The following is a 72,089-nucleotide window of genomic DNA, read 5'->3' on the forward strand; positions in this document are numbered from 1 at the left end:
TTCTCTTCGAATCGTCAGTAAGCAACAACGTAACAAAGTTGGCAACAATGTAACAAATCACGCAATTCTCTGCATATATGTAATTTATCTATTCGAGTATTCCATTAATACACTTGTTGTAACTATGTTAAAACCTGCATCTATCAAATTACTAATTTCAAACATAGGTGTGAAAAGTAATTAAGATAGCTGTTCGTATATATGGGTAGTGAAGATAAAATGGCAAGTCAACAAAAGCTCTCTAAATTGACTTACAATTGTACGGTCCATTCGGGAAGATTTTCAGGAATTCCACGCCTTTTCAACCGACTGCAGTCCAACAGGTCTCCAAAACATGTGCATGGAGACGGACACGTCCTTGTGTTTTCATCATATCCAAGTATAAGTTCTATTCGGGAAAACAGTAAGAAAACGACCGCATACATCGCAGCGTTGAGAGGCTGCATAGATGCGGACATTTTAGCCACACTGAAGTCCTCCCCAAGTTTTTGAGAAAAGCGCGAGAAAATCCAATATTGTAAAAGTTACAACCCAAGGACAATGTTGTACGGTTTAGTCAGAGGTTAGTCCTTAAATCCAATTCCTCGACCGTATTCCTTTGACACTATGAACATGTAAAATATTTTTACGGGACCTAAACTTCTCCATACCTCCGTAAAAGTTTTTGCCTGTACTAGCCTACTTTTTGCCTTGCCCTCGCAGCAGCCACTACTTCCAAGCCTCCCAACAGCCTGCCTCTCTATTGGTTGTTGGAGTGATGCGCACCGGGAGGGGAGTGTAGATAGTAGGCCTATCATTTTTTATTTAACTAGGCAAGTCAGTTAAGAACAAATTCTTATTTACAATGACGGCCTACCGGGGAACAGTGGGTTAACTGCCTTGTTCAGGGGCAGAACGACAGATATTTTTTACCTTGTCAGCCCGGGGATTCGATACAGCAACCATCTTACAACTGTTCCAGTTGAATTTTATTCAAATTTTACACAACTTTGTTTACATCATAATGTTGATGATACAAACAGACTGCTTATTGTTTAATGGAGACATTTCACAGAAATATTTGCTAATGTGTGTCAAAGACAGTCTTACCACATATAAAACTAAGGTTTTTGAGAATGCATGGCCAAAGGTCATTTGTTTTTATGACTTATTACTGGTTGTAAATTCACGAAAGCTTAACAATGTGTAATCTCTGATAAATGATTACATTAGCAAGAGGAAGGTTACTTTCCCCTCTGTTTGCTTATTACCATGTGAAATACAACAGGTGTAAAACATAACAGTGAAATTCTCGCCTTGAGAGCTCTTTCCAACAATGATAATAATATAGAAAATAGAACATAAAATAAAAGTTAGAATAAAAACCACCCAAGAACTACTATGACAATTTAAGAAACTCCTGTGTCATTATTTATTACCATGTGAAAGACACAACATGACACTTCATGGCCCATTTTAATGTATTGAGCCTTCCCGTAGGCATAGTGTGAAAGAGCAGTTTCCTGTAAATTCTCTTTTCTGTTGTTTCTCTTCAGTTTATCATTCAATCTCCCATGTTATTAGGTGTGACTGTGGACATACTGTAGGTGTACTTTGGCCAGGGTCTGATACCAGTTGGTTACATTTCCATGAATTGCAGTTCACTCCGTGAGATCCTTCAGGCAAAACAACCTGAATAATGCATGCTTCTAATAAGTCCTGATTGCTTGCAGCATAACTGACTCTATTTCCTCCCCCATTTTTGCCCAATTACAACAACAAAAAACTCACCCCAATTTCGTCCGAAAATTGCACATCCTCTGGCTATCCCAAACGGGCTCAATCTGTCCTTTTTCCCCAAAGTACCTCTTGTTTGGAAAAGACATTGTATTAGCTTTTCCCCTCCAACTCACAATGAAAGTCATTAAGTTGAGGCATGTGTATTGTTGTCTTTAAGCAGTCTCTTGACTGCTTTATTGCATCAATAATTGAAACGGCAAGGTGTGAGACTTGTCCTTCGGCCTAGTTGCCCCAATTAGCTTAGTCATTTGTATTCAAAATGGGTCACCTGGTCAATTGAAAATGAAATTGGCCTCTAGAATCAGAATACAAGCAAACTGCGGCACAGGATAATCAATTCTCATTGCCGCCAGTACAGCCAGAGAGCAACTTCATTATTTTATTCTGTGCTAAAACTTCAGCAACAAATTAGGAGCTATCTTCTTGGACTGTCCTGTTAATTATCTTTACAAGTATAGCTCTCTGCGCTCCAAATTCATAAATGTCTAAGGCACATTAGAGGTGTGGGTTGCCATTATGTAAGGTGCTTATATTCTGAATGGTTTGCAGTCAAATTGCACAAAATAAATGCTGCAATTTACGTGAGTATCTTTTTGTAAGGTATTAAGGTATGCACCTTAAATAAGGTAGGATATACATCTAAAACACCAACATGGTGTGTTGGCAATATAGAATGTGAGAAGCATAGATAAGACAGTATTGGTATGCCACATTCAATACCAATCATACCACTCAATCCAATGGATAGTCAAGTTTTCCATTAAAAACGATTGATCAACGATAATTATTGGATTGTACTAGAACTAGATATAATTATGGTCCCCTTTAACATATCATTAGAGACTCAACTCGGTTTCAATCATCTGTAAAAGTCTATTTGTGATCAGTATTGAACAAGTATGTAATAACCTGGGAAAAAAACGGTCCTTTATCTTTCGTAGCCTAGAACCAGTAGTTGTTTTTTCATCAATCTGTTATAGCCAATGCTCAAATAATGACAGCAAAAGTATTGTTGTTCTGTGTCTATGTATTATCTGTTATTTTACCAACAGCAAAAACAGTCTTCAACACTTCATTCCAATACATTGAATTGGACTAAATCCACAGACAACCGCACATTTTCTAGAACGTCTGACTTAGTAATAGCACTCTGGAACAATCACAGTGTGGGAGTTTGGGGGTGGAAAGGCATGCCTATCTGCATGACCGCCGTGATTTATTAGGTCCCTGGGGACCCCTTCTGGATTAGGGGAAAGAGGGGAGGGGGGGACGTGTAGGCCAGCCAGGCCTGGATGGTGGGTGAAATGCCCTAAGGGCCCTAGGAAGTCCAATCCCTGATCAGTTGATTGCTTCCTCATGCTTCACCACTCTGTAGTGGTCTCACTCTCAGACTGAGAGCAGGGAGACGAGAGCAACAACAGCAGTTGTTTAACCAACCAACCCACAGTCTTCAACATAAAAACCACTGGGTGAACACGAACCAATACATGTCTTTGCATGTCTCCACAAACCTTTATGAAAATCACCTGCCAGTGAGAGAGCGAAATAACATTACAAAGACAGAACTTTGCTTATAATCTGACTGTGTGTAATGCGAGTGACATTTATTGTGACACATTCCCAAACAAACATTCGAGACACATTCAACAAAGACGCACATTTTTCTGCTGTCTGGAGAAGCACTGAAGCAGACCCTCGTTCAGCTAAAACATATGCCAGCTAAAGCATTCCCTACTTGGTGAAATCATATTTTCTCTTCTTGGCTGCTGAGTTGTTTGGCGCCTAGATGATGGATGCTTCGCTAGCCACGGAACATCCACCGCACCCCACACAGAGGATAGCTTTGAGGTACTCTTCTCTTACATGAGAACTACAGGTCCATCAAGTGTGGTTTAATAAGACAAGTGTCTGGAATGTAAGAAAATAAAGGCGTTGAAGACCTGGAAGTCCTCGGAAGCACGTACTGAGGTTGGCAGTGGACTCTCCAAGTGGCTAGGTGCCAGTCATTATACTCAGAATAGTAACAGAATTAAAACATGTCTTCCCAGCATGCCTAGCTCCAGGTATCAACGTTGGCCAGTAAAAACATTGAGGAAGGTTGACGGGTGTGTGTGTTTGTGTGTGTGCATGGGAGGGAGGGGTCTCGCTACAAGCAACAGAAGGCAGACACTGTTAATACACGTTTCTTTACCCAGAGTCAGAATGAGGTACTGTGTCTGTATAAACCTGCAGTCTACTCCATCTAAAATGTCAGACACAGTTGCACTTGATAAAACTTTAATTTGGGTTGGGGGAGGACATGGAAAATAGTTGATAGACAGCATCCAATGGAAATATAATAAACAGCAGTTAAAAACAGTCATGGGAAAATAGAACATTTTAGTAACAGTTTCACCTCATAATGTGACTGAGTGACTAAAATGTGACTACGTATGTTTGTGTCACATTGAAAATGGATCTTTAGCAAATGAGATTCTAACTGAAAACTGATGCATCATGCTTCTGAGAGTGAAACCAGCCATTGGAATGTGGAGCATCTAGACACACATCTAGACACATACCAGGTTTATGAGACCTCGTCTCACCTCAAAAGTCTTGACTACCAAAATGCACAAACAACATCACTTTTCCCAGACTCCTCGGCTCATCGACCTGCTACCACAGGCAAGTGTCAGAACAGAGTGGCCGTTGTCAAGGTTACACACACAAGCCTCCTATCCCCATGACTGTGTGAGGTTTCTGTTGATGGGTGGCTGAGTGGGTGCAAAAGTGGTCTGTGTTCAGGTCTGAGTTGTGTGGCCTTTGCCAATTACAGGTCGGATACCCCTTAACAAAATAAACTTTGTGCTGACTGGGACGTGGCATAAAGAGGGCAGTGTGCAGATGCATATTTCATGGTCAGGGATACATGCCTCTTATAATTAATGAGATGACAGCCGTGGGCATTGAGTGTGGTCGCCAGTCGATCACCCAGCAATTTGTCAACAAGCCCTCACTCACCCTATAACCCATAAAGCCATAGTACCACTTTCTCTGCGTGCATAGAGGGGATCCGAGTTTGATCCCTGGTGAGGTGTTTTTAGTGGATAAAATTCCCACAACCTTCCCTGTCCAATTTGGGACTCTAAAAAGAAGTGTACTACTGTTAAATTGTGGGTCCTAGTAGCTAATGTCTGTACATTGAAAGAACGCTAGTGGAACATTGTATTAATGTTTTATGGTTCAATGCTAAAAGTCTACAGCCTCATGTCACTATTGATTATAGATATGTAATTATCTAGTTGTCCTCTAATTTCAGTAATTTATAACAACTAAAGTAGGTGGTATTACAGCAGTAAGTAAACACAAGTCATGAAGTTTGATATGGGGGACAGCTGTACTAAAAGTAGATATTGTCCAAATGTAGTCACTACTACACTGGGATTGCAGGATATAAGGCAATCACAGACACTGGGTGCGAGAACACATTATGACTACAGTATTGCTGGTGAAGGACTGCCCTAATTCCTGCCTCAATCAATACCTCACACTGTGGGAGACAAAATCTAATGACATTTCCACAGCTCACAATATGATGGTCACAAACTAACCCATTGTAATCACTCTTACTTGTATGTGTGTGTGTGTGTGTGTGTGTGTGTGTGTGTGTGTGTGTGTGTGTGTGTGTGTGTGTGTGTGTGTGTGTGTGTGTGTGTGTGTGTGTGTGTGTGTGTGTTGGTGTGTGCGTGCGTGCGTGCGTGCGTGCGTGCGTGCGTGCGTGCGTGCGTGTGTGCGTGTGTGCGTACGTGTCTGTGCGCGTGTGAGAGTTGACAGGGCCTGTGTTTCTTATTAACTGTTCAAAAAGGCAATGAGAAGAACAGTGGAGACATGAGTTCCCCAGATGCTGAGTTTTCCCTCTTGAAAAACTGCTGAGCTGAAAAAAGAGCTAAAGGACCCTGACTGAACCTCTGCCAACGATGTTAACACTGAACGTCTGAATGGAATCCAGCATTATTAAAAGATGACTCGCGACATCATCTGAAGGAAAACGATGACGCATCGCTGATGCCTGCTCAGATAGATGGGAAGAGCAGAGATAGTTTTACAGTGGAGCTCGGCATCTGCACCATTCATCACAAAACCATCTGTGTGAGAGTCCCTCACCATGACAGAAAGGGCTGTGTGACGGCTCTCAGGCAGGATGTGGCTGTATCTCATATCTCATTTAATTGTCCCCATAAGGCTTACTGTCCACACGAACAACAACTGTCCCCACAAGTCAGTGTGAAATGTTTACTGCCACATATGAGAGTACTGTTTTTTATAGTACCATGTAGACTAAGGTTGTAGACCTCTCCATGCTCTGGCAACCCTACCTCTTATAACCACTGAACCCAGTAATAGGGGTTGTCTCAAATGACCTATAATTACTCCAATAAAACATACCAAATGATATAACATTTTTGACGGTCACTTGTATTTCTTATAAATCCAGACCAGAGGCAGCAAACTTCCATGTTGACAACTCAAACAAGGACATTGATAGCCTAGATGGATGAAGACCCCCTGATTTTGTTTGCAGCTTATCTTAAATTACATTCCCTTGGTGTTGTTTATCTCCAAGTTAATAATTGTTTCACTCTCCCACTCACCAGTACAATGCAGTGGGTCATAGAATCACAATGTATTTGATACAGACTCAGGTACCTGACAGTTCATCCGTCTTATAATGATGGGTAATGCAATATTTTCAGTCCCAGGAAATGAGCCTCTTTTTCTGACAAATAGCTTCTGGGACAGTCAGTGGCTGGAGACTACACATTTCTCATGTTTCAGACTAATACTTTTAGTATGTAAACATGTATCCATCACCATGAGAACATAGTCTTCAGTGGTGGTGATCCATAAAAGCTGTCCTACTGTAGTTTGTTATGTCTCCTGACAGATATGAAGTGAAAAGGTCCAACCCTTTTTTGTTTGTTGGTCAAATAAAGATAGAACAACGGCTACAGCAATTGTGAGCATTTTACAATATATAGGGGATTATCCATAAACCAGAAAACGGTGGTGGTTTGTTTGTTTCTGGTGCACTTGGCCAAACAAGGAGGCGTCAGTCAAGTCAGACAAGATCTCTCTCCTGCTGGGCCCTTCGCACATGAGGAAACCTCCCCTACCAGGAGAAATCAGTAGTGGAGTCAAACTCAATGTTCCAACAGCACAGATTAACCCCCACTGGAGATCTGAGCCACACAGGGAAGAAAAAAGGGGGTTGATTTGAATTGTAAATAGACAGCTAGTTTTTTCGTGTTTACAAATAAATAAAAATGCAGCCTCAACAGCTCAGGACAGACTCAAGAAACGACACACCAGCACCCATTCATGTTACTTTTTTTGTTTAAGCAAAACACCTTTAATTATCCATTTTATTGTTCATTTATTTAAGTGAATACTTTTAACATTAACAGTATGACAAGAAAAAACGATCTACAATTAACCCCAAAATAAATATTTTGGTGAAGGGTAGTAAGATCCTGACATCCAAAACTAAAGGCAACTGGCTAAATGCAGCAGAGCAACAAACAAATACATTATGATAGTATGACTGTTTAATAGGTATTTGATTAAAACCTGCATTACCATTGTAGATTCCAGTATCATCGAAGACAACCCTGGTAGCCCATAGCTATATGTAAACACTGTCTCCCACCTCCAGCTTCACTACGGCTGTGTTATTGTCGTTGTCACAATCTTTGGTGCTTTACCAGGTAGACGCAGGTAGCCTTTCTTCATCATAGACATGACAGATGGTAAACTTCCTTGGTTGTACATGGTGTAACGCTGTGTTTCCCAAACTCATTCCTGGGGACACGAAGGGGTGCACATTTCGTTTTTTGCCCTAGTACTACACAGCTGATTCAAGTAATCAAAGCTTGATGATGAGTTCATTATTTAAATCAGCTGTGTAGTGCTATGGCAAAAAACTAAACGTACACCACTTGGGTTCTCCAGGACAGAGTTTGGGAAACGCTGGTGTAATGGAAGAAATATACCCCTTACAGCATGGCTGTGAAGACGTCTTTAGCAGAGTTGTAGCCACTGCCAATGTTGGAGAATACTCGCTTGTACTGTAAATGGATGTCGCTGGAGATCGGTCCAAAGGCCCAGAACCACACTTTAAACCCTCCTTCAAAGTTTTCAGTTCTTCCTCTTGAACTTTTTTCCTACTCCTCAGCTCCTCTACAGCTCCAAGTTTCTGGTCCATGGTTCCCAATTTCTCCTTCAGCACAGCCAGCTCTCTGATCAAAGAGCAGGGGTCAGGCTGGCAGACAGACAAACTGGTTCCAGGCCTCTGGTGAGGCAAAGAGAAAGTATTAGTAGGACTAACACTTCCTTCAATCTTATAGTGGGCGGCAGGTAGCCCAGCGGTTAGCGTGTGGGCCAGTGTCGATCTGCCCTTGAGCAAGGCACTTAATAACCCTTTGACGTCTTCAGGTACTCTGTGCAGTCCATTATGTTTTTCTCTCTCTTATATAGGGATGTGAAAGGAGGAAACTAAAATAAGAAAAAATTGGAATTGTTATTGATTGGAAAATAGGTCAGTCCTCACTTGGTTGTGGAAAATTTACCAAACTCCCCAGTCATCATCAGCAGTGATCAGCAGTGGGGTCGTTCCACCAAATTAGTACTTTTTGCATCCCTTTGATATGTTAAATTAATGTTCAAGCCTGTTATATTAAATAAAGTGCCCTTTAATATAGACCACATGGAAAATTCAACAAATATATATTTTTTATATGAATAAAGACTTGCTAAAGTGCCAAAATTCAGCATTTTGACATGTCCCTCTGTACACCCTCTGTGACTTCTAGGAAGATTTTAACCCACTTAAAACCAAAATGTTCTGCTGTCTCCTTATTTCTCCTTGTTAGCCTATTGTCTGCAAAGGTTGTTACATTGTAACCACATAGTAATAATAAAGGTTATACCCCATGGCTGTCACTTCACATGAAGTTACATGCTCCTGGGTAGGTACATGATAATTAAGCAAGAAGGCCCTCAGGGGTGTTGTATATGGCCAGTATACCATGGCTAAGTGCTGTTCTTACACACAACGCAACGCGGAGTGCTTGGATATAGGCTTTAGCCATGGTATATTGGCCATATAACACAAACCTCCGAGGTGCCTTATTGCTATTATAAACTGGTTACCAATGTAATTAGAGCAGTAAAAATAAATGTTTTGTCATACCCATGGTATACGGTCTGATATACCACGGCTGTCAGCCAAACAGCATTCAGGGCTCGAACCACCCAGTTTATAATTACAATTATATCCTACGTAACTACATTGTTCTTACTTTACTCTTGACTGGGTATAACCTTTGAGCCAGGTCATAACATAGAAATAAACTAATTGAAAATGACTGGAAGTTAATGACAAGGTGTACCTTGTTACAATTGTTGTTGCCAGGTAGTTGCGGTTTGTAGTTACATGTAACGAAGGTCAGATTTTGGCGTGAGTTATTAACATGATAATTTTACAATTGACTTTCAAACGTGTAATTAACTAATTACATAGTGGAACAACATTAATTACATAGTGGAACAAGAACATGTGTAATAACATCAGTAATTACACACGTGGAATAACCTTCACCAAGTGGATGTGTAATTACACAGTGCTTGTTCCAATTGTCTAATAACCCATAGGGCTACAATCTTATTACCATGTAATTACATAGTAACACCTATGTAATTACTACGTCATTATTACAGTAATTACTGTGTAGTTACATAGTAATAGGGCAAACTTAATGTAAAGTTTTTTGTTCTTTCTTACGAAGTTACACTACCCAAAGGATACTCATGTGGTGGAATGACCCAGTGATCACTGAATTATGAAAGTGTGCTGCATTATGGTTATAAAAGCCGCATGTCAACTGCATGAACTTTACCAGAACCGACGGAAGGTCACGCAGTTTTTGATAGTCACAGCAAGTCCCTGCAGCCATCACATGCATTGTGTTTGGCAGAGTTGTATCATTAGGGTGTTTTTCTTGACACACGTGAACGTGACCGAAACAGGAGCAGACTTTCTGCCACAATCTTCAAGGTATGGCGGATTCAAATAAACAGGATATTTGAGAAACCTTTCTAACCTAGTGATTTGCCATAACCCATCCATCCATGTCACTATTTCACCCATGCATGCCAGGATTCTGGAATATTGTTCCACAACCTAGTATAGAAAATAATGTAACTGCATCTATGTGAGTCAGGTTATATTAACATGACAACAGAGATTTACATGAAATCATCCCTTTAGTCCTCTAACCAAACTGTATAGTCATGCACTGTTCCATACCGTAGGTCTAGGAGGAATCATATCCCATTTTCCATTGTGAGCACATATGTCCAATGGCGCGAACATGTGGCAAACATGCCTATGGTCAAAACGGGATGTGTGCCTCGATAGAAAATGTGATTCTTCATGTGCTGCTATAGAGGGCCTCCGGTCTAGAAAGTCTTTAATGTGAAGTAAAGTACAGTACCGCAGGGAACCTGACAGCCATGATGGATCCACCAAATCTCCAGCTAGCTGTCACAGCTGAGAAGGCCAATATTAGTACCATGACAGAGGTTGATCCTGACATACTGTACCTCCCTGTCTCAGTCCAGACTGATTCCAGGTCTACCTATACGGTGGACCATTGGAGAACGTTCTTCAAAATCATTGGTCTCTAAGGTTTTTCCAAAAATATATCAGCCTGATAAATTTGATACTATCTCCAGGTTTGATATTTGCTGTTGAGTACAATTTGCATTTCAAAGACTTGAAGACAGGCATGCAACCCCCTAACACTCAGGTCAGCATTGTTAAGGGTGATCAGCAGTGTTAAGGGATGTCAAGGAAAACAATGTAGAGTTAATAATATGTAACTGATTTCTAATTTGCAAGAGGACCTACAATAGGCCTAGCTAATGCATTTCCTGTGAATGGCGACCACAAGGTGACACATAAGGACTGTGCTATCAATTACAATACATCATTAAATGGAAAGGGACAAAATAACCATGCAACTCGTTTCACAGCCCAGTTCCCTGTGTAGGTCAAATACAAAGAAGATGCAGGGAGCTTGGTGAATTGGGGGTAGGGAAAAAGACAAAAGGCCTTACCACCTCTGGAAAGCAAGGGGGAGGGGGGGTGAACTCCACAGCGACAACACCTATAGGGTTCCCTGTGGAGTGCTGATTATGCACCCTACCTCCCCCTCCTATCTTCCTACCTCCCCTATCCCTCCCTCCATCCTGAGCTTTTGTTTGTAGGTCGACCGTGCAAGGCTAGTGTTGTTTATTCAGGGCAGCATGGGAAACCTCAGTAGTAATCGCACTACTCTTTGTGTGAGGTACAAGGAACTTTAGCAAAGGGGAAATAGATTGAAGTTTGTCCGTAGAAGGACAGAAACTGTGTGTGTATGTGTGTGCACATGAGTGTGTACGTGTGCATGAATGTATGTGTGCCTGCCCGTTTCTGTGTGTGTTATGTGAAAGCATGGAAATGCCCTGGTCAGAGGGCTTGGTAAGAATACACCTGCTCAAGACAAAGGAGATGATTGTGGACTACAGGAAAAAGAGGGCCAAGCACGCCCCCATTAACATCGACGGGGCTGCAGTGGAGCAGGTTGAGAGCTTCAAGTTCCTTAGTGTCCACATCACCAACAAACTAACATGGTCCAAGCACACCAAGACAGCCGTGAAGAGGGCACGACAAAACCTATTCCCCCTCAGGAGACTGAAAAGATTTGTCATGGGTCCTCAGATCCTCAAAAGGTTCTACAGCTGCACCATCAAAAGCATCCTGACTGGTTGCATCACTGCCTGGTACGGCAACTGCTCGGCCTCCGACCGCAAGGCACTACAGAGGGTAGTGTGTACGGCCCAGTACATCACTGGGTCCAAGCATTCTGCCATCCAGGACCTCTATACCAGGCGATGTCAGAGGCCCTAAAAATTGTCAAAGACTCCAGCCACCCTAGTCATAGGTTGTTCTCTCTGCTACCGCACGGTAAGCGGTACCTGGAGCGCCAAGTCTAGGTCCAAAAGGATTCTAAACAGCTTCTACCCCAAAGCCATAAGACTCCTGAACATCTAATTAAATGGCCACCCAGACTATTTGTGTTGCCCCCCCCCCCCCTTTTACACTGCTGCTACTCTCTGTTGTTATCATCTATGCATAGTCACTTTAATAACTCTACCTACATGTACATATTACCTCAACTAACCGGTGCCTCCGCACACTGACTCTGTACCGGTACCCCCTTGTATATAGTCTTGCTGTTGTTATTTTACTGCTGCTCTTTAATTACTTGTTACTGTTATTTCTTATTCTTTTATGTATTTATTTTTTAGCTTCATTGTTGGTTAGGGGCTTGTAAGTAAGCATTTCACTGTAAGGTCTACACCTGTTGTATTCGGCGCACGTGACTAATACAATTTGATTTGATTTGGTTGTCTCCTCTCTTCCCCCACCATGTCACAGGGGGAGGCGGTGAGGTAAAAATGGGGGAAGGGGAAGCCCTCCATATCTCCATTCCACATATCAACACTATAATACCCCCAGCTGCAGCTTCTCAAAAGGGTCACCAAACCACCCAAGGTCTTTTACACAGGTACGCCTGCCTTTGTGGAAACAACGTGACAACAGAAGTAAACATTAAGGTGTTGAGAGAACCGCTTCCTACGGTGGTCTTATCAGTCACTGGATCAAATGGTGTCTAAATGAAGCTTGAATTAGAAGTACAGTGCACTTAAGCAGTACTCTAGCAGGCTTGCATATTTTGAGTTGATACAGTAGATGGTACAGGATGAGAACATTTGTCATGAGTAGCACAGTTGCTTTAATACTGTCTAAGTAAAGTTGTAAGCAACAATTGAACAGAAGAAGACGCCGATAGACATGGCAGCTCTGCTTCTAGCTCCCTAGGAACTTTGCAGTAATATCTTTTTTTTTTACAAGCATTTCGCTTCACCCGCAATAACATCTGCTAAATATGTGTATGCGACCAATGAAATTTGATTTGATTGGGATCTTGATTTTCTTCCTGGTTATTTGAAGCCCCCATGGGATGTTTCTAGTGACTAGTGACCTCTAGGGGCAGAAGGTAGAGATTAATTGCCTTGAAAGTCTTGGGACAGTAGTACACTACCATAAAATCAACCAAGAGCGATATCATCTAACATCTGAACTGATTAGTAGATCGAAAGATAGAATGGATTGGGCAAGTAAAAAGAGAAGTTATCTACAGTCAATATGAAGCACAGCCATTAATAATTTTCTTTAGGGGTATGTGCTTAGCACAGCAAGCACTGTGGTTCAGCAATCAATTTGCTAAAAAAGCAGCACAGACCAACTTGCAAAAACATCTTGGTTTGGAAACCTCAAGACAGAAAAACTACAAGAGGAGAGTATGAATATGGATATATAGTATGAATTCTACATGCCAAAACCAATATAAATACAACCACCGCAATAAAACTCGCATGTTGACATTCTCACAAATCCTTCTCCTTTAATAATAGGTCTTCTGTTAACACAGAACCCAAGTTGGTAACTTACTATAATTTACTCTTATACATTTGTTATTACATGGTTATTATTCCAGCATTTACTACACATCACTGGGCAACACACATATTCATTGACAATATTGCCACCTGGTGGTGATCAGTTGGCATCAGTCATACAAAGAACAGTGCCCATGGCAACATGGCCCATGGCAATACATACTATTACATAGATTAGCCAATATTGATTATTAAATAATTCATTTCAGTGTGCCTTTAGTCTATTTTCACACACTCTTTGATTATACACTGAACAAAATATATACTCAACATGTAAAAAGTGTTTCCATGTTTCTTGAGCTGAAATAAAAGATCCCAGAAATGTTCCATAAGCACAAAAACGTATTTCTCTCAAGTTTTGAGGAAGCGTGAAATTGGCATGCTGACGGTGGGGTTATGGTATGGGCAGGCATAAGCTACGTACAACAAACACAATTGCATTTTATCGATGGCAATTTGAATGCACAGAGATACCGTGATGAGCGCTTGAGGCCCATTGTTGTGCTATTCATCCGCCGCCATCACCTCATGTTTCAGCATGATAACGCAAGGCCCCATGTCGCAAGGATCTGTACACAATTCCTGGAAGCTGAAAATGTCAGCGTTCTCACCAGACATGTCACCAATTGAGCCTGTTTGGGATGCTCTGGATCGACGTGTACGACAGCGTGTTCCAGATCCAGACAATATACAGCAACTTCGCACAGCCATTGAAGAAGAGTGGGGCAACATTTCACAGGCCACAATCAACAACATCCTGATCATCTCTATGCAAATAAGATCGGTTGCGCTGCATGAGGCAAATGGTGGTCACACCAGATACTGACTGGTTTTCTGATCCACACCCCTACTTTTTTTAAAGGTGTTGTCACGGCCGTTAAAAGATGAGGACCAAGGTGCAGCGTGGTGAGCGTACATTTTCTTTATTGAATAAAAATGACGCCGAACAAAAACAACAAACACTACAAAAACAAACCGTGAAGCTACAGGCTATGTGCCCTAAACAAAAGTCAACTTCCCACAAACACAGGTGGAAAAAAGAGCTACCTAAGTATGGTTCCCAATCAGAGACAACGATAGACAGCTGTCCCTGATTGAGAACCATACCCGGCCAAAACATAGAAATAGAAAATCATAGAAACACAAAACATAGAATGCCCAACCCAACTCACGCCCTGACCAAACCAAAATAGAGACATAAAAAGGATCTCTAAGGTCAGGGTGTGACAGGTGTCTTTCACCAACAGATGCATATCTGTATTTCCAGTCATGTGAAATCCATAGATTAGGGCCTAAAGAATTTACTTAATTTTATTATATGAACCGTAACTCAGTAAAATATTTGAAATTGTTGCATGTTGCGTTTATGTTTGTTCTGTGAATTTCACTTTCTGTTTATTTTCTGATTACATGCACCATGGCGACTACTGTATATTATGATGGTGTTTTCCCATCAAAGAAGGTGCTTATCTTGAACGTTTTTATGGTATTTTTCTCTCTTGGTCCAGTTTAAAATACACACAGCCCTTTGTTGGAGCTATACTTACTACAGCAGTGAAAAGCTCATTTATTTTTCTTGGCCTTCACTTGAAACTTCTCCTATACTTCATAGAAAGCACATACTAGTTGGACGTTTTTGTTTGGCTTTTGCTACAGCATACAATGACATTCAAGACATTTCTGTGCTTCCAACTTTGTGGCAACAGTTTGGGGAAGGCCCTTTCCTGTTTCAGCTTGACAATGCCCCCGTGCACAAAGTGAAGTCTATACAGAAATGGTTTGTTGAGGTCGGTGTGGAAGAACTTGACTGGCCTGCACAGAGCCCTGACCTCAACCCCATCAAACACCTTTGGGATGAATTGGTACGGCGACTGCAAGCCAGGCCTAATCGCCCAACATCAGTGCCCGACCTCACAAATGCTCTTGTGGCTGAATGGAAGCAATTTTCCAACATTTAGTGGAATGCCTTCCCAGAAGAGTGGAGGCTTTAATAGCAGCAAAAGGGGGACCAACTCCATATTAATGCCCATGATTTTTTAATTAGATGTTCGACGAGCAGGTGTCCACATACTATTGGTCATGTAGTGTATAACATCTTCAATAATAGGGCAACTCCAAAAATTATGTTTGATGGGCTGTCGCGAAAGACAATGTGGATGACTGAAAATAATAATTATGTAACAATATTAATTATAGAAACATTGGGTCTAATACAAGACAAGGTGGGCAAATCTTTGTTTTCTGATACGTTGAAACATTTAAACTGCTGTGAAGAAACAATGTTTTGTGGTATTTACCATCTATCATGAAATTGGGAACCAAACTAATAATTGCTGACTGGCTTATGGCACTCGAGAGACTGGTTTCAGTTCAAGATACAGAAAAAGAAAATATATCTGTGACAAATGTAATTTCCTGAAGAACGATATCACATAGATTTGTATCACTGACTGCAATGTTTCCTGCCTGTTCATACTCCTTGCAATGTTACCACTGTCTATGTAGCCTAACGTATAGCTCCAGTGATGATGGAAGCAATGCACTCAATGAATTTAATCTATCCTGCCATGACACTGGTGCTACTGTAACCGATGCGAAATGGCTAGCTAGTTAGCGGTGGTGCACGCTAATAGCGTTTCAATCGGTGACATCACTTGCTCTGAGACATTGAAGTAGTGGTTCCCCTTGCTCTGCAAGGGCCGCGGCTTTTGTGGAGCGATGGGTAACGATGCTTCGTGGGTGACTGTTGTCGATGTGTGCAGAGGGTCCCTGGTTTGCGCCCGGGTCTGGGCGAGGGGAAGGACTAAAGTTAAACTGTTACATTGGTGCCGTGACCCGGATCACTGGTTGCTGCGGAAAAGGAGGAGATCAAAAGGGGGGTGAGTGTAACCGATGCGAAATGGTTAGCGGTGGTGCGCGCTAATAGCGTTTCAATCGGTGACGTCACTTGCTCTGAGACCTTGAAGTAGTGGTTCCCCTTGCTCTGCAAGGGCCGCGGCTTTTGTGGAGCGATGGGTAACGATGCTTCGTGGGTGACTGTTGTTGATGTGTGCAGAGGGTCCCTGGTTCGCGCCGGGGTCAGGGCGAGGGGACGGACTAAAGTACTAACTATTACACTACAGAGAGCAAACATCAATCACCATAAGATGCTTGGCTATTTATATCACCCACCACCACCAACTGTAACTCTCTCTCTCCCCACACGCAGTGACACCTGGGCCTGTGCAGGAAGCATCTCTGTGTCACTGACATGTCATGCACCAGTAGCTCTCTATTCCAGTGAATACATTACTCAGTTTGTGTGATACTTCTGTAAAAAAACAGCCTGGTTATTACTACAAGAAACTAGAGTTCATTGCCTTCAGAAATGTATCCTGCTCAGTGAGGATTCACTCATGCATAAGCCTACAGGCTAAGCATAGTGCGTGGATTGTTCCTATGTCTAATATAATAGTGGGAACAATGACAATAGATTTTGATTGGGTGGACATTTGAGAGTGATTATGAGGCCTAAGGGGGTTCCCCAAGTCAGAGACAGAAAGATAGATCATTGATAGATTCTGGATAAGCCCAAAGGGTCTATCAGAGTACCAGTACCAAGTCCACAACAATGCCCAAACTACACAATTTTTTAGGGCTGAGAAAAATCTATAAAAATATGTTTTGGGATTGTGTAGTTGCTCGTTAATTCAGTTGTGTAGATGTTTGGCTAGTGGTGTTTCTGTAATGTAGTCCTACAGTGCACATGTGATGGCAGAGTTTGCAAAGCAAATGCCCTCACGATTGATACAAATAATCATGATATCATTCTACCAGGTAGACTTTGTAGTCAACATTTAATTGGGAAGGTTTTTTGGAACAACCTTCAAAAGTGCATGATGACTGAATTGCGCATGGCAAAGATCAACCAAGACTTGGCAAATTTGATGCGTTGTATTGTCTCCTGACTGTTATTTTTTTTTGAAAAGGCAGTAGGCAGTTCCTGGGATCTAACATGCCTATTAGCTAGCTAACTGTGTGCAAATTGTTTTGACCCTCTGCAATTATTTGATAACGGAAATGGCAGCCCATGAGAAGATTAGCATGGCTACTACTTTGACTTCCACAGCCAAGCTAGCTCACCATCGCCCCGCCCGGCCCCACCTCGTCACCGTGAGCACGTCATCACGAGTCCATGACATGCGAGTGTTCCTCACTACAGTGATCGATGGAAAGTGTGGTGTTTCTCATGGAAGTGGTATGGACAGCTTTATTTGCAGTTCGAAAAGGGACGCTGTTTTCTGTAACATGTGTAGACATTTCCCTGAGGCCACTATGGTAGGCTAATTTGTTAGAGACAGATATAATGATTGTAAGTACCTTCGCGAGGCATACGTCAACCACCAGGCTAGCCAACCCCACTCTTTTGCACTGGATCAGTTTGAAGGCTACAGTGCAAATCATCGCAATCAAACCAGGAGTAAATCAACTTTTAAATCAATTTAACCGGGAGGTCATGGACTATTCATTTGTAGAAAGGAATCGTGATCATGCCAAAGCAAACAGGACATAACACTATGTGGACATAAGGAGAGTGAAGAAGCCCTTAATTAATAAGGGCAGCAACTTTTGGAATTATTTTAAATATCTAAATATGATTTTAAAAATTATAAATCATCTAACTGAGCTGCAGACCCGGTTCCAGGATGATAAATATGGAACAATGAGAGCAGCAACTGCCTGTCTGCCAAGGTCTAGGACTTTTGCACTGAAATAATCACTGTTGGCTCCATGTAATCACTATCATATCTCTGTTGAGAATGCTGAATTAACCATGTTTATTCAGCAACTGCGTCAGAATCTAGAGGGAGGTCAGGAATTCCCAACCGAAATTATGGACAGCTGCAGCCCTGACATTTTCCCTAACATCAATAGACTACTATAGTATTATATACAGTATATACTGTATACAGTGCCATCAGAAATTCTTCATACCCCTTGACTTATTCCGCACGTAGAGTTACAGGAATTTGTTTTCACCCATCTACACACAATCCTCCGGAATGACAATTTGAAAACATGTTTTTACAAATGTTTGTAAGTTTATTGAAAATGAAATACAGAAATATCTCATTTACATAAGTATTCACACTCCTGAGTCAACATTTTGTAGAAGCACCATTGGCAGTGGTTACAGCTGTGAGTCTAAGAGCTTTCCACACCTGGATTGTGCAACATTTGCCCATTTTATTATTTAAAAAATTCTTTAAGCTCTGTCAAATTGGTTGTTGATCATTGCTAGACAACCATATTCAGGTCTTGTCATAGATTTTCAAGTAGATTTAATTCAAAACTAACTTGGCCACTCAGCAACATTCACTGTCTTCTTGGTAATCAACTCCAGTGTAGATTTGGCCTTGTGTTTTAGGTTATTATCCTGCTCAAAGGTGAATTCATCTCCCAGACACACTGAACTCTGTCTGTGAAGTAGTTGGTGAACCAGGCGAGGCAGTCATTTGAGAAACCAAGGCTGTTGAGTCTGCCGATAAGAATGTGGTGATTGACAGAGTCGAAAGCCTTGGCCAGGTCGATGAATACAGCTGCACAGTATTGTCTCTTATCGATGGCGGTTATGATATCGTTTAGGACCTTGAGCATGGCTGAGGTGCACCCAAGACCAGCTCGGAAACCAGATTGCATAGCGGAGAAGGTACGGTGGGATTCGAAATGGTCTGTGATCTGTTTGTTAACTTGGCTTTCGAAGACCTTAGAAAGGCAGGGTAGGATAGATATAGGTCTGTAGCAGTTTGGGTCTAGAGTGTCTCCCCCTTGAGGAGGGGATGACTGCGGCAGCTTTTAAATCTTTATAGAACTCAGACAATATGAAAGAGAGGTTGAACAGTCTAGAAATGGGGGTTGCAACAATTTCGGCGGATAATTTTAGAAAGAGAGGGTCCAGATTGTCTAGCCCGGCTGATTTGTAGGGGTCCAGATTTTGCGGCTCTTTCAGAACATCAGCTATCTGGATTTGGGTGAAGGAGAAATGGGGGAGGCTTGGGCAAGGTGCTGTGGGGGGTGCAGGGCTGTTGCCCGGGGTAGGGGTAGCCAGGTGGAAAGCATGGCCAGCCATAGAAAAATGCTTATTGAAATTCTCAATTATCGTGGATTTATTGGTGGTGACAGTGTTTCCTAGCCTCAGTGCAGTGGGTAGCTGGGAGGAGGTGCTCTTATTCTCCATGGATTTTACAGTGTCCCAGAACTTTTTGGAGTTTGTGCTACAGGAGGCAAATTTCTGTTTGAAAAAGCTAGCCTTTGCTTTCCTAATTGCATGTGTATATTGGTTCCTAACTTCCCTGAAAAGTTGCATATCGCGCGGGCTATCGATGCTAATGCAGTACGCCACAGGATGTTTTTGTGCTGGTCAAGGGCAGTCAGGTCTGGAGTGAACCAAGGGCTATATCTGTTCCTGTTTCTACATTTTTTTGAATGGGGCATGCTTATTTAAGATGGGGAGGAAAGCACTATTAAAGAATAACCAGGCATCCTCTACTGACGGAATGAGGTCAATATCCTTCCAGGATACCTAGGCCAGGTCGATTAGAAAGGCCTGCTCACTGAAGTGTTTTAGGGAGCGTTTGACAGTGATGAGGGGTGGTCGTTTGACCGCAGACCCATTACGGACGCAGGCAATGAAGCAGTGATAACTGAGATCCTGGTTGAAGACAGCAGAGGTGTATTTGGAAGGCAGGTTGGTTAGGATGATATAAATGAGGGTGCCCGTGTTTACGGATTTGGGGTTGTACCTGGTAGGTTCATTGATAATTTGTGTGAGATTGAGGGCATCAAGCTTAGATTGTAGGATGGCTGGGGTGTTAAGCATGTCCCAGTTTAGGTCACCTAACAACACGAGCTCTGAAGATAGATGGGGGGCAATCAATTCACATATGGTGTCCAGGGCACACCTGTTCACACACCTGTATGCCATTATCCCACACTATCTAGTTCAGTTCTTTGCACTCCATCACTGTGAGGTATTGTTTGTTTTGTGACACATGTCTTTCAGAGCTCTGGTTTTCCCGTGATTTACTCCTCCCGTGTATGATAGTTTTTTTGCCTGCCTCAGTAAAGATGCTTTTTGCCTATTCCCTGCCTGTACTTTAGCCTATCGGATTTCCTGTTATCTACCCATTGCCTGATCTCCCGGACGACGTTACTAGCCTTTTCCCTGCCTGTACTGTTGCCCTTTTGGGCCCCCTGTGTATGCTCTTCTGCCTACCCCTGGACCCAGCTACCTGCCTCCTCCTGTGGTCCTTTGCAATAAACACCTGCTGTGCCCTGCGCTTGAAAGCAGCTCTCTGTCTCCCCTCGTGTTCATTACACCCAAAAAAGCCCAAATAATTGTGCCATTATCCAATACATTTTCTGTATAATATAGGCTACTGCACATTATTATTATAATAAATAAATAAATGTAACCTTTATTTAACTAGGTAAGTCAGTTGAGAACAAATTCTTATTTACAATGACAGCCTACCCCGGCCGACGCTGGGCCAATAATGCGCCGCCCTATGCACAATAGAAAAACATAAAAGCTAATTTATGTAGATAGCTATATTCTCTCTTGGGTAAATAAATGAAGTTAGCTAATACTTTTGAGTGTGAACTGCATTACTATACTGTCTTGTATTATATGGATTGGAAATACGCACATCGTTCAAAAAATGATAAAGCAGGGAGAGAACATGCGATTCTGGTGCAGCACATGCGGCCTATAGGCTAGCGAAAGTAATTTGAAATATAATAAGGTCTAATTGTATAATTAGTAGGCTGATGCATATATACAGTTGAAGTCGGAAGTTTACATACACCTTAGCCAAATACATTTAAACTCAGTTTTTCACAATTACTGACATTTAATCCTAGTAAAAATTCCCTGTTTTAGGTCAGTTAGGATCACCACTTTATTTTAAGAATGTGAAATGTCAGAATAATAGTAGAGAGAGTGATTTATTTCAGCTTTTATTTCTTTCATCACATTCCCAGTGGGTCAGAAGTTTACATACATTCAATTAGTATTTGGTAGCATTGCCTTTAAATTGTTAACTTTTGTTTAACGTTTCAGGTAGCCTTCCACAAGCTTCCCACAATAAATTGGGTGAATTTTGGCCCATTCCTCCTGACAGAGCTGGTGTAACTGAGTCAGGTTTGTTGGCCTCCTTGCTCGCACACGCTTTTTCAGTTCTGCCCAAAATTTTCGAAAGGATTGAGGTCAGGGCTTTGTGATGGCCACTCCAATACCTTGACTTTGTTGTCCTTAAGCCATTTTGCCACAACTTTGGAAGTATGCTTGGGGTCATTGTTCATTTGGAAGACCCATTTGCAACCAAGCTTTAACTTCCTGACTGATGTCTTGAGATGTTGCTTCAATATATCCACATAATTTTCCTCCCTCATGACGCCATCTATTTTGTGAAGAGCACCAGTCCCTCCTGCAGCAAGGCACCCCCACAACATGATGCTGCCACCCCCGTGCTTCTCGTTTCGGATGGTGTTCTTCGGCTTGCAAGCTTCCCCCTTTATCCTCCAAACATAACGATGGTCATTATGGCCAAACAGTTCTATTTTTGTTTCATCAGACCAGAGGACATTTCTCCAAAAAGTATGATCTTTGTCCCCATGTACAGTTGCAAACCGTAGTCTGGCTTTTTTATGGTGGTTTTGGAGCAGTGGCTTCTTCCTTGCTGATGTCGATATAGGACTAATTTTACTGTGGATATAGATACTTTGTACCTGTTTCCTCCAGCATCTTCACAAGGTCCTTTGCTGTTGTTCTGGGATTGATTTGCACTTTTCGCCCTAAAGTACGTTCATCTCTAGGAGACAGAACGCGTCTCCTTCCTGAGCGGTATGACGGCTGCGTGGTCCCATGGTGTTTATACTTGTGTACTATTGTTTGTACAGATGAACGTGGTACCTTCAGGCGTTTGGAAATTGCTCCCATGGATGAACCAGACTTGTGGTCTACAATGTTTTTTCTGAGGCCTTGGCTGGTATCTTTTGATTTTCCCATGATGTCAAGCAAAGAGGCACTGAGCTTGAAGGTAGGCCTTGAAATACATCCACAGGTACACCTTCAATTGAATCAAATGATGTCAATTAGCCTATCAGAAGCTTCTAAAGCCATGACATAATTTTCTGGAATTTTCCAAGCTGTTTAAAGGCACAGTCAACTTAGTGTATGTAAACTTCTAACCCACTGGAATTGTGATACAGTGAATTATAAGTGAAATTATCTGTCTGTAAACTATTTTTGTAAAACTTACTTGTGTCATGCACAAAGTAGATGTCCTAACCGACTTGCCAAAACTATAGTTTGTTAACAATAAATTTGTGGAGTGGTTGAAAAACGAGTTTTAATGACTCCAACCTAAGTGTATATAAACTTCTGACTTCAACTGTACTTTTCATAATATTTCCACTAATGTTATTAGCCTACCTCCTCTTTCTATATTGCTGCTTCATTCCTTCCTCGCTTTCAACAGTTAAATTAAATATGTTTCATTGTCCTTATCTTAATCATTCTAATGACTTCTCTTCACGAAGATTGAATGGTTATGGGTTTGAATAAATAACTGCTATGGCCTACCGCCATCGAGTGTTCACTCTTCTTTCAAGTTCTATTGGCTGCTGTATTTAACATTTAGCAAAAAATAGCTTGTGTCCGTCTTCGAATAGTCTACTGGTATAAGAAATGCAACAAAAAAAATAATGCCCAGCAAGCTATTCCAGTCTAGCTTTTCTTGCATGGGACTCCAAGCGCTCAGGAGCATTTTTTAAGGAGAGGCCAGAGGCAGAGACTATAAGTTAGAAGCTTATTATACATAACCCATCATTAGTTAGTAAAATATAAGGCAAATACTGCATTGAATTTATTACCTGGTAGAGGTAGGCAAGGACGTCTACAGTGCATTCGGAAAGCATTCAGACCCTTTGACTTTTTAAACATTTTGTTACGTTACAGCCTTATTAAAAAATGGATTCAATCTACACACTATACCCCATAATGACGAAGCAAAAACTGTTTGCAAATGTACTAAAAATTAAAAACTGAGATATCACATTTACATAAGTATTCATACCCTTTACTCAGTACTTTGTTGAAGCACCTTTGGCAGTGATTACAGCCTTGAGTCTTCTTGGGTATGACGCTACAAGCTTGGCACACCTGTTTTTGGGGAGTTTCTCCCATTCTTCTCTGCAGATCCTCTCAAGCTCTGTCAGGTTGGATGGAGAGCGTCGCTGCACAGATATTTTCAGGTCTCTCCAAAGGTGTTAGATCGGGTTCAAGACCGGGCTCTGGCTGGGCCACTCAAGGACATTCAGAGACTTGTCCCGAAGCCACTCCTGTGTTGTATTGGCTGTGTGCTTAGAGTTGTTGTCCTGTTGAACGGTGAACCTTCGCCCCAGTCTGAGGTACTGAGCACTCTGGAGCAGGTTTTCATCAAGTATCTCTCTGTACTTTGCTCCGTTAATTTCCCCCTCGATCCTGACTATTCTCCCATTCCTTGCTGCTTAAAAATAACCCCACAGCATGATGCTGCCACCGCCATGCTTCACTGTAGGGAACATGCCAGGTTTCCTCCAGACGTGACGCTTGGCATTCAGGCTGAAGAGTTTCATCAGAGCAGAGAATCTTGTTTGTCATGGTCTGAGAGTCCTTTAGCTGCCTTTTGGCAAACTCCAAGCGGGCTGGCATGTGCTTTTTACTGAGGAGTGGTTCCGTCAATTTAAGAATGATGGAGGCCAGTGTGTTCTTGGGGACCTTCAATGCTGCATAAATATTTTGGTACCCTTCCCTAGATCTGTGCCTCGACACAATCCTGTCTCGGAGCTCTACGAACAGTTCCTACGACATCATGGCTTGGTTTTTGCTCTGACATGCACTGTCAACTGTGGGACCTTATAAACTGTAGACAGGTGTGTGCCTTTCCAAATCATGTCCAACCAAGTTGTAGACACATCTCAAGGATGATCAATGGAAACAGGATGCACCTGAGCTCAATTTCGAGTCTCATAGCAAAGGGTCTGAACACTTCTGTAAATAAGTACTTTTTTTTTTACTATACATTTGCAAAAATGGCTAAACCTGTTTTTGCTTGTCATTATAGGGTATTGTGTGTAGATAGATGATGAATTTGTTTTAATTGAATCCATTTTATAATAAGGCTGTAACGTAACAACATGTGGAAAGAGTCAAGGGGTCTGAATACTTTCCGAATGCACTGTAATTTTTATATAAACTCAGCAAAAAAATAAACGTCCTCTCACTGTCAACTGCATTTATTTTCAGCAAACTTAACGTGTAAATATTTGTATGAACATAACAAGATTCAACAACTGAGACATAAACTGAACAAGTTCCACAGACATGTGACTAACAAAAATTGAATAATGTGTCCCTGAACAAAGGGGACACAAGCGCTATGATGAAACTGGCTCTCATGAGGACCGCCACAGGAATGGAAGACCCAGAGTTACCTCTGCTGCAGAGGATAAGTTCATTAGAGTTACCAGCCTCAGAAATTGCAGCCCAAATAAATGCTTCACAGAGTTCAAGTAACAGACACATCTCAACAATTTTTCAGAAGTGACTGCGTGAATCTGGTCTGATGAGATCAAATTTGAGATTTTTGGTTCCATCAGCCGTGTCTTTGTGAGACGCAGAGTAGGTGAACGGATGATCTCTGCATGTGTGGTTCCCACTGTGAAGCATGGAGGAGGAGGTGTGATGGTGTGGGGGTGCTTTGCTAGTGACACTGTCAGTGATGTATTTAGAATTCAAGGCACACTGAACTAGCATGGCTACCACAGCATTCTGCAGTGATACGCCATCCCATTTGGTTTGAGCTTAGTGGGACTATAATTTGTTTTTCAACAGGACAATGACCCAACACACCTTCAGGCTGTGTCAGGGCTATTTGACCAAGAAGGAGAGTGATGTAGTTCTGCATCAGATGGCCTGGCCTCCACAATCACCCAACCTCAACCCAATTGAGATGGTTTGGGTTGAGTTGGACCGCAGGGGGAAGGAAAAACAGCCCACAAGTGCTCAGCAAACTCCTTCAAGACTGTTGGAAAAGCATTCCAGGTGAAGCTGGTTGAGAGAATGCCAAGAGTGTGCAACGCTGTCATCAAGGCAAAGGGTGGCTACTTTGAAGAATCTCAAATCTATTTTGATTTGTTTAACACTTTTTTGGTAACTACATGATTCCATATGTGTTATTTCATAGTTTTGATGTCTTCACTATTATTCTACAATGTAGAAAATAGTAAAAATAAAGAAAAACCCTTCATTGAGTAGGCATGTCCAAACTTTTGACTGGTACTGTACATATCTCCCTGGCATATTACATCATTTATGCAGCAGCATACAATACATTTTTGGACTTTGTTGTGCTGTGCTCACTTCCTTCCAAACCACTCATTGTTGAATTTGCGATTTCCAACTTGTGTAATGTTTACGTCCAATGGCCGATGAGCACCGATACGTTTTATCTATAATTTCTCTTCATTATTTATCTTCATATGACAAGGATTGAAAAGGATTTGCCAGTAGATTGTCAACTTGATTCATGATGAAAGCTACTGTACATATAACGTGATTTGATGTTATTTTATCTGTGGCCAATGACCTTGAGCCTTCTTGGATGGGCATTTCTAATGTAACTCTGTCAGCACCCAAATGGCTAGAATTTTCGAGGTCTCCCCTTAGACTTCGCAGTGACGTAGTTTCCCCATGAGTGACAGAACACTGAGCCAATCACAGCGCAATGCTACGTATTTTCTGCTGGCTTGCCCCACCACTACAGAAAGCACTGAGCTGGGCTGAAGCACCTGCATTTTGGAGCTGCCTTACTCAAGAAAACAAACATGGTCTCTTTTTTGTTTTCTTGAGTATGTGGCTTTATTAACTCAATGATATACACTACCGTTCAAATGTTTGGGTTCATTTAGAAATGTCCTTTTTTTTAAAAGAAAAGCAAATTTTTGGTCCATTAAAATAACATCAAATTGATCAGAAATACAGTGTAGACATTGTTCATGTTGTAAATGATGTAGCTGGAAACGGCTGATTTTTAATGGAATATCTACATAGGCGTACAGAGGCCCATTATCAGCAACCATCACTCCTGTGTCTCAATAGCACATTGTGTTAGCTAATCCAAGTTTATCATTTTAAAAGGCTAATTGATCATTAGAAAACCCTTTTGCAATCATGTTAGCACAGCTGAAAACTGTGGTGCTGATTTAAAGAAGCAATAAAACTGTCCTTCTTTAGACTAGTTGAGTATCTGGAGCATCAGCATTTGTGGGTTCGATTACAGGCTCAAAATGGACAGAAACAAATAACTTTCTTCTGAAACTCGTCAGTCTATTCTTGTTCTAAGAAATGAAGGCTATTCCATGCGAGAAATTGGCAAGAAACTGAAGATCTGGTAAAACGCTGTGTACTACTACCTTGGGCGAGCAGTTTGCTGATGGGAGAGCGGTTTGCTGATGTCAATGTTGTGAACAGAGTGCTCCCATGGTGTCGGTGGGGTTACGGTATGGGTAGGCATAAGCTACGGGCAACAAACACTATTGCATTTTATGATGGTAATTTGAATGCACAGAGATACCGTGACGAGATCCTGAGGCCCATTATCGTGCCATTCTCTGCCATCACCTCATGTTACCTCATGTTTCATCATGATCATGCACAGCCCAATGTCACAAGGATGTGTACACAATTCCTGGAAGTTGAAAATGTCCCAGTTCTTCCATGCTCACCAGACATGTCACCCATTGAGTGTGTTTGGGATGCTCTCGATCGAAATGTACGATTCCCAGCAACTTCGCACAGCCATTGAAGAGGAGTGGGACAACATTCCACAGGCTACAATCAACAATCTGATCAGCTCTATGCAAATTAAATGGGTGGTGCTGCATGATGCAAATCATGGTCACACCAGATACTGACTGGTTTTTAGATTCACGACCCTACCTTTTTTCTTCTTTTTTTAAGGTATCTGTGACCAACAGATGCATAGGTGTATTCCCAGTCCATAGATTAGGCCCTAATGATTTCATTTCGATTGACTGATTTCCTTATATGAACTGTAACTCAGTAAAACCTTTGAAATTGTTGCATGTTGGGTTTATATTTTTCGTTCTGTGTATATATAAATGTGTATCACAAGTTGGGCGCGGCGCCTAACGCCTACATGGGCGATTGGCTCTCTAGGATTCAATTGCTCTTCAAACAGATAAACTGATCAAATTGGCCAACGTAAGTGATGTGAAAATATATTCGCTACAACATTTTGATGCATAGTTTACTAGCATGAAACAAGCGTTTTGACAACTCTCTCATTACACGACTGTTTAAATGAATCCCCGTGATAAAGCGGATGACCTACTTCGAGCTTGTGTTGAATGGGGGCACAACACGCGGAGCGTTCTCCAGTGGAAGCTAAACCACATAAGATAAACCACATTTCAATGACAAAAGAATGATAAACTCCCTCAAACAAATTATCGAACGCCCCCCTCTCCTCCCAACGGGTATTGGAGCGCAAGCCGGCTGGTTTTACTTGATGCTCTGGCGGGTCTCTTGTCTCCAGCGCTAGGCTACCGGTGGTCAAGAATAGCAACAGTAGCAGCAGGATGGGCCGCCTTCTTTCAACGCTCTACGTCACATTCAGCTTCCTAGTAAGCGAATTCAAATAGAATACAGCCCCATCTTCCCGCAACACTGACAAGGTCAGCGACCAAGGACCACATACCACATTTGGGGATAGACCGCGCCTATATTCGCAAAAGGTAATATGCGTTTCCTGAAAGTTATGCGTGATGAAATAACACTTACGAAGCTGCCGGTGCGTTTTGTCCTACAATGAAACGCTTTGCTTCGGCATTTAGAGAGCTGCTTGGTCATCGAGGCAAGAATAGCCCACACCACGTTGTCTTAATGCTTTATAAAACAAATAGGCTGGATTTTGAATTACATTATGTTTCAGTTTGAAATTCACATATTGTGCGTAATCACGGAGTTAACCCAATGTGGTACCGACAGACATGTTCTTCGTTACTCTTAGAATACTCCCAAGATTGTGCGAATGATGTTTATAGACTACAGTAGCCTAGAGAATTATGAGTACTTTTTTATGTAGGCCCAGTGTAGATTATGATATGCATATTTGGCTGGTTCCATCCGGTTTGTATCAGCAGCACACGCACACAGAGTATCTGACCACACGGATTAGGATCTACACGCGCGTATTGCGAGTCATCACTGATCAATCAGTAGGTCTATTGTACATCTCTCTTCTCATCGCGTGCGTCTCGATACCCAATGTGAAGTAGCCATTTTCCCACAGAGATGACACAGTTACTAAATCCTGCTAGTCTATTATTATCCAAGGATCTGATCTGAACGTTTTTCCGTAAACAGGTTTGGGCCAAGCAGAGGATGTTTCACTCTCCGGGTCAGCTGGTGGGCTTTAAATATAACACCGGTCAGTCACATTTGACCTGCCTTGTTTCCACCTTGACTTGATATAGGAAAGGGAAAGGGGGATATATAGCACGAGATAAACCTGTTTTTTTACAAAATGACCTGCGATGTCTGCCTGGTTCTTGGGTAATGCGAGATGTTATGGGAAATTGGGCAATATATGGCTTGCATTGTTGAAAGAAATGTAGACAAAGAACAATGGGCCATAGATTTGGCTATGTGCACATATTGATTATGAATTAATAATGCACTTGAGGGGTTTTCACGTTCCTCCCCAGGTCATGACTTTGCTCTGTGGTAGGCCTATTGGAGAAGTTTTGGTACTGGCGTAGGCTGGTTCTGTCTCTGGTACTGGACTACTTTCTTTGGGTTACTAAAGGCAGGGTAATATGTAGACATTGCAGACATGAGAAACCTTTAACATTGGTGTACTGTAACCCACATAGGGGCCTCTCCACTTTGTTGAGCCACCACTTCATAGTTGACCTGACAGATGGCTAGGAACCATTAAAATCTCAATAGAAATGTTGCATGCTAGTGCGCTAGTCTATGTAGCTAAATAATACATGGATGGTTAGCTTCAAGCTTAGCTGACTCATCTCCACAGCCCTTTGTCATCAGCCTCTTAGCCTCACCATCCATCTCCATCTGACTTCCCAACCCCTCTGGCGATAAATCTGTTTTATAGACAGCCAACTCACAGGGGAAAGGGTTTGTAATCTGGACTAAAACAAGCAGCCCGTAGGCCGTCATTCACTGGTGTGATTAGGGTAATATGACTTCTGACTCGATCCTAAATACTGGACTGTTGTCATAGCCCTCAAGCCACATTCACTGTCCTCTGCACTAATGTGTTTCACTGTTTTCATGTCAACTAAAAGCAGTGTTCCCCCTGACCATGTGGGTAGAAAATCAATCATTTGGGCTGCTGAGTTGCTGAGGTTTTAGCCCTTATGTGTTACAATAATTTCCAAACAAATTTGTGGTGTTGATATAGTATTTACAAAGCAGTAGTTATGATTGTTGTTGCGCACACAATAGTGATGATGGAAAAATCCATAGAGTTACATTTCACAATATTGTTTTGGACAAATATATAGATATAATAATGATTTTCTAATCAGCGTTAGCTAACACTAGTCAGCTGTACCTGCGCCAAAACTCTGGTATTGTTCATCCTTAAGCTTGTTCTCCATCTTCTTTTTAAATATTGAAACAACCTGTTTCCAGCACTGTTATTTCCATGACTAATCAAACCTCATTTTCTCATGCTCTGTCTTGTCTCTGCAGCAGATTTAGTGAGCAATATGTTCCCATATGTTTGAAAATTTGGAACATCAAATCGCAATAAAATCGCAGTATCGAATCGCAATACATATAGAATTGTGAGAATCACAATACATATCGTATAAGCAGCTTAAATATCGTGATAATATTTTGTGAGCTCTCTGGCATTTTCCAGCCCTAGTATACATGATGTTTAATAAGTGCTTGCAAGATTCAATATGAAACAATTTCCAGTATCCTACACCACAGAATATTAGGCATACAAATGCATTTGATGTATACCGTGTAATATGTCAACTGGAGTCAGGTATGTATTAGGTTGCATACCTTCAGTAAGTCCCTAGCCTGGCACAAGAACCCTTGATCAACAACGAGGCTTAGGTGCTGCGTCCAGCGCTCCAGTCCCATGGTGCTGTAGTAGAAAACAGGAAGTGGAGCTCAGAATAATCCCCTGTGAGTAGCTGAGCGGTCCTCTACAGCCGTAGCTTATCAAAAGAAGTTGTAAGAGACAGTTCATGTTCGGTCAGAGCCCAGTTTGTTTATGCTTTTTCTCCAGTTATGAATGTCCTGTTTGGTGTTTACATAGCCTAACACTTACTCGGTGGTCCCCTTTGACCCCCTCTCAAACAAATACTTGGATGAAATGTCCCTCAAATCAATGTAGGCTAATTTAAAAAAAATTGTTGTAGAAGAATTTAGAAGAATCATCTCCACACCGTTATCAAACTACTAAAACTTTACACTTTTAATGTGTGGTGTAATATGTAATGTTTCCCCATACCATTACTTAGGCGTTGACGCTGCAGCAAATATTGGCATGGATTAACAGGTTGGTTCTTGGCACTGGCAGCACTGGATGTTGCTCCAGAGGCCATGACACTCTGCCTAGACAGAAATCACCACTATTTAGCTCGCCCTGTGCGCCAGGAGGGCAGGGTTGGCACTTAAAGACCAATGGAACGGTTCCAAAAGTACACCACCTACCTGGCGTGCTGGGTGAGCTAAATAAATCGCACCTGCTGACTATGCACAAACACCGCTCAAGGCCTTCCATGGTAATTAAAGGTACTTACTTAGCAGCTGAAGACATGTCTAATAAGTAGTCTAAGTGGGTGTGGTTAACTGGGAGATGGTAGATAAGTCACCACCCATGCATTTGAACAAAATCAGCTCGGTAATGGGTTAAGAGAACCTGTAGTAAAAGGTATCCGGTAACATTTTACACCAAGTTGTTCTCATACCTGTGTAATAACTTGGTATTTACTCTTGTAATGCCATTATATTAACAGGTATATTGTTGCTCAAAATGTCTCCTTATAGCCTAAATGTGGTAGATAGACTTATTGTGTGCTTTGCCATTACCAGTTGTTCATGTAAGACTACTTTCTGGGTGTGTTGCCGTAGAAGTTAGAAAGCAGAAACTACAATAATAAGGTATCAAACACCTATTGATTATTTTCATTGAAAGACCCCTGACTGCTGGGCAGGGTGTGTCTACTCTGACTGTCAGTGTCCCCATTGTCTCTCAGTAGTTTCTCTATTGAGAAATCATTGAGGTTGTGTTTCCTGTTGCGTCTTTACTATACAGGTCTTCAAAGAGGCAACTGTATACTGGATCACTGTTTCTGGTATATTACTTTCCATCTTGATGAATGTTTATGTCAACATTGAATCGTTTTGTGTGAAGTGAGAGTTGGCAGTTGTGGTTAATGATGAACTCGTAAGAATACACTTTAGCTACAGTACATACATTACTTTAAGGTGACCTCTAGGTCAGGTGCCTGCTATCGAAAAGGCTACAAGCCACTTCAACACCACCCTGGCTTACACTTTTGACATGCCAAGTCCTAGAATTAATGTATTGAGAGAATGAGAGTTAATTTGTTTGCTTTCAGTTTGCTTTCATTATATAATTGAAACTGCGATATGTAACTTTTTGGGCCACCTGACCAAATTCACATGGAAATGTGAGTTATAGGTCTGTCATTCTCATTGAAAGCAAGTATAAGAAGTGGTAGATCTGTTCTAGGTGTGCTATTTCTATGCTCATCATTAAAAGCGCTCACTATGTGGTAGTGATACAGTGAATAGACCTGAGGATCTAAGAAATTATACTCTGCTGGGTGGAATTTTAAATCCTATGTCACCATTTTCCACTGCCACTTTGACCTCAACCAAAGCATGTTATGGGTGTCGAACCAGAATGGTTTGGTTTTCTACTTGAGAAGAACAAATCAGGAATTCCAGAAACAGTCTGTGTTTTGGGAAAACATATAAACATGTTGGTAATATTAACATTTTGGAGCCTCTTCTTGAAAAAGGAAAAGTCTGCAAGTTATACAACGAGGCCAATAATTGAGCCTTTATTTAACTAGGCAAATCAGTTAAGAACAAATTCTTATTTACAATGACTGCCTACCGGGGAACAGTGGGTTAACTGCCTTGTTCAGGGGCAGAATGACATATTTTTTACCTTGTCAGCTAAGGGATTCAATCCAGCAACCTTTCGGTTACTGGCCCAACGCTCAAACCACTAGGCTACCTGCCGCCCCAATAAGCCAACAAGTATGGAAAGCATGTTGTATAGGAAAATGTTTTGACTGGGGCCGGGGCTGGGCACCTGCAGTATGGCCTGACATATGGCAATGGTCAATGAAAATTGCTTCTGAAGACAACACAGAGTTGTATAGAGCACTGTAATGGGGAATATTTCAGATGAATAAAGTTCATATTCAGTTAAGAGTAATTAACACAATACTTTATATTTATTAATTTCTCTTTATGTAGGTCACATGATTTCCAGTGTTCTATTTGTGACACTCATTTGTGTCACAGGTTGATGATCACTAGACTCCTTGCAGTATGTTATGTATTAAACTCATATCTGTTGATAGGGATGGACGTCAGACTGGAGGTACACTGAACCGAGGGCACACTGATATTGTATTGATGACCTTATGAGCTTTGTATGAATTCATCACCCAGTGTCTGGTGGAAAGCAGCCGGCAAAGTTACTGTCTTTTGTCGTGACTTTGTACAAGACTCTCTGGCTGTTGTTTAGAGAACATTGGTGCTGTGATATCAAATAAAAAGGGGGTGGGGGGAATATGTTTAATTGTCACATACAGTGAAATGTGTTGCTTTAATAGGGTCAGCCATAGTAGTACGGTGCCCCTGGAGCAAATTAGGGTTAAGTGCCTTGCTCAAGGGCACATCGACAGGTTTTACACCTTTGTCAGCTCAGGTATTCGAACCAGCGACATTTAGAGAAGGCGGATTAGACATTTCTCTTGGCTTCTGCTCTGGAGATGTTCTCCCTGAATTCTTATAATCAATCAACATGATTTTGATTGATGTGATCAATAACTGCTCTCCATTTTGTTCACCGGGAAAGTCCCCTTTACAAGCACTCATTTTCTCCCTCTCTATCAATCTATTTGCTCTCCGTCTCTTCCTCATGTCTTCCTCTCCCACAGGCTATTCAGACCACATAATCAGGTAGTGTATGATGCTAAAGAAAACACTTGGCTCAAATCTTCTTGTCAGTTTCATCCAAGGTGACACAAGATTCCTTGAGGACTAGACTGTCACAGGAGTGGCCTGTACCTGCCTGAAGGCCTGTGGATACACAAACCAGAGTACAGCATGGTGACGTTAGTGACCTCGCAATGCCTGAATGTCATTCATACCTTTGTGCAAGGGCCCAACAAGAAACTTCTACACTGCCTGTTTTACATTTAGGCAGTGACTAGATATGAGAAAAAGTGAAGTGTTTTTTTTAATCATTGTTCTACTTCACCTCTATGACCGTGGCAAATGGAGTAGCTGCTATTTATAAAACAAATTATAACACAATGTCAATGAAAAAAAGGGTGATTATCCTGTAAATTGCACAGCTCAAAACCGCAACCAGCCTCAGAGTGGCTCTATATTTACTAAAATCGTTCTGTCAGGGTGGTGCCAAGATAGCTCTGAGTAGGTTAACTATCCATTTTCATTTTCGCTCTGCACACTCTATCCCACATAATCCTGTTGGGTGTACCAAGAGACACAAAGCCACCAATCCTGCTCATCATGTGCCTCATGGGTAGTCAGTCGTGTTGCTGCAGGTGGTGCATTGTGTCCGTTAACTCAGTTACACGTCTTTTCTGTGTCAAGCTCCATGGTTACTCAACGTAGCTCACCTGAAACAGAACACAGACAGGTTCTCACACACACACACTATTGTGTTACATGCTTTGATCAGCTTGTCATTGAGATAATTCAATTAGAGGAATGCTGTTGTAGTTGTTGGCTGCCTGCCTCTGCATTCTAATTCTAAGGCTCCATTAACCTTCCCTGAAGTTGAAGATAACAGGAGTGTTTCGAGCACGGGTAGACCTAAGGTAGGCACACTGTTTGCTCAGTTCAACAACGGGCAAGGACAGGCATCTGAGGTGTCTTGTGATTGGCTTAGACGGGACATATCCCTCCGGTTGGGTGGGACTGTGGTTGGTTGTCTCTGGCTGTGAAAGCATCTGCCCATCTCTCTGTGTCAGCTGCTATTCTGAGACACCAAACAGAGGAAAGACACATTACAGAGGACACATGATGACATCATGGGGAGAGGGGAGAAACTACTGTGGAGCACAAAGAATGAATAAACTTCTCTTGAAAAACACAAGTAGGCTCATGTACGTCAAATAGCCTAAACAAACTTGTTTTGTTTACTTACAGAAAGTTTTTTTGTGCGTGACTGCACATTTGTGTGTGACTGTTATCATCGCTTACAATGTGTGTTTTGGTATTTTCAGTATACTATTCAGATTTATAAACCTAAGCAGCTTATGAGTCCTGAGACCATGTTATGCATTGTCGTCACGTTTAATCAATCAACCCCACTATCAACCCCAGACAATAATCAGATTAGACTTTATTACCATATGGATGTTTGAAAAATAGACAATCTCTTGAGTTTAATTAAAAGAGCAACACATGAGAATATGCACAGAGGATTATATATTTTAGTGATTAGCAATTTATTTTTGCTTAAGTTAGAAATGTTTTAAAAAATGTAAGTCAAGCACTTGAACAGAGTGACGTGAAGATGCCTGTAAGAATACATTTTCTGTACCACTTCACCCTCCGTTAAGCCCACATAATACAGGTCACAAATACTCATGGTGTCTGTTAAATAACAACCGTGTTTACATAGTCCTGATGAAACAACGCCTTTATTTAGAAAAGCTAGGCTGGAGGTATTCCTTACCTAAACAATGTTGTGTGTGTGTGTGTGTGTGTGTGTGTGTGTGTGTGTGTGTGTGTGTGTGTGTGTGTGTGTGTGTGTGTGTGTGTGTGTGTGTGTGTGTGTGTGTGTGTGTGTGTGTGTGTCAGAAGTCATGTAGTAGTTATAAACCAGCTGATAAAATCTCAAATTTCAACTACTATCAGTTTTAGCATAAAATTAAAACATACTTTTTAATGTCTTTTATAGTGACGTTGAACATGCACGAACCAACTGTCAAGTGTCTTCACTGACATTTTCAACCTTTCCCTGACTGAGTCTGTAATACCTACATGTTTCAAGCAGACCACCATAGTCCCTGTGTCCAAGGAAGCGAAGGTAACCTGCCTAAATGATTACTGCCCCGTGGCACTCACGTCGGTAGCCATGAAGTGCTTTGAAAGGCTGGTCACGGCTCACATCAACAGCATCCCAACAGATCCACAGATGACGCAATCTCAATCACACTCCACACTGCCCTTTCTCACCTGGACAAAAGGAACACCTATGTGAGAATGCTGTTCATCGACTACAGCTCAGCATTCAACACCATAGTGCCCACGAAGCTCATCACTAAGCTAAGGACCCTGGGACTAAACACCTCCCTCTGCAACTGGATCCTGGACTTCCTGACAGGCCGTCCCCAGGTGGTAAGAGTAGGGAACAACACATCTGCCACACTGATCCTTAACACTGGGGCCCCTCAGGGGTGTGTACTCAGTCCCCTCCTGTATTCCCTGTTCACCCACGACTGCGTGGCCAAACACGACTCCAACACCATCATTAAGTTTGCTGACGACACAACAGTGGTAGGCCTGATCACCGACAACGATGAGACGGCCTATAGGGAGGAGGTCATACAACTGTCAGTGTGGTGCCAGGACAACAACCTCTCCCTCAATGTGAGCAAGACAAAGGAGCTGATCGTGGACTACAGGAAAATACGGGCCGAACAGGCCCCCATTAACATTGACGGGACTGTAGTGGAGCGGGTCGAGAGTTTTAAGTTCCTTGGTGTCCACATCACCAACGGACTATCGTGGTCCAAACATACCAAGGCAGTCGTGAAGAGGGCACGACAAAACCTTTTCCCCCTCAGGAGACTGAAAAGATTTGGCGTGGGTCCCCAGATCCTCAGAAGGTTCTACAGCTGCACCATCGAGAGGATCCTGACCAGTTGCATCACCGCCTGGTATGGCAACTGCTCAGTATCTGACCGTAAGGTGCCACACAGGGTAGTGCATCACTGGGGCCAAGCTTCCTGCCCTGGATGGCAGACCAATATAATAGGTGGTGTCAGAGGAAAGCCATAAAATTGTCAGAGACTCCAGTCACCCAAGTTATAGACTGTTGTCTCTGCTACCGCACGGCAAGTGGTACCAGAGCGCCAAGTCTAGGACCAAAAGGATCCTCAACAGCTTCTACCCCCAAGCCATAAGACTGCTGAAGAATTCATAAAATCGCCACCGGACAATTTACATTGACATTGCCCTCCCCCCCTCCCTTTTGTACACTGCTGCTACTCGCTGTTTATTTGTTATCTATGCATAGTCACTTCGCCCCCACCTGCATGTACAGATTACCTCAACAAGCCTGTACCCCCGCACACTGACTCGGTACCGGTGCCCCCTGTATATAGCCTCGTTATTGTTATTCTTATTGTGTTACTTTGTATTATAACTTTTTATTTTAGTCTACTTAGTAAATATTTTCTTCTTCATGAACTGCACTGTTGGTTAAGGGCTTGTAAGTAAGCATTTCACGGGAAAGTATACACTTGTTGTATTCGGCACATGTGACAAATAAAGTTTGATTTGATTTGAGTAACTGTCTTCATTCACGTTTTCCTTTTTCCTTCTGAGAGGTCAACCAATCACAGCACATGGCGACTAGTTTAGCTAATTGCCTGCCGTTGACAGCTGAGACAGGGCTGAATATGAATGAGGCTCCACAGCAGTGCAATCTGATCTGGCCACGTCTTGATGAGAGACAGAGACGATATAATTTATTGATGCCACTGACTTCAGTGCACCCTGTTGTTGTCATGGAGCCTGTTTTACAGCCACTCTTGAGATTGAAATGAAAGGTTCTAGTTTTAGTGTTTTTGTGCCCTTCTGGTTTGGTTGGAACTTCAACCACTTTCCTCAACACTTTACCTTGAAATTGTATTTTATTTTAATTTGACCTTTATTTAACTAGGCAAGTCAGTTAAGAACAAATTCTTATTTTTGAATAGAGTTAGTGTGCTATGTGTCTACCTTCAATCTTCTAACCCACCTAATCAAAGCGATGCCACACCCCTGTTAAGCTTTATCGTCTCTAGAGTATGGCTGAGCATGTTTTTGCTAAACTAGGATAATCCCATTTGAATAAGCTTTTACTTGTGATGTTGAAATGCCTTCATAAGCCAGTGGTTGGTTGTGTCATGTCAACGTATGTGAGATCAGAATTATATAATTTATGCAATATTGTTGTTGTTGTTGATTAAGCTCATTGGATCCCGAAGGCACATATTAATATCACTCATCAGGTGTTGTAGATTGTGTGCCTGGAACTAAGCAGCTGCCTCTTACCCATGATATCTCTTGAACAATTTAGAAAGTGTGTATGTGTGGTGTATGTGTTTATATACGATCAGAGACATGTTTGCTTTGTCAATAAAGACAAGTGATCTTGGTCATTGCTGCCCGTACACCTCTCCCCTGTCACACCAGGGGGATACCCTCAAGGTGAAAAGTGGGTGGGGCAAGGGCTGGTCTAGTTTCAGGTAGAAACTCAACCTTGTGACAAGGGTGATTAACTATGTTAGTGTGTGTGCGCTCACGTGCATTCTGGAGCTGAGATTTGGTCTTATGACCCAAGTCAAGAGTTTAAATGACAAAAGGGACATGGCCTCAACCGGTGGTAAACAGTAGGGCATACACTTAAAACATTCCATTGTCAATGTGGTATTGGTGTTAGCTACAATTGTCTCCAAACAATCTTTAACCTCTGAATATAGTGCGTAATGGTCCACATAAGTGGTCCACCTTATGTGGGAGAGAATAGTCCACAAGTAGTCCACATATGAGACCTTTTTTATTATACATTTATCATTTTTTTCATTCATTTTTCAAGCCTAAGTTTACAGTACAGAAATTAATCTTAGAAGGAATGGAGATGTCATTATCATCATTATTGTCCAATTCCCCAACCAAGAGAGCTTTTTAACGGTTTCTCTTCCTCTTCATATGTCCCCTGTACTGACCCTCTCCTTCCTCTTCATATCTCCCCTGTACTGACCCTCTACTTCCTCTTCATATCTCCCCTGTACTGACCCTCTCTTTCCTTTTCCTCTTTCCCCCTCCAGTAAACAGTGAGCGCTGAGAGCCAGCCGGGCCAGAGATGCCACCCCCTGCCGCAGGCCCCCCAGCAGTGACCCCTCCGGACGGGGGCTGGGGCTGGGCCGTGGTGCTGGGATCCTTCATCTCCATCGGCTTCTCCTACGCCTTCCCCAAGGCCATCACCGTCTACTTCAAGGACATCCAGAAGATCTTTGATTGCTCCTACAGCCAGATAGCATGGATCTCCTCCATCATGCTGGCCGTCATGTACGCAGGAGGTAAGAAGTTGGTGTCCAGGTAGTCTCTTGATGAAGTCGTCTGTCTGATTTGTTAAGAGTTGGGTTTCTGTATATGTAGTGCCCTGAGTTTATCTTCACCATGTGACCTGTCCAGGGAAAATTCAGGCCCTAAGTATGGGGCAAGGTACCTGTACTAATCTGATTGTGTGTCTCCTATGAGAACCTATGACCAGATTTAAATTGACATTCAAGAAGAACACACGGTTTCTGTGACTAGTCATAAGCGTATTGTAGTAGTCATGCATCACATTTTCTCCTTCTCAGCATGACTTTACCCATCACTAGGTTACCCAGTAGGCACCTTGCTTGGCAATGCCATGCTGGCCATCTGTTAGCGGATGCCATCCCATCCAGTCATTTCTAATTGTTGCTGTCAACAGGGTTTGTTGTATCCTAGACCGTTGTTGTGATGATGGTGACAGTGATGGCCAATTGGCCATAGAGAGCCAAGGACACCCAATACCATCCTCTATATGTGACAAGCCTGTACAAGGCACTTGTCCCTCATTAAAATGTTTAGTGTAATTCATTCATATTGATCTCTGAGCAAAGGGGAGAACAGAGCTTCATCAGCTATTCATTAAACACCTGCTCTCTTGTCCTATGTGTTTGCACCAGCTGTAGCCTGATAAAGCAATTGTCCTTTCAGTGTTTAATGCATTCTTTATTTCTACAAGCAACGGACAGCCCAGTGCGGTATATGCTGCTCTCTGGAATAACATGGCGGAAAAACAATCACGCATCACCAAATATTTACCCCAACCAGAGAGCTGCTTATTGAGGGTGTTTGTCCTCTTGGAAGAGAAAGGAGACTGTGGTTCTTTTACAACGCACCTGTTGTTTTCACACCGCCTGCCGTCTGTGCTGTTGACGCAACTGCCACCTCCACCACGAGTTCAGAGGTCAGACACTTACTGAATTCTCTAGGGCAGTCATCAGGCAGACTCCCTAACTGATAAGATAGCAGTGCCACTTATGATGCTGATTGGATGCAATCACAGAGCAAACAAACTGGAAATGCTTGCCATGTCCTCACACATCAGGATATGCCAATGTGTGGCTCTTGCTGATTTCAAACAGCAGCCAACCTATTTTTATGATGACACATATCTCACACATATTAGATACAACCACAAATGCGCAACAACTGGAAGTGAAGGCAACTATTTCATATCGTCCTGGATGTTTGGCTCTATAACCCAGGGTGTAACACAGACACTGAGATGAATGATTAGTAATGATGATGATGGGTGCAGAAAAGAGCCCAAAGGGAAATATTGTGAAATATTGCACACTATTGCATCATCTATATGCCTACTGCAGATGTCCTGTTCTCCCGTCCCTCCCTTCTAGCCTGGCTGAGTGTCGCTCTGCAGTGACGTGCTAATATGGAGGCTGTGTGTGTGTCAGTGTTGGATCAATGTCACTAATCCACACAGAGAGAGGGAGAGTTGACCTTGACTAGGCTAGGCAGCATGGTTACATACAGTACCTTCCTCTGTTGACAGTCAGCACAGCAGAGCTCTCTCACTGCCAGGCACATTAGCCTCAATGCTAACTGAAATATGAAATATGAAATATGGCTAGCTAAGCTGTGTTTATTAGTCGATCAACCACTGATAGAATTCATGTTTGCGTCCTTGTATGACTGCTCTGGAAAACAACTCTAAGCTTCATATATCAGCGCTTTATTCCGTAATGAGAGAGACATTAATAATATGATGGATTGCAAACATCAGTTTCCTGCATAGTCAGCTATCTTGACGGTTTATCAACCTTTTCTTTTCCAACCTCACAAATCAGGGAGTGGTAGAAAAATGTGTTAGACAGCAGAAAGATGGAAGTTTGTGTAACTAGCTTTTAGGTCCTGTGAAATAAATCACAGCTGAAAGGGTAAATGACGGGTGTACCCATCCTCTTGTAGGTATTTGTTTCCATGATTGAGCCCATATTTTGCCTCAAGTCTGGACACAAGCAACATTAAGTTATGGTATCTGATCATACTTCAATAAAATGTTTTATTAATGGGCCCAAGCATGTTGGTAGGGGCTGAGATACAGTATGTTCAAAGATGGCATGTTGAATGTCAATAGTAGTCAAATTGTTTGTCCTTAAAGTTACTGTCAAAACAAACTCCTAATTTGCTTTTGGTAACCTGGAAAGTCTGTCCAGCTATTGCAGCAATTAAACTTCACTTATGAATTCCTTTTTAAAAGGAGCTAATATGAAACCTCAAGGGCTCCCTCCACTTGGCCGATCCAGGCTTCACCACCAGACTCAGGAGAATACTGATAAGTGCTCTGTATGCAAATGAGGAGGGCTCTTCTCCTCAAGGTCGAAAAAAGATTCACGCAGAGCAAATGAAGTCAGGCGACTTCTTCCCCAACCTGCTTTTTAAATAGCACCGCTCCCCGAGTCCGACACAGATACGGCACATCTTCTGCTTGCTAATGGGGGCATTATTCAAAAAAGGGAAAAATCTTTCATTACTCTTATCGTTTCTTATTCAATTTACTCTTCCTTTTGTTTAAAGTCTGTCATGAAAGGGGACATTGTGACATGCCATAGAAGCAGAGTCATGCCTCACCCTATCAAGTAATGGAGACCAGAGGTTCAAACATAACAGGACTTTAGAAATACAAAGGATAAAGTTTCCCTCAACAACAACTTTTAGAAATTTGACAAGGACACAATTTAAAAGGAATTGTTTGGACCTTTCAGATTGATGTACTATCAATGACCATAGAGAGGGTTCAATAACAGGGGTTGACCCACTAAAACCAAAATCTGCTAAGATTCACTTCCTGCCTGTTGTCTTGTGTTGTATGCCTCTAAGAAGAAGTTGTGTGGCAAGCCCTTATTGAAGGAAATGGAAAGTGCATTGTGGCATAGTAGCGTGATGCTGGTCGGCCCACTCAACTCATCTGTGCGTTTACTACCAATATCAAGTGCTTACTGTTACTCATGGAAAATTGTGAATTACAGAGAAACTGAGTTGAGGGACAAATGGGCCATGGAGCCAAGGTCTTCAGCTCACTTCAAGGTGTGTGTGTATCATAGTTCATGATTCCACCTCTTTTCAGATATGAAAACATTGCATTGCAGTGCACTTTCAGCAAATACATCTGGTGATGCTACAATTCAAAGGAGTCCATTTACGTTAACCAGCGTTCTCTCGCTGTCACATATGAAACCTATCTATGCCCATGCAGTGTGTATTCACACAGTCAGTGTCTATTATCCATTTCATAAGATAACTGGCTGCCACATTGGGTCTCTGTTTTGCATTAGCATGGCAGCTGTGCCTTGAAAGCTTATGAAACAGAGAGACCCATTGCGTGTCCAACCAGAGCTCAGTTCAATGTCTTCACTCAGCGTGTCGATGATGCTTGACGGGCTTGATCGATTTTGACTCATTCCGTTTGACTAACACTCTATTAGTTTGGCCCTCAGCTCTCAGTGCAGCCTGTCCAAGGCTGACAGGCACCAATTGGTTAATCTAGGTCCTGAGTTATGTCCAAGACCTCATCTGCACTCTGTGTCATTGGTCTTGTTGGTCCAACAGTACATTTATTGCTTGTCGTGATGGGATCCCTGATACATACGTAGCAAAGCTGGAAAATAACAGATGTTTTGTCAACGTGCTCTGTACTTATTGGCAATAAGGCAATTTTTTTGTTTGACTACTAAGATAATGCTGTGTTGCGCCTGTTTGTTACTGATCTCTCAATGCAGCCCTCATCCCCTTAAGAATACATGCAGAACACACAACACGATGTTGTACATTGTTTACCAGTATCAACAAGGTCTTGTTACAGTACTTCTATTTCCAGAGCCGGGAAGTTTCACGCTGTCTTTCAACGCTAACAAGCTTAAATCATTAAGTAATCACTACATGATTACCCTAGTCTATTACAGGCTGAATGTTTGGGTTGGATGAAAGACCATGTTTTTAGTATCTCATTTGTTTCTCTTCCAGGTCCCATAAGCAGTGTACTGGTAAACACATATGGCTGCAGACCTGTCATGATCATGGGGGGAGTACTGTCTTCTATCGGGTTGATATCTGCTTCCTTCTGCAACAGCGTGGTGGAGCTTTATGTTTGCATCGGTCTTATAGGAGGTAATTCCGATGAAATCCATTTCAACTCATTCCGAGTTAATTTGATTATTGTGTCAAACTCCTTAAGTAGCTGGTTGAAAATAGGCCTACAACTGATTTGGACTTTTCCATTCTGTGTTTCACAAAGATCATAGTAAAAGACTATAGATACATTACAAGAGTACAGTTAAGCTTGATTTGTCAAATCATTTAATGACCACAGTCTGGCTACTTGAAGAAAATGTATATTATTCCGAATGTGTATTTCATGCTCACTGTCATATATGCCTGAATTATCTTATCAGATAATTAACTTGTTAGAAATGTATGTTCTTTTTAACTCTAAATCATATTATCCTCTCTCCTCACAAAGGCCTGGGCCTAGCCTTTAACCTTCAGCCAGCACTGACTATGATTGGCAAGTACTTCTATAAGAAGCGTCCCATCGCTAACGGAATAGCCATGGCCGGTAGCCCAGTATTCCTGAGCAGCCTAGCCCCTTTCAACCAGTACCTGTTCAACTCCTTCGGCTGGAGGGGCAGCTTCCTCATCCTGGGGGGCATACTGCTCAATTGCTGTGTGGCTGGCTCCCTGATGAGGCCCCTGGGGCCACCGCTGGGCAAGATCAAGAAGGATGAGGAGTTGGTCGTTGCCAAAACTGCCACCAAGAAGAAGGAGACGACCACTTGTTTGGGGACTGTCAACAAGTTCATTGACCTGTCGCTTTTCAAGCACCGCGGTTTCCTCATCTACCTGTCGGGCAACGTCATCATGTTCTTGGGCTTTTTCTCGCCAATAGTCTTCCTGACGGCCTACGCCAAGGACATAGGCGTGGACGAGTACTCGGCCGCCTTCCTGCTCTCCATCCTGGCCTTCGTGGACATGTTTGCCCGGCCCTCCATGGGGCTCCTGGCCAACTCCAAGTGGATCCGGCCCAGGATCCAGTACTTCTTCAGCTTCGCCGTGCTCTACAACGGGGTATGCCACATCCTCTGCCCCCTGGTGGAGAGCTACACAGGCCTGGTGGTGTACGCCGTGTTCTTTGGCTTTGCCTTCGGCATGGTCAGCTCGGTGCTGTTTGAGACCCTGATGGACCTGGTGGGGGCTCAGAGGTTCTCCAGCGCTGTGGGGCTCACCACCATTGTGGAGTGCTGCCCTGTCCTCATTGGTCCACCTCTGGCAGGTATGTCACTGATCTCTCAACTCATTAGTACTTAATTCAGTTGTGAGACATTGCTTACTTTTTAAGCAGTTGATATGCCAAAGGAATAAATTAAAGTCACTCAATTATTGTTTTAAGGAGTGCTATTGCTTAGTAGTCATTCACTTGGTTTGATCTTGGTTATAGAGTTTGCTGATTTAGAGTGGAAAAGCAATATTACATTTTGGCATGTGTGCTTATAATATGTGCTTATTTGTCTAATTACAATAACAACAAATGGAAAGTTAATTCTGTGATTATTGGTCCTTGACAAAATGCTTCATTTATTTGGGATAATGTCCTCATTAAAGATCAGTAGACATGAAGAAACTGATAAAGGCATATTTGGAAATGCAGAAAATAGCGATATGACAGACCTTCATCACTCAAAAAAAAATAATCTAAATGTAATAACATTTACCCTTTCTATGCTCTTATTTACAGGTAAACTGGTGGACATCACCAAAAACTACAAGTACATGTATTTCTGCTGTGGGGCTGTGGTGATCATGGCCAGTATTTGGCTGTTCATCGGCAACTTCATCAACTACAGACTCCTGGCCAAGGAGCGCAAGCAGGAGGAGATGTACAAACGGACTGAAACCGAGGACCCTGACCGGGACCAGGACCAAAAGGAGACAGATGGGGACGCCCAGGCATTGGAGGACATGGTAGACCCCAAGGATGAGGACGCCATGCAGAGGGAGACCAACATCTAGAGCCCCTCCCTACTGCCAACCACACTCCCCTTCACCACCACCCTCACGTCCCCCTCTGCCACTATCAAACTGCAGACTGAGCTCAAGGGGGGGGGGCATCCTGGTCTTTCACTCTCCAGGGTTTCGCTCGGGGGCCTCCCCGCAGGGGCCCCTCTGTTTCAGAGACACTCAAACTGCCAGAGTAACAACGACAACCATGTTGTGGGATACTGCATGGTGTATTGCTGGAGGAAGGGGTGACTGCCCTGACTACTACTCAAACATCAGACTAGCCGGAGATAATGGTGTAAGATACAGAACGCATGTTAGGAGGCCACAAGGCTTGGAATATGAGAAAGAAGCTTTTGTCGCGAATCTAGGAATCTGTGAAATGCGACCTGTCGACAGAAATCTAGTACTGCTCATGTATTTAGCCTGTGCCACTAAACCTACCACACCAGCAGCCCAATTCAACTGTTTTGATTGAAATCAATACAGGTTAATATCCCCGCTTCCTATGCTGGGAGCTGACATGCGAGGACACATAAAGTCCGTTAGTACCAGGGTTATGGTGAGAGACAGATATTGTTGCAACACAGGAACAGAGATGAGTTCATTGTTTGGTGGCTCCAGTGACCATGTATTATACTGTCCTTTAGCGCACTGTGTCTGTTGTGTTCGTTAGCTAAACCTGCAAAACTGCCATGCTTCTAATCTAACGGTAACACACCCACTGTTTTATTCACTATTGCATATTGCACATGGAGTCCGTACGCTGCACTACTTCTAAACTGCCCATGTTTAGGCCTCATCCAAAACAACAATGAAACAAATGCAATTTAATCATATTTAATGAGGTTGGATGTCAATTCGTTTTATTGGCTGTGTTTCCAAGGGCCTTATTAAGAATACTTGATATTCACAATCAATATCATCTATAAATGTGCATATTGTTGGTTTATACCAAATAAAGAATCCATGAGCAATATAACCTATTCCTAGCCATTGTATTGATGTACGTATATACAGGGATATTCATTTTTGTAGTCAATGGTCATTTCTGGGAGTAGCTGTTTAACTTTCACCAATGATACATTGCCTTACGTAAAGAATGCAACTAAGTTGTGTCAAATATACAGTACCAGTCAAAAGTTTGGACACACCTACTCATTCAAGGGTTTTTCTTTATTTTCTATTATAGAATAATAGTGAAAACATCAAAATTATGAAATAACACATATGGAATCATGTAGTAGTCAAAAAAGGGTTAAACAAATCAAAATATACTTTATATTTGAGATTCTTCAAAGTAGCCACCCTTTGCCTTGATGACAGGTTTTCACACTCTTGGCATTCTCTCAACCAGCTTCACCTGGAATGCTTTTCCAACAGTCTTGAAGGAGTTCCCACATATGCTGAGCATTTGTTGGCTGCTTTTCCTTCCCTCTGCGGTCAAACCATCCCAAACCATCTCATTTGGGTTGAGGTCGGGTGATTGTGGAGGCCAGGTCATCTGATGCAGCATTCCATCACTCTCCTTCTTGTTCAAATAGGTCTTACACAGCCTGGAGGTGTGCTGGGTCATTGTCCTGTTGAAAACAAATCATAGTCCCACTAAGCGCAAACCAGATGGGATGGCGTATCGCTGCAGAATGCTGTGGTAGCCATGCTGGTTAAATGTGCCTTTTACTCTAAATAAATCACTGACAGTGTCACCAGAAAAGCCTACTCTGTATCTCACAAAGACACAGTGGTTGGAACCAAAATTCTCAAATTTGGACTCATCAGACCAAAGGACAGATTTCCACCGGTCTGATGTCCATTGCTCGTGTTTCTTGGCCCAAGCAAGTGTCTTCTTCTTATTGGTGTCCTTTAGTAGTGGTTTCTTTGCAGCAATTTGGCCTGATTTACGCAGTCTCCTCTGAACAGTTGATGTTGAGTTGTGTCTGTTTCTTGAACTCTGTGAAACATTTATTTGGGCTGCAATTTCTGAGGCTTGTAACTCTCATGAACATATCATCTGCAGCAGAGGTAACTCTGGGTCTTCCTTTCCTGTGGCGGTCCTCATGAGAGACATTTTCATCATAGTGCTTGATGGTTTTTGCGACTGCACTTGAAGAAACTTTCAAAGTTCTTGACATTTTCTGAATTGACTGACGTTCATGTCTTAAAATAATGATGGATTGTCGTTTCTCTTTGCCTATTTCAGCTGTTCTTGCCATAATATGAACTCAGTCTTTTACCAAATAGGGATATCTTCTGTATACCACCCCTACCTTGTGACAACACAACTGATTGGCTCAAAAGCATTAAGAAGGAAAGAAATTCCACAAATGAACTTTTAATGCACACCTGTTAATTGAAATGCATTCCAGGTGACTACCTCATGAAGCTGGTTGAGAGAATGGTCAAGAGTGTGCAAAGCTGTCATCAAGGCAAAGTGGCTACTTTGAAGAATCTCAAATGTAAAATATATTTTGATTTGTTTAACACTTTTTTGTTTACTACATGATTCCGTATGTGTTATTTCATAGTTTTGATGTCTTCAGTATTATTCTACAATGTAGAAAATAGTAAAAATAAAGAAAAATCCTTGAATGAGTAGGTGTGTCCAACCTTTTGACTGGTACTGTGTATATATATATATATATATACATGAAAATGTATTTATTGAAGTGTTATAGAAATTACCAAATTAACATGCCTATTGTGAAACGGTTAAACAGCTTCTTGTGTGACCTTAATTTTTAAGTACAGTATTTCTTCCTTTCAGCTCTAACTCTCTGAAATGACTTTTTGAGGGAAGTTGTAGTAAGCATAATGTTTGCTTGAAGAATTTTGTCAGCAATTTCTATTAACATGATAATAAACAACGTTCATGTGCAGTTCCATATTTACACAATTCAAAGTGAGCTTCACTTATTTAATAATATCTTTCATTGCACCACAAAAGTTATATATGTCAATATGATTTAATATATGTTTAATTATAATTTGTGCAAATAATTACCTAAATTAACAGTAATTAACTATATTATGTTATATGCAATATGTTTTAATGTGCAATATACCATAACATAACATTGTTTGACATTGATTCTAAATCCTCCATTGGCTGGATGCCATCTACAGAGAAAATGATTCATATTTTTTTTAGAATTCTTAACATCCATCACTTCTTGTGTTCTGGTTAAATAGCTCAATACAGCTTGAAACAGACTTATGCACTTGTTAGATTGTGGTAATTTGCTTACCGTCCCAATTTATATGTAGCCTACCAGCATTTCATATTTAGAAAAATATTTTTTTATATCATTGTGGTTTCTGGTAGTTTTTAACTTGACTGTGGGCTCGATTACATTGGCAAGTGTCACTTGTTATCTGGCCTACTTTTTGCTTGCGGCTGCAGGGTCTCTATTCCCGGTCACTGACAACAGGGGTCAGTATGCAGTAGTTCTTAAAGGATGAATGTACTGTACAATCATTTTTATATATCAAATAGCACTGCCCCCTACTGGTTTCAAAAGACCTAGACCAAATGTAACAATCTGAGCTGCCCTCAAATAGCAGAACAACACATTGTTCTCAGAGGCTGCTCTTTTGTGATGTCAAAAGATAAGAAATTCCAAAATGAAATAAGTAATTGCACACTATAAGTATCTCTCTTTAGTTTTGATGTTCTGTATTTTAAGTTTGATATTTTTATTTGATTTTTATGGCCATTGAATATATTTTCTTTGTATTTTTATTTCCCTTCTATAGCTTCAACAGGTGTGTATATACTAGTATTTCACAGGGTGTACATTAACGGTAGATTGACTTAATAAACACACTGCATTCATGTGCTGCTGTGGCAAAGCCATTTGTAGGCAATTATGTTTGTTCTGGAGCAAAATCATGTTCATTTCCATGTTCAACCATGTGTAGTATGTGTATGATTTGAGTTTGTGTTTTGTATAATTAGAAGCATTATTTCTCAAATAATAAAATCATAGTGTTGCTTTTCCCTTAAGTTACCATATCAATTGCTTATTGTCATTCCATAGACAATGTGGATGAGCTAAACTGAAGGATTTGTTGTGCTGTTTTTGGAATGATTTAACTCTTCGGTATTCAGCAGTTTCTTTCCTTTTCTTATAAGTTATATCCTGTTTTTATTGTGAAGGAAACATAATCATATAAGGTTGTAACACTTTCACTTAAATAGTATATTCTTTATTCCAATGCAACACAATATAACGATCAGGCTGTAACTTTGATTTGTGCCACAATTAAGTATAATATATATGACTTATATTGAAAAAAGTAATACTTCACTATACTCATTATATACAATGAATCTACAGTATTCAGATTGTTCTGTACATAGTAATGTGAAGGCGATGTGATGCATTTTTAAATGTGTCATGCTGAAATTATTTGCATATTATTTAAGGACCAAAAGGAAATTATATTGATTCAGACTATTATTAATGAGAACATTTAAATTTGGGTCAATTGAATAACAATTATGCACCATTAGCCTTATCAAATACACTTGGCTCCTATGTATGAATGATTCTGTATTATAATGTTGTATTTTGGGCATGTTTGGTATGTCGATGACTTATATATATTTTGTTTTCTGTACAGGTTAATCTGAACAAAATGCTAAACCTAAATAGTTATACATGGTATCAGATGATCAAACAGCATCTGATACATCACAAGGAATTTCAATGAATGTTTGTACTTTTTATTTTTGTTAATGCATTTTCAGTTTTTATCTCTCATACGCACATGTTTATTATCCTACTGTAGCTATTGAAAATATTGCCTACTATGATAAGGTTGTAACTCTAGTAATTATGTATTTAAAGATGGAGTTCTGTTGATGTGCTGACTATGGACATAATGTCATCGACTCGGGTTGTGTCATAGCGTAACGGAAATTGTTTTTGGAAGTAAAACAATCCTCTTGATGAATTCACAGCTTACACTGTATCTCAATTATGACTCATACAGGACTTGTGACAAAACACTTTAATTGCCATTCTTTTTTAATCAGAAGGGCTGAAAAACACTTAGCAGCTTAACCGTGCAATGGACATTGTTGGTGTGGCAAGGAAAACAGTCTATAAGTATGCAAATACATATTTAGCCGCAATGAATTTTTATTTCACACATCTGTTTTCCCAGATGGATCTGGATATCAACATGGGGATTAAAAACTTAAAGGAAGCGCAGATGATTTGCAGTTGCAGAAATGTCTTGCTGTACTAAGAGGCTAAAGCTGTCATTCATTTCACACTATTGAAAAGGTATTATAAATAAATGTTTAAGTTAACAAGTTACTGTGCCTTATTAGACCCTGATGAATATTGCATTTAAATATTACCCATCCATAAGCAAGTAAGGATTTGGCTTTAATCAACAGTGTTTAATTGGTGTTGACACTGCATTTTGTGAGAGTCAACTGTGACAGTATTTTTTTTTTTAGAATTTGTCTATTTTTTTCTCAGTTTACTCCTTGATGTTTACAAATCCTTATCCATCATCTGATCTAATGTGAGTAATTCATTTGGAGAAATTAATGTGACATTTATCTTTATTTTCAGTCTTCCACAGTTGTTATATTCAGCACATTTTAAGAACATACCCTTGGATTTATGTGGAAGGGAACCCAGCCACAGTGACAAACAAAAATCCTAACATTGCAGTACTTGAATGTCTGCTGTACATAAGGGCTCCCGATTGGCACAGCGGTCTAAGGCACTGCAATAGTTCCTGGTTCAAATCCAGGCTGCATCACATCCGGCCGTGATTGGGAATCCCATAGGGCGGCGCACAGTTTGCCCAGGGAGGTCCGGGTTTGGCCGGGGTAGGCTGTCATTGTAAATAAGAATTTGTTCTTAACTGATTTGCCTAGTTAAATAAAGATGAAATACAAAATAAGGACACAAAGAAGTCAATGAGCATAACACCTTGGTGATAACTCCTCTTAAACATGAATATAAAAGGTCAGGTTTTCAACTACATTGGTTGTATGCATAACAACACATACATTACCATACTAGTCTAAGGATGCAAGCGAATTATGTATATTATATGGATTTGTGTACTCCAACGATTTCACTTAAGGAGTACATACATTAGCTCCGGTCATTTTGTAATTGTAATATAAAGAAGCTGCATCACAATAGTCAAATAAAAGATTATGGGAACACATCCTCTGTTCACTGCACCGTTTTATTTATTCTGTCTGTGTAATTGGTGTGAATCTCTGATTGATCGTTTGGGCATGAGTTGCTTAATGAAAATGCTAATATTGGCTACATTGACTTTCATTGTTTGTTGGTCGAAAATGCTCATGTTAGCGACTTGTAAAAGTGGCTAGATGTACAAAACGAAAGCATGGATTACTGCCTCTCCTTGTCCACAGACTGCGTTCAGGGTAAGGAATTAATAAGTATTAAGAAATGTTGATGAACTATCCCTTTAAACCTCTTTAAATACTCTTAAACATTAATATAAAAGGTCAGGTTTTCAACTACATTGGTTGTATGCATAACAACACATACATTACCATACTAGTCTAAGGATGCAAGCGAATTATGTATATTATATGGATTTGTGTACTCCAACGATTTCACTTAAGGAGTACATACATTAGATGAACTATCCCTTTAAACCTATAGTTTTGACAGACGCCTTATGATGATCCCAATATCAAAATGTGAAGTGGACTTTTGAGAGAGGCAAATCAGCTGTCACCCTTCTAGGGCCTGAAACATTCTAAACCATCAACCTCCTGATAACCCTATCAGTGAACAGTGTGTTTATGGAGTAGCATTGACTTTTATTCCCTAACATTCACCATACAGGTAGCTTTACATTTGTATTCTATCAATAGTCAATGTGAAAGTGCATAAAAGCTTTCAGCACGCCAGTCCCCAGGTCTGATTCAGCATTTGCCTATAAGTATGAGAGATCGTTTCTATTGTCACATTTTAGGATGCAAGCCACAGTCTCCTCCAACTCTGCGCATACCCTCTCGTTAGTATGCAACGCTGTTTACCAAGGCATGCGTGCCGATGATGGCTGAAGACCCTCAGGCTGGGTTTCAGGCTAGATTTTAATGGGGCGGTAAGGGTCAACAGGAGAGGGGAGAACAATGAGCCTCTCTAGTTTCCTGTGATAGGCATTTTAACAGGGCAGGGGACCCCACGGGAATGGTATGGGGTTTGAATGCAGGAGGAATTGACCTTCAAAACAGTGTCAAACTATTCCCTGGTAAACTGCAGAGCCTCAGTTCAACACCATTCCCCAAAAGGCTTCATTTAGTCCTCATAGTTTGCAGTTAATTGTCCCCATTGTGTTTCGAAGTAGACACAGAACCTATTTTCTTGACATTGTTGTGATAAGTTGATGTACTAAAGGGGGCCCCCTGGCACATTAGGGGCAAGTTACACATTTCTTTAATGTGTCACAGACAGGACAGGGTTTTTACAATGACTCGGCTCCACGTATCTCATGTAACAATTGTGTAGCAGTCAATTGCTCCATATTCCCAAGCAAAACAAATAAATTGCATACTCATTTTCAAATTCATTCTGGATGTGCCAAATATAGCAAGTACATGAAAAGGGCCCATCTGTCCATGTTTTAATTATTGATAAGAATACACAGATCATTGAAGTACTGTACATCTACCTATTACTCTACACCACTACATCCACCTAAAACCCCTACATCTAACTAAAACATCTACACCACTACATCTACCTATAACCCCTACACCACTACATCTACCTATAACCCCTACACCACTACATATACCTATAACCCCTACACCACTACATCTACCTAATACCCCTACATCACTACATCTACCTAGTACCCCATATACCACTAAATTTACCTAATACCCCTCCACCACTACATCTACCTAGAACCCCTACACCACTACATCTACCTAATACCCCTACACCATTACATCTACCTAATACCTCTACACCACTACATCAACCTAATACCCCAACACCACTACATCTACCTAATACCCCTACACCACTATATCTACCTAATACCCCTACATCTACCTAATACCCCAACACCACTACATCTACCTAATACCCCTACACCACTATATCTACCTAATACCCCTACACCACTACATCTACCTAATACCTCTACACCACTATATCTACCTAATACCCCTACACCACTACATCCACCTAATACCCCTACACCACTACATCTACCTAATACCTCTACACCACTATATCTACCTAATACCCCTACACCACTACATCCACCTAAAACCCCTACACCACTATATCTTCCTAATACCCCTACACCACTGCATCTACCTAATACCTCTACACCAGTACATCCACCTAAAACCCTTACACCACTACATCTACCTAATACCCCTACACCACTACATCCACCTAATACCCCTACATGTACCTAATACCCCTACACCACTGCATCCACCTAGAACCCCTACACCACTACATCTACCTAATACCCCTACACCACTACATCTACCTAATACCCCTACACCACTACATCTACATAGAACCCCTACACCACTATATCTTCCTAATACCCCTACACCGCTACATTTACCTAATACCCCTACACCACTACATCTACCGAATATCCCTACACCACTACATCTACCTAATACCACTATATCTACCTAATAGCCCTACACCACCACATCTACCTAATACTCTACACCACTACATCTACATAGAACCCCTACACCACTACATCTACCTAATACCGCTACACCATTACATCTACCTAATACCTCTACACCACTACATCAACCTAATACCCCAACACCACTATATCTACCTAATACTCCATACACCACTATATCTACCTAATACCACTATATCTACCTAATAGCCCTACACCACCACATCTACCTAATACTCTACACCACTACATCTACATAGAACCCCTACACCACTACATCTACCTAATACCCCAACACCACTACATCTACCTAATACCCCATACACCACTATATCTACCTAATACCCCTACATCTACCTAATACCCCAACACCACTACATCTACCTAATACCCCTACACCACTATATCTACCTAATACCCCTACACCACTACATCTACCTAATACCTCTACACCACTATATCTACCTAATACCCCTACACCACTACATCCACCTAAAACCCCTACACCACTACATCTACCTAATACCCCTACACCACTACATCCACCTAAAACCCCTACACCACTATATCTACCTAATACCCCTACACCACTGCCTCTACCTAATACCTCTACACTATTATATCTACCTAATACCCCTACACCACTACATCCACCTAAAACCCCTACACCACTATATCTTCCTAATACCCCTACACCACTACATCCACCTAAAACCCCTACACCACTATATCTACCTAATACCCCTACACCACTACATCTACCTAATACCTCTACACCATTATATCTACCTAATACCCCTACACCACTACATCCACCTAAAACCCCTACACCACTATATCTACCACTATATCTACCTAAAACTCTTACACTACTACATCTACCTAATACCCCTACACCACCACATCTACCTAATACCCCTACACCACTACATCGACCTAATACCCCTACACCACTATATCTACCACTATATCTACCTAAAACTCTTACACTACTACATCTACCTAATACCCCTACACTACTACATCTACCTAATACCCCTACACCACCACATCTACCTAATACTCTACACCACTACATCTACATAGAACCCCTACACCCCTACATCTACCTAATACCCCTACACCATTACATCTACCTAATACCTCTACACCACTACATCAACCTAATACCCCAACACCACTATATCTACCTAATACCCCTACATCTACCTAATACCCCAACACCACTACATCTACCTAATACCCCTACACCACTACATCTACCTAATACCCCATACACCACTATATCTACCTAATACCCCTACATCTACCTAATACCCCAACACCACTACATCTACCTAATACCCCTACACCACTATATCTACCTAATACCCCTACACCACTACATCTACCTAATACCTCTACACCACTATATCTACCTAATACCCCTACACCACTACATCCACCTAAAACCCCTACACCACTATATCTTCCTAATACCCCTACACCACTGCATCTACCTAATACCTCTACACCACTATATCTACCTAATACCCCTACACCACTACATCCACCTAAAACCCCTACACCACTATATCTTCCTAATACCCCTACACCACTACATCAACCTAAAACCCCTACACCACTATATCTACCTAATACCCCTACACCACTACATCCACCTAAAACCCCTACACCACTATATCTTCCTAATACCCCTACACCACTGCATCTACCTAATACCTCTACACCACTATATCTACCTAATACCCCTACACCACTACATCCACCTAAAACCCCTACACCACTATATCTTCCTAATACCCCTACACCACTATATCTACCTAAAACTCTTACACCACTACATCTACCTAAAACCCCTACACCACTACATCTACCGAATACCCCTACAACACTATATCTACCTAATACCCCTACATCTATCTAATACCTCTACACCGCTACATTTACCTAATACCCCTACACCACTACATCTACCTAATACCACTACATCTACCTAATAGCCCTACACCACCACATCTACCTAGTACTCTACACCACTACATCTACCTAATACCCCTACACCACTACATCTACCTAATACCACTACATCTACCTAATAGCCCTACACCACCACATCTACCTAATACTCTACACCACTACATCTACCTAATATCCATACAGCACTACATTTACCAAATACCTCTACACCACTACATCCACCTAATACCCCTACATCTACCTAATACCCCTATACCACTGCATCCACCTAGAACCCCTACACCACTACATCTACCTGATACCCCTACATCTACCTAATACCCCTACACAACTGCATCCACCTAGAACCCCTACACCACTACACCTACCTAATACCACTACATCTACCTAATAGCCCTACACCACCACATCTACCTAATACTCTACACCACTATATCTTCCTAATACCCCTACACCACTACATCTACCGAATACCCCTACACCACTACATCCACATAATACCCCTACATCTACCTAATACCCCTACACAACTGAATCCACCAAGAACCCCTACACCATCACATCTACCTAATACCTCTACACCACTACATCCACCTAATACACCTACATCTACCTAATACACCTACATCTACCTAATACCCCTACACCACTACATCTACCTAATACCACTACATCTACAAAATACCTCTACACCACTACATCCATCTAATACCCCTACATCTACCTAATACCCCTATACCACTACATATACCTATAACCCCTACACCACTACATCTAACTAATACCCCGACACCACTACATCTACCTAATTCCCCCACACCACTACATCTACCTAGTACCCCATATACCACTAAATCTACCTAATACCCCTACACCACTACATCTATCCTAATACCCCTACACCACCACATCTACCTAATACCCCTACACCACTACATCTACCTAATACCCCTACACCACTACATCTACCTAATCCCCCTACACCCTACATCTACGGAATACCACTACATCTACCTAATACCTCTACACCACTACATCTACCTAATACCCCTATACCCCTACATCTACATAATACCCCTATACCCCTACATCTACCTAATACCCCTATACCCCTACATCTACCTAATACCTCTACACCACTACATCTACCTAATACGCCTACACCACAACATCTACCTAATAGCCCTACATCTACCTAATACCCCTACACCACTACATCTCCTAATTCCCCTACACCACTATATCTACCTAATACCCCTGCACCTCTATATCTACCCAATACCCCTACACCACTATATCTACCTAATACCCCTACACCACTATATCTACCTTATACTCTACACCACTATATCTACCTTATACTCTACACCACTATATCTACCTAATACCCCTACACCACTATATCTACCTTATACTCTACACCACTATATCTACCTAATACCCCTACACCACTATATCTACCTTATACTCTACACCACTATATCTACCTTATACTCTACACCACTATATCTACCTAATACCCCTACACCACTATATCTACCTTATACTCTACACCACTATATCTACCTAATACCCCTACACCACTATATCTACCTTATACTCTACACCACTATATCTACCTTATACTCTACACCACTATATCTACCTAATACCCCTACACCACTATATCTACCTTATACTCTACACCACTATATCTACCTTATACTCTACACTACTACATCTACCTAATACCTCTATATCTACCTAATAGCCCTGCATCTACCTAATACCCATACACCACTACATCTACCTAATACCTCTATATCTACCTAATAGCCCTGCATCTACCTAATACCCATACACCACTACATCTACCTAATACCTCTATATCTACCTATTGGCCCTACATATACCTAATACCCTTACACCACTACATCTACCTAATACCCCTACACCACTATATCTACCTAATACCCCATATACCACTATATCTACCTAATACCCCTACACCAGTACATCTACCTCCTACCTCTAAACCACATCATCCCTTCCTCTTTTCCAACCTGATAGTGACAGGTCAGTATCACCAGCAGCAGAAGGGGATGTTGGACACATAAGGTAGAACAGGCTGTGTGACCATCCCTCCGTGCTGCTGAGTTATCATCCCAGGTTTTGAGGCATTGAAGTAGTTGCAGCATCAACCAAGAGGGGATTGGGTGAAAACTGCCGTCTCAAGCCATTTGTGAAAAACCCTATTTGTGTGCTAGTCGTCGTTGTTACTGGGTAAATGAAACCTGTATTGCCAGGCCCTGAGGCAGTCGGCCCAAACTGGACCTCAGACTTGCCATACCCAAAAGCTACAAGCTGCTCGGCTGTCTCAACAACACACACATTAACCTTTTTTGTTATTTTTCTGTGGAGGATCTCCCACTTTGAAGTGCTTCCATTTAACCTTCATTTAACTTTTGTGTTGTGCGCTCCCCGGTGCTTCGTTTCTGACAGTGGAAGCCTTTAGAACTGTTGAAAATGCCTGGGGGCAATCGATGGCATATTCCGCTGCACATCTGTCTCCTCTGCGGCGCCAGGTTCCAACTCGGAACTGGAAGCACCACATTATTCTGCTATTGGTCGACACTCCTGATTCTTTTATTAATCTCAATCCTGTTCTTGAGTCAAACTGTTGAAGTCTTTACTCTTTCAATAGGATGTTTACTGCATGCCTGGGGTTCACCTACATTTGAACAGATTTTGTTCCCATTTTGTTTACTTGCTAATTCCTCTGCATTAAATGTAAATGCTTACAATGTTATTTGTTTGCTTGATCAGGTTTTGTGCATCATGTGCTCCCTACTAGTAATAACTACCAAGTGTGCATTTTTATTTGGCTAAACTTCTATGTGAAAAAGGGAATGTTTAATTAAAGGTGATACGTGTATTTGGAGCCGTTTGATAGCCCTCTAGAGACTACATGACAAAAACACTAAAAATCACATCGTGGTCTGCACATTACACTGTGTATAACACAACACAGACCATATGTTCTCAGCAAACCATTATTTCCTTATCATGATCATTATGCTTTTCAAGAAGATCCCTGGTCATACTGTATAACCCAAGAAGATCCCTGGTAATGTTATATAACCCGAGAAAATCTCTGATAATACTATGTAACCCAAGAAGATCCCTGGTAATACTGCATAACCCAAAAAGATCCCTGGTAATACTGTATAACCCAAGAAGATCCCTGGTAATACTATGTAACCAAGAAGATCCCTGGTAATACTATGTAACCAAGAAGATCCCTGGTAATGCAATTGTCACGACTTCCGCCGAAGTTGGTCCCTCTCCTTGTTCGGGCGGCGTTCGGTGGTCAACGTCACCGGATTTCTAGCCACCGCCGATCCACTTTTCATTTTCCATTTGTTCTGTCTTTGTCTAATCACACCTGGCTTCACTTAATCAATTACTTGTTTATTATTTAACCCCCTGTTCTACATGTTGTATTTGTGAGTGATTGTTTGTTGTATTGTGGTCCGTATTGTGTGGCCTTGTATATTACGTGTTATGTTTGATATTTTGAGTAAAGTATTTTTTTACTCATATCTGCTGTCCTGCACCTGACTCATCTCACCAGCTACACACAGACACCTTTACAGCAATGTAACCCAAGAAGATCCCTGGTAATACTGTATAACCCAAGAAGATCCCTGGTAATACTGTATATCCCAAGAAGATCCCTGGTAATACTGTATATCCCAAGAAGATCCCTGGTAATACTATGTAACCCAAGAAGATCCCTGGTAATACTGTATATCCCAAGAAGATCCCTGGTAATACTATGTAACCCAAGAAGATTCCTGGTATTGCTATATAACCCAAGAAGATCCCTGGTAATGCAATGTAACCCAAGAAGATCCCTGGTAATCCAATGTAACCCAAGAAGATCCCTGGTAATACTGTATAACCCAAGAAGATCCCTGGTAATACTGCATAACCCGATTTGGGAATTCACTTATGTGCCTTATTGGATACACCTGACTGGTTTCTTTGATACATTTTTATCAGTCATTTGTTGAATTATTGATCATTCTACTGTATTATATAAACACATATAAAATAGCCTGCATGTGATGGGACTATGTATATCTGGGTTACTCAGGCATGATATAAATATAAAATGCAATAATACTGATTGAGCATTTCTTACAAAGATAAGGGCACCTATTGTAGACACCCTGAACGGTTAACAAGTTAATTTCTAATCTATATTAGGAATATGTGATTTATCTTAGCAGGCACGTCGTGGATGAGGTCTTGACAGGGTCTCTCTTGGTTTAGTGGATAAGACAGTGGAGATCTGCTGGCGGAGCTCTTTGATCTGACCTGTCTCTTCATTTAACTCCATTTGACACTGCTCTTAGAAAGGGCATTTTGAATGGGAACATTTGTGATATATCTTTCACCTTAGATACACCCTTATATCTGAGGGGAAGACAAAAATATGTCTAATTTAAAACTGAGTATCTGGGCTATTGGTTATTAGCTGTTGGTTTAAGCAAGAAATGTCAGGAAATGCGTAAAATAAAAACCCTTGTCTGAGTAAAAATGATTGTGTTGTTATTTGATCGTTTAGAATCAATTGTAATAGGATGTATGGAACCAGTTTGATTATTGCAGAACTAAATACCAATCAGAAATAAAACCGAGGAAGAAAACTTAGCCTGCATACAGGGGGCACTCTTCTCTTGTTTGTTTAGTCTCTCCGTAAGCTCAGCCTACAGATGCTCAGGATGTCATCCAGAGAGTCCACGCTTAGCTTTGAAATGAGAAAAAGTACAAATATATATATATATTTAGGGAGGTGAGTTTTCTTCATGTCAGCAGAGCTACAAAGCATTTCTTATAGTTCCCCTGAGTACTGTCTTACATTATAAACGTCATCAGCACAGATTACTATAAATAGCCCATATGATGAGAAACTAATGGTGCTCATACTGATCAGTGGCAAGACAGAGTGTTTAAAGTGTTTGAGGTTCTGTAAAAGGATTTCAAAGGCTGTCTTTGGGAGAGATGTTCTGAAAGTGCAAACACCTTTTCTCTTGTTAAACTGTTGCATGGGGATAATTGAAATTTGCGATAACAAACGGTCAATCAAAGTATGTACCTGGAAAAATAATAAATCAGTACAGGAATGATAGAGTTATATTTGGAGAATTATTTGGGGAATGAATTGTGCTTTGTGCTGTATAGAGTCAGACTAGTTGGTACAGTACGTCTGGGAAATGAATCATTTATACAATACTCCTATAACAATACACTATTCTCATGCAGATAGATGATACATATTTGTATTTACATTTCCATATCATTAATTATGTCCTTCAACTCAGCTGTGCACTGATTATTCACCGGCTGCCAAAGTTGGATAAAACTGGGACACCTCCGTTCAGTTCTGCAATTTAATTACAACCAAACTGCTGACTTCAAACTAACATGCTGCAAGTCCCAGCACATTCTGTGACATTTCTGCACCATCGAAAAGAGAGACAATAAACACCTTACTGTTGTTTGCACTGGGTCATTTGTAATTCTACCCTATTTTACCCACATAGGAATGATCCACATGCATGTATTATGCAAGCTACCTACCCAGAGAACAGAATTGTTGTCACAAAGGCTATCAGATAACCTTGACTCGTCTAATCACACATTTTATTTCCCGTCGATATGCTTGTTAGAGAGGTTTGCTATTCTAATTATGAAGACGCATGCAGAACTTAAAAAGCTACAGCATTAGTTGTGAATAGTTATAAGCTGGCAGATTTGAATAGAAACCTAACCAGGATATTGGCAATGTGAGGCTTGTTGGAAGCTCTGAGCTGAATTTTGATCTTCAATCAAACACTCCCTGGTAATTATCTATGGCTGCACTGTAGGGGGCGTTACCTAGGGTGAGCAGAATCCACAGGATAGGGTCACTCCAGACTCAAGTGCCAGCGTGTCTCCACCCCCTCCCATGATGCAAGGTAAAAAGGCTATTTCCATTGCTGCGCCACGAAACAGTCTCAAATAAGTTAATGATGGTTCGTTCACTCCTTCCAAGCTATAACAGATATTCCTCCTAAAATATTTTAGCCTCATTCAATAGCTGCATTTGGCAACTTAATATTGCAAGGTAGGAGCTCTGAATTATATTGGGGAGAATCTTCAGATGTTCCAAGTATTCTCCAAGTGAAAACACAGCAAGTGATTGGGTTTACAAAAGTCAGAGGACATCTAAATCAAAGAAGGCCTGTTTTTCTGACGAGGTAACCCAGACAGGCTACCCGCCGACCTGCTATCACACTGCAGGTGGCTACACTTAAGCATGTCCTCTCCGCAGGGCGAGGTTTCTCTGGATTCATCTAGCAGCAGGTTCTGGCTCTCTCCCCATGTCATTAGGTAGAAAGGTTATACCTCTGTCTGCAGTCACCTCTCTGGGAGGTGTTACAGCTCTGTTGACTATTGGAGGAAGCTGGAATTAAACCCAGTGTACATCCTAAATTGAGCCCTATTCACTATATAGTGCACTGCTTTTGACCAGGGCCGATAGGGTGCCATTTTGGACACAACTCCAGAACTGCAAATGTAAAATGTGGTGGGTAATATCGTAGAGTAGGACACACTGTAGACTTACATGAGAATCATTAAACACTTCCTAAATGCTAATTAACCAGTAGGTAATTGTGGAAAAGAGCAGCATAGCAACTACAACCTTGTGTATGCAAACTTGGTTGGGCAGAATTGACCCTTTGGTGACTACTTGATAGCACACTAGGCTTTAACACTTTGTCATCATCCCTAGGGTGAGAGACAAGACGGCACATCATTAGCTCAATGTCATCATGCCTTTTCAGAATTCTGTGATATGTACAGTGTCTGTCAATACAGAAGATATCTACATTTAGTGATATTTTACTGTGGTTTATATGGTATATCTTATGAACGAACACAGAGAGAGAAGCTAGTCCTCTCCACCTCCAGCACCTGCCATGCTACCTCATCATTAAAACAGCTGAAGGATCTCGACCATTTTAGCTACAAGCCATCAGTTAGTCTTAAGTGTCTGCAAAAGCCCTTTGCCAAACCAGGCATGAGAGTTGCACTGTTCCTCATCCATCCACATTTATGTCCACAGGGGCATGACTAAAATACACTATGTCCCACAAACCTTACAAACCCATCCTGAAGTCCCCCCAACCCTCCTCCAACTCCATTCATTTTAGCTTCATGTTGTCACACAGGATGTATAGTGCTGTAGTACCAATGTTCTTGATGACATAGTGAACGTGCACAAGCTACTCTAGAGATGGTTGAGGTAAGGTCAGTATCCATGCTTTTCCCTGACTCAGGCCAGAGCCCATGCTAACAGCTCCGCCCTGGTTCTGCTGGTGGTTTTCATGGATTCACCGTGCTCCTCTTCTGGAAAAAGCTCACCCATTGTTCATATGGCCTCCCAGGAGAATGTCCGTGCACTCAGCTCAGCAAGGAACGCTCTTCTTCGATGCCTCACTAAGCATTATCTGGCTATGATGCACACCATGCATTCAAATGGATTTATCTTCAAATGGAGCTGAACCGTTGCTTGTCCTCAGCAGTGTAAGAACAACGTGCAAGTAGGGATTAAGGGATGTCTGGAAGGTATACAGTACATCCTTCAAAAGTCAACCTTTAGTTTTCTGGAAATACATGTTTCTCAGATGGTGCTCAATTCTTGTCAATTTGGAATGTCTACAGCTACATCTTCTTAAAAAATGTATTTAACTTCCATTTAGCACTAGTTTCCACTAGACACAGGTTCTCGGTTTAAAGTTTGTTATCTGAACACTTGGCCTTTGCTTACACTGTGACCAATGTGTTGATGGCCTCTCCTTGAAGGGAAGCTGAACTGACAGTGAGGTAAATCTGGTGTGACCAGAGACCTTAGAAGGGAGTCTTGTTAGTGCCATTGCCCTAGGACGTGAGACAGACCCAAAGGAGAGGCAAACACGGAAGGTGAAGACAGTACAGAGAAGACATTTAATGTATGCTGTTTGAAAAGCCTCTCTCTCTCCTCCTCGGCTCTCTTTCTCTTCTTGTTGAGGCAGAACTTGATGTGTCCACAGGCCAAAATAAAGTTGCACTCCAAACAGGTTCCCTGGAGCGAGTGGAGCAGAGGCCTCCACTCTATTCCACAAGGAAAATCGGACTTCCACTCAAAGACTCTGACTTGGGAGTACGGCATGGAAATAACTTCTTCCCTTGCACTTTCCGTATTCCTTATTTTTTCCTTCAGTGTTCAGAGTGGTTTGTTGATTTTGGGGGAACATATGCTGTTACGTACGGTGGTCCACTAGGGATTCAATGTTTTCTGTTGGTGTGGGCTTGTCATCCCAAATCTGCTGCCATCTAAGTGAAACATTCAGAGGCTCATGTAAATTCTGCCATTACTGTGTTGCATTGGCCAGCTAAAAGGTTCATGTCATCTATGGTTCACAGTTCATTGACTCTGCCTAGCTCAGTGCTATCTTGTCCTTTCCTGTCCCTATTTCTGCCTTAAGTGACATTCATACGTTATATTTGGTGAACATTTTTAATGTGTACTTGAGAGGCATGCTCAGTGTTACCTAGGCCTACATAAGATTGTTTTCGTGCAGCTGTGTAAGACAAACGGCTCACCATATTTCAACGCTAATTCATGCTAATGTTATTCTTATGAGCTAGTCATGCTAGATTAGCTTTAGTTTGTTATCGCAGGGGCATGCTTATATCCTAAATGTACAATCATTTCAGGTCAAAGTAAATGTATGCTATTATCCACATGTGAGTGATGTCATATAGGCCTACGCTCAGCTCGTGTCGTAAATTATGCATTAGCTAATGAATGATAATTTACTAGCTAATAACATATGATAATCACAGGGAGCGTGATGTATATGATATTATGTGCGTAGAATAGCAAGTGAACGCTGTGTTTGTGTTTTGATGTCACATAAAGCCATTCCAATAGTCTGAGACTTCCAGTTCTTCATTGTTGGTCCATGTGTTCAGCTATTCATCTCTCGAATAGAGCTAGACAGAGTCAGGGAAAATGTACTGCATTTATTAAAGCTTATGGGAGTGTTACCGACTGGCATTGAACCCTGATTTTCAGTGTTCCACTTGTCAGAATTGACTGTACATAGCAATAGACTGTAAAGCTAGCTTTGCGTTGGAGGATGCTTCTTGACATCCTAGTAGCCTACAGTACCACCTCAGGTCGGCTACATCCTTTAAACCCCAGAAAGTTCTCTCATCAATTCAGAGTGCATATGATATCACACCACTGGCCATTAATCAAATATTACCCTCTCCTATCTATTACAGAAATATAATGAAGTTCTGGACTGTGTCGATTTAATGGGGACAATAACTTTTTCCACATGAAGACTGTCTGTCCACCAGCTCATTTCAACTCTTTCAGGCTCCTTTTCCAATTTTAATTTCTCAGTGAATGACGTCTCTATATTTAGATAGTGGCGTGTGATCCTGATCCCTAATGAACATATGATAAGACAGTCTCTGCAGTAGGTCTCTCTGGATCATTTCTTCAGAGTGTGTGGTGAGTGTACGGAGGTTGAGCCATGACTTACACACCTGTCCATCATACAAACCAGTTGTTCAAAACTAAATCCGTATTGAAATAATTTAAAATAATTGTGTTTTCTGGAAAATAGTTATTTAAGGAAAACTGACTGCAATTAATGATATCTGTAGGCCTACATTCACTTAGGTGAATTTGCCAAAGGCTAATGTTAACATTGGCCTTTGGAAACCCTTGCCTTAACGACTTGCCTCACAAATAAGAATATATTAGCCTGGTTGCTTCACCAATTTGTTTTTCAAACAGAGATCGTCGGAAAATAGCGCCCATGCATGAAAACATTTACATAAATAAAACGTACTGTAGGCTGTGGATAATTATTACTCAAGCCAAATTAATCTGCATGCATTCATAATCTGTACAAACTGTGACTATGCTGATGAATTCGGAAACACAGATTTGTAAGACCTCTCTGGGTATTATTGTCCGTTTGTGTGTGCATATATAACTGTTAATTAGCAAAACACTGTCATAGTCATAAAGACGTAATGTTCCAGAGAGACTTCAATACGTACAGCATAATATCAAACTGGATGTTGTGTTGCCTGTGTGCCTCCAAATATAGATCTATAACTCCTCTTTGTCCCTCTACTCAAGAATGGCGAGGAAACAACCTGTCAAGGTCATGTAGAGTATGAACGTGTTAGACAGAGGGATACTCTGTCACACACACACACACAGACCACACACACCGAGACCTCACACACACTCACACTAGTGGCGATGCAACTGAATTTCATCTCTCACTTTGTCCTGTCTGCTGCAGTATCCATTTTTCATATATGTAGCTTTGGCGCTATATTAGGCATCAATCAATGGGAGCCAAGGGCTGCTGTTACATGGAGAGGTCCTCTCTTAATTAAGGGCTGCAATTGAAACCATGAACATTTATTTTATCGAAGGGCCCGCGAAGCAATCAGATAAACAAGGTGACTCATTCTTGTAATCGTTGTAATTCGTTTTGTTCAGAGCCCCTCATAACACATATTAACCTGATCAGAGACTAAGGATTCTCCTCTACACCTCCTGTCTCTAAAAAGCCAATTGTCCAGAATATTGTCATGCACTTGTTCATCTCAGACCTATTTGTTCACTGTAATCCCAGGACAACGTGGTATGATCAACCAAAATGGCATTCTTAGTTACTGTGAGACAGTTTTGTGACTGTCTTGGAATGTGCAATGTGTACTGGTTGAATCCTTCAGCTTTTACTGTTTATAGGAACTCGCTCCTGTAGCTCTAGAACTAACCCAAAGTGAAGTGTGTATGAGTGTGTGTGTGTTCCCATCCTGGGAATTACCTGGGGTGAAAGAAATACTTGCTAAGACCAGCTGCAAGAGTATGGAGGCCACAGTCACCCAAAGCCAACTGCGCTGGTTCGGGCATGTCTTCAGGATGTCTCAGGAGCGCCTGCTGCAGAAGATTGTGTATGGCCAGTTACACCGTGACCGGCGGTCTGCAGGGAGTTAGCGTTACGAGGACCAGCTGAAAACGTGGCTGAAGAAGTACAATATCAAACCCACAGACCTGGAGGACGCTGCTGCCGAACATCCCACCTGAAGGCAGCTCTGTCAGAGCGGTGTACAGAGTTGGGAAGAGGAGAGGAACACAAAGAGACAGCAAAAACAACCATGCCTTCCCCCACCAACACAGAATACACATGCCCCACCTGCAATAAAGCTTGTGGATCTCAGATTGGACTCCACAGCCACCAAAGACTCACCGTTACCTCAGAAGTGGAAGTCATCATGGACTACCATAAGCAAGTAAGTGTGTGTGTGTGTGTGTGTGTGTGTGTGTGTGTGTGTGTGTGTGTGTGTGTGTGTGTGTGTGTGTGTGTGTGTGTGTGTGTGTGTGTGTGTGTGTGTGTGTGTGTGTGTGTGTGTGTGTGTGTGTGTGTGTGTGCGAACATACCCTCGACTAGCTTTGGGAACAGTTTTGCTCACAACTGGAAGGGGGCATCAGGGGCATCCCTGTCACCGTGCCCAGTGTAAGGGACAGCTGGCACAGACACCAACCAATGTCATATATTAGCCAGGTGTGTCCTCTCAATTTACCCATAAACACCGACATGAGCGATAGATGAGCAACAGAAAACAGAGAGAAGAAACTGAAGACTTCTGCACCATTCAGTCAATTAGCGTTTAGCGTTACCATTTGGCAACCTCTGAAGAGGAAGACAATGCCTTTTGAATAATGTACTTTGTTGTGACACTGGACAGATGCAAGGTCAGAAGCTTCAACGCTGCGGTAACTAAATCTGAAAAAGCACTTCTTGTGATTCGCAAAGGGTCGCAACGTTCCACATGTCCGTTAATGGGTTTGAGTGTTCTGCATGGTGTAATACGATCAAGTCCACTCGTCAAAGACAGATTGACACTTCACTTATTGGTTGATACCTGTAATGCAAAGATAGCCTTTTCCATGGAAACATAAACTACGAACATGATCTGAAGAGTGCTTTGGATTTCGTTCATGTTTATTGCTCCCATTCTTTGTTCAATCTAAATTCAAGCTTGACATCGATAGGCCTTTAAACAAAACCTCTTTCAATATCAAACACTCCAACAAAAAATTTGTATATTTTCTAGATGAATACATTCCTCCACTCAAATGTTTACCTATGAGTACGGATTCATCCATTTGACACAGAGTCTGAAAGTGACAGTAAGCCTTATTATCAAACCATGCTGAGGTCAGGAGGCAAGCCAGTCTAGTTGATAGTATCACCAGTTTTTCACTGAAATACCAGCTGGACTATTAAAGGGGAACAAATACTTGTTGTGCTGGCAGTGCAACACTCTCTCTCATCTCATGTGTGGATGCTGTTGCCAGGAGCTCCTCCATCTTCCTTTGGGATTTTCTGTCCACTTCAGACATTGTCCTTTGACCTCCTCTCTCGCTCTCTCTCCTACACACACACTCTCTCACCCAGTCTCTTTCCCCATCTCCCCTCTCTCTCTCTCTCTCTCTCTCTCTCTCTCTCTCTCTCTCTGTCTCTGTCTCTCTCTCTCTCTCTCTCTCTCTTTCTCTCTCTCTGTCTCTCTCTCCCCTCCTCTCTCCACCTCACTCTCTCTCGCTCTTTTGCTCTCTCTCTCTCCCCATCTCTCTGTCTGTTTCTCTCCCCCCTCTCTCCACCTCATTCGATCTCGCTCTTTTGCTCTCTCTTTCTCCCCGTCTCTCTGTCTGCCTCTCTCTCCCCCCCTCTCTCCTCCTCATTCTATCTCGCTCTTTTGCTTTCTCTCTGGGATGGAAAGATCCTCATTATCTCTCAGTCACATTAAAGCTTATATGCGGCAGCCAGCAGAACCCCCTCAAGGTGATGAGGGGCGAAGGGCCAAGTAAAGGGTTTCATCTCTCTCAGCCTACCATGTGACTCTCAGCGCATATACACACGCGCGCGCGCATATACACACGCGCGCGCGCATATACACACACACACACACACACACACACACACACACACACACACACACACACACACACACACACACACACACACACACACACACACACACACACACACACACACACACACACACACACACACACACACATATCACATATATCATATCATCTTGTGTTTACCTGCCACATCAACTTAAAAGTACAACACCTACACCTACACCCATGCATATACGGTATTATTCAGAATCCAATGCATGAGGTTTTTGTCTCCCTCAAGCTCACATTGAAGTAAACGTACTCTTACCTTCTCTTTAATATCTTCATACCACGATACTCTCCCTATTTGTGTCCTAAATCAATCTCTCACGGTCTTTCCTCTTGCTCTCTGACACTTATACACACACACACACACACAGGCACACACACCTTGCCTTTCCCTGGCGCAGTGGCGCTGACAAGATACATGATGAACGCAACCACAGTGATTTATAATAAGTCACTTCAGAGCGATGCCATTGCAGAAGAGGAAATTGAACAAACAGGCCATGCTATCTGTCACCAGATGACCCAGTTCAAGTTCAAGAAGCTGCCTGTCAAGTACAATTGACTGCACAAGTGATATATTAGACCTTAATGGTAGCAGAAAAAAGACTGTCTTAACGATTGCCTTTGCTGTATATGTGAAGGTCCCACTGTAGGGTGGATTGCAAAGAGAAAACAAATGATTTCCCGGTGCAGCATCTTCCCACAAAAAACATATTCGATACACATCCAGAAACGGCACCGGCAAGGGAGTTACAGTACGTGACCACTATTCAACCCGCTTCTTGATTGAAGCAAAGCCCTTTGAGAAGGAGTTTAGGTGAACATATTACTGTACTGTATTTGTAGTTTGCTCTTTGGCATTGTAGAAGAGGGTGTGCTATGAGAAGATGACGAGATGAAAACCCAACAGCTGCTCAGGTGTTCTAAGTGTTACACGGCCTTCAGAATGTATTCACAACCCTTAACTTTTTTTCACATTTTGTTGTGTTACAAAGTGGGATTAAACTGGATTTAACTACTATTTTTGTCAACGATTTACACAAAATACTCTGTAATGTCAAGTGGACGAACACATTTCTAACAATAATACAAATAAAAATAAATAATACAACAGTAATACAGTATATCTTGATTAGATAAGTATTCTACCCCCTGAGTCAATACATGTTAGAATCACCTTTGGCAGCATTCCTGAGTGGCCAAATTACAGTTTAAACTTAAATCTGGCAAGACCTGAACATGGTTGTCTAGTAATGATCAACAACCAATTTGACAGAGCTTGTAGACTTTTAACAAGAATATTTTTATTTTTTTATTTTTATTTTACCTTTATTTAACTAGGCAAGTCAGTTAAGAACAAATTCTTATTTTCAATGACGGCCTAGGAACAGTGGGTTAACTGCCTGTTCAGGGGCAGAACGACAGATTTGTACCTTGTCAGCTCGGGGATTTGATAATGGGCAAACGTTGCACAATCCAGGTGTGGAAAGCTCTTAGAGATTTGAGTCTTTCTGGGTGTGAGTCTTTCTGGGTAAATCTCTAAGAGCTTTCCACACCTGGATTGTGCAACGTTTGCCCATTATTCTTGTTAAAAGTCTACAAGCTCTGTCAAATTGGTTGTTGATCATTACTAGACAACCATGTTCAGGTCTTGCCAGATTTAAGTTTAAACTGTAATTTGGCCACTCAGGAATATTCACTGTCTTCTTGGTAAGCAAGTCCAGTGTAGATTTGGCCTTGTGTTTTAGGTTATTGTACTGCTGAAAGGTGAATTCATCTCCCAGTGTCTGGTGGAAAGCAGACTGAAGCATATTTTCCTCTAGGATTTTAGCTCCATTCCATTTATTTTTTATCCTGAAAAACTCCTCAGTCCTTAATGATTATGAGCATACCATAACATGATGCAGCCACATGATGCAGCCACCCACTATGCTTGAAAATATGGAGAGTGGTACTCAGTGATGTGTTGGATTGGATAACACTTTTCATTCCGGACAAAAAGTGAATTGCTTTGCCACATTTTTTGCAATATTACTTTAGTGCCTTGTTGCAAACAGGATTCATGTTTTGGAATATATTTATTCTGTACAGGCGTACTTCTTTTCACTCTGTCAATTAGGTTAGTATTGTGGAGTAACTAAAATGTTGTTGATCCATCCTCCTATCACAACTGGTAAACACTGTAACTGTTTTAAAGTCACTTGTGAAATCCCTGAGCGATTTCCTTCCTCTCCGGCAACTGAGTTAGGAAGGACGCTTTTGTATCTTTGGGTGAATTCATACACCATCTAGTGTAAGTTTTTTTTTTACCCCACTACCAGTAGATGCCCTTCTTTGCAAGGCATTTTAATACCTCCAATGTCTTTGTATATAGATGAATCTCTGCTGGAAATTCACTGCTCGACTGAGGGACCTTACTGATGATTGTATGTGTGGGGTACAGAGATGAGGTAGTCATTCAAAAATCATATCAATCACTATTATTGCACAAAGAGTGAGTCCATGCAACTTATTATGTGACTTGCTAAGCACATGTTTACTCCTGAACTTATTTAGGCTTGCCATAACAAAGGGGTTGAAGACATTTAATCTTTTCGTTCGTTATTAATTTGTAAAAAGAATTCTAAAAACACAATTCCACTTTGACATTATGGGGTATTGTTTGTAGGCCAGTGACCAACAAATCTCTATTTAATCCAGTTTAAATGCAGGCTGTAACACAACAAAATGTGGAAAAAGTCAAGGGGTGTGAATACTTTCTGAAGATACTGTATGTAGTGGGACCATATCCAGGGGCATGAAAATGTGTTGACAAAAGATAAAATACCATTGACTTTATTGTCCCCAAAGGGGAATTTTACTTGGACACACAGTGCTGCTGTGTCCAAACAACACAAATTATATAAGATGATCTCATACAAACATTTGAAGCAAATGGAAACTGTGGAGCGAAAGTATTTCGATCAGCAGCTGTGCCACATACGATGCAGTGCTGTCTAATCATCATTAGAAAGCGGTCATGAAAGGCCTAGCAAAAAAGACTCATCATTTGTTCCCCTTACCAGATAACAATGATGAAAAATGGTTATGTCGCAGGTGACATTCTCTAGCATCTGACATTTTCCGCTGGGGGTATAAGTTCTTTACAAGGTGACAATAACAAAGCAAAATTCAATTGATTGGCATTATCAGAAAGCACGGGGGATCATATTTCGCGACAGATGGTCCAAAAAG

At 41.5% G+C, this 72,089-nt stretch overlaps 2 protein-coding genes across 3 annotated transcripts in view; one reads left to right on the forward strand and one right to left on the reverse strand.

Moving 5' to 3' along the window:
- LOC120049934 (leucine-rich repeats and immunoglobulin-like domains protein 3) overlaps positions 1 to 740 on the reverse strand; it is a 21,980-nt gene extending 21,240 nt beyond the window's left edge. The window contains exon 1 of one of the 2 annotated variants that reach the window (XM_038996445.1): positions 256 to 740. In XM_038996445.1, coding sequence (XP_038852373.1) covers positions 256 to 458 — 203 coding nt within the window. In that variant the 5' untranslated portion in view covers positions 459 to 740. The remainder of the gene's footprint in view (positions 1 to 255) is intronic. The other variant, XM_038996446.1, reaches the window with a different exon arrangement.
- Positions 741 to 28,144: 27,404 nt separating this feature from the next.
- LOC120049357 (monocarboxylate transporter 2-like) lies at positions 28,145 to 46,260 on the forward strand. The gene is made up of 5 exons (XM_038995623.1): positions 28,145 to 28,224; positions 38,818 to 39,069; positions 43,070 to 43,213; positions 43,566 to 44,375; positions 44,838 to 46,260. The coding sequence occupies exons 2-5, from the start codon at positions 38,853 to 38,855 to the stop codon at positions 45,110 to 45,112; spliced, it is 1,446 nt and encodes a 481-aa protein (XP_038851551.1). The 5' UTR covers positions 28,145 to 28,224; positions 38,818 to 38,852; the 3' UTR covers positions 45,113 to 46,260.
- The last annotated feature ends 25,829 nt before the right edge of the window (positions 46,261 to 72,089 follow it).

This window comes from Salvelinus namaycush, chromosome 6 (assembly GCF_016432855.1).
Source record: "Salvelinus namaycush isolate Seneca chromosome 6, SaNama_1.0, whole genome shotgun sequence".
Classification (NCBI taxonomy): Eukaryota; Metazoa; Chordata; class Actinopteri; order Salmoniformes; family Salmonidae; genus Salvelinus; species Salvelinus namaycush.

Coding starts and splice junctions, on each gene's coding strand:
- LOC120049357 (XM_038995623.1), top strand. CDS start 38,853: ATGCCACCCCCTGCCGCAGGCCCCCCAGCAGTGACCCCTCCGGACGGG. Junction 43,214..43,565: donor TTGCATCGGTCTTATAGGAG/GTAATTCCGATG, acceptor CTCCTCACAAAG/GCCTGGGCCTAGCCTTTAAC. Junction 44,376..44,837: donor CATTGGTCCACCTCTGGCAG/GTATGTCACTGA, acceptor TCTTATTTACAG/GTAAACTGGTGGACATCACC.